This window comes from Talpa europaea, assembly GCF_964194135.1.
Source record: "Talpa europaea genome assembly, chromosome: 13".
Lineage (NCBI taxonomy): Eukaryota > Metazoa > Chordata > Mammalia > Eulipotyphla > Talpidae > Talpa > Talpa europaea.
In genome coordinates this window covers 35002678-35061360 of record NC_140080.1, presented here as the reverse complement: position 1 = coordinate 35061360, position 58683 = coordinate 35002678, and the positions used below count along the sequence as shown (strand labels likewise).

Sequence of the window (58683 nt, the reverse complement as noted above, 5' to 3'; positions counted from 1 at the left end):
TGCTCCCAGGCGGGCCGGGGATCAAACTCGCTGTAGAGGGTTCGGATTGCTTCATAGTGCAGTGCTTAACCCCTTGCACCACCAGGGAGGCCACTTTAAACCTCAGGATTTTTATTTATAAAATAGGAAATATAATACATGCAATTGTATAACAATACATTGTAAATGTTTAGCATAGTTCTAGAACATAGTAAGAGCCAAATAAATGTAAGCTACTATTAATCGCACTGGTAGAGGAAGTGAGTGGGCAAGTGTAATAATGTTCCAAAGAAGTATGAACATAGGGTTATGGGCTACCATGGGAAGACTCAAATATCTATTTTGCATTTGAGCTGAAGCTTTAAATCTGAGCAACAGAGTTTGCCAGAGAGGGGAGAAAGGCATTGCACACAGAAAAAACAATAATAAAGTCCCAGAAATTTGAATACTGGGGAACTATTCAGAAATAGCCTTGCTTTGAGATTTGGGGTAGCCACCTTTCACATTCCTTGCGTTGCTGCCTCAAAATAAAATAAGCATGCTGATTCAAATCTATTCTTCCTCCTGGGACTTCTGTAACCTTCTTTCTTTCAGCCTGTGAGTAGTTCTTTTTGTTCCTTAATTCTTGGTCCCATCCAGCTCTTAAGTGATGGCTCTCCAACTGTTTGAACCCTCACTGCTCTCTGCTTTTCCCTATGCCTGTAGCATTTAATTTCTTGCCATTGAATTTGGCAGTAATTATATGTTGTCCTGTTCTTTAATTATCTCATTTGTGTAAGTCTAGTCTTCCCAGTTCTCTCCCTCAGGGCAGAGATGGCATTTTCCCATTTTGCATCCCACATTGGGCTTGACATAGCTGTCAGCTCACAGAAGACATTCAGACAATGACTGTTGACTGGATGGCTTATGCTGATGGTGATTACAGGAAAGAACTCCAGACCCCATCATAGGATTTATTGATTTGAATGGAATGTATTCATTCCACATACAAACATCGAGGGCTCTCCATGTGTCTTGTTCCCATACATAAAATGGCGTTATGATGAAATGTCCCTGAAGGTTTGAGAACACTTGTGTGAGGATTAAGTGACAAGGGCAACCAGAGTCCTCACTAGCACAGCAGGTCACCTATCCAGTGCTGCCCAAAGAAGCACCAGCAGGGACAGCAACTTTGTTCCCTTGCCTTAGACTTGGCCTGAACTTCCAGGTGCAAATCATAGGCCATTCTCTTCTGCTCCCAGCGTTGCTCTTGGTTTTTGGCTTGAGGCCTAAAGTCAAGCTGACTCAACCCATTTACAAAGGCAAGCTAACTAACTTATTCAGGTAACCTACTGAGCAGACACCCAGTTAACCACTTTTATGGATGCCATTGTACACTCACCAGTGAGTGTTCCACGCATTTTTTGTCTTTTTGTAGAGGCATTCTTGATTTGCATCAGTGAAATATATGAGAGCTTATTGTGTGCTGAGGAATGTCCTGAATATATAAAACAATTTTTTTTAAATGACTATGGTCCCTGCCCTCACAGAAAATAGTCTAGCAGAGAGAGCAAACTTAATAGACAATTAAAAAACCATATGATGGGGCCTCCCCTGTGGCGCAGCGGTTGAGCGCTGGGTTGCGAAGCTGCCCGCAGCCTCTGAAGCACTGGTTCGATACCCTGGCTGCTCCCCGGCCACCGGAGGAGGTTCCCACATGGCGCGCAGACCTCTCCTGCCGCCCGCTGCTCCCCTCAGCAGTGTACTTCGGTCCTTCTGCCTGCTCTGCTCCCGGCTCTGACTCTGGTGAGTTCTCTCGCCCTCCCACGCTTCTGACTGTACCCAGTGCTTGTATGTATGTATGTACGTATAAATAAATAAATAAATCTTTTTTTTTTAATTAAAATAAATAAATAAATAACCATATGATGTTTTCAGTATTTATTGCAGCACAGTATTGCAGAATGTAGTGACTTGAAACAATCCTTTCATTGTTTAGTTCTATGAATTGACTGGGCTCAGTGGGGCAGTTTCATGTGGGACCTGGTGAGGTTTATAGTCAGATGGCAGCTGAGGCTGTTGTTATCCTTGTTGTTATCAACAAGGACACTGGAAAGGCGGAGCCTCTTTCCTACTTCATGCCAGGGCCTCTCTGCCATACATGGCCTCTCACCATTTCTTAAATGGTGGCTTAGATCTTCTAAAAGTATAAAAGTGGAAATTGCCAGGCTTCTCAAGACTTAGGTCTAGAACCTACACATTATCATTTCTCATGCCCCCTGTTAAAGCAATTCACAAAACCAAGAATCAGAGAGAAAGACACAGGGCAGGAGTCCTGGGAAGTGAGGTTTTTCAGAAACTAGGAAGAATGTGGTGCTATGGGAAAACCCAGGGGAGGCTCATAACTAGGTGTGCAAGGCAGGAAGACTTCCTGGAAGCACTCACATCTTAACTGATGAACCTGAATGATGAGGACTGGGAATTAGCCATTTGAATAAAGGAAAGGAAAACAGTTCAAGCAGGGGAAACAGTTGGTGCCAAGTGCTAAAGAGTGAGAGAGAACAAAACAGACTGTGTGGCTCTACCTGGTGGGGGACTGGGGGAGTAAAGATATGGGTGACTGGTGGTACAGTGTAGTGAAAGCCCTTTAGTCTAGACAGGTAAATGGGGGTCAGGTCATAAAGTCTTATAAGCCCCCCAAGATGTCCGGATTCTGTCCTGAGGACACAGGACACCAAGGAAGGAAGCAGGGGGAGTGAATAGGGCAGAGTATCTGGAAAAGCCTATTGGCTGCCATGGGGGAGATGAACTGCAGGGAGTTAAGCCCTCATTTTCTACTTGTCTCTTCTCATCAGTGATCTCCCAATCGTCAGTGATCTCCCAATCGCTATGAATGCTGAGTCATCAACTCCACATTGATACCAGTTCTCTTATTATTAGGGGATATTTTATTATTAAAACAATGGAAGAGTCTCCCTGGTGGCACAGGGGTTAAAGTCTCAGTCAGCAAGCCATTGCCAGCCACTGTGGCATGAGTTCCATCCCTAGCCAGGGAGCTGACCCACATGGCTCAGCTGACCTCTCCTCTCCCCGCTGCTCCTCTCAGCAGGTTATTTCAGTAGATCCGTCTGTTCTGCTCCCCACTCTGTCTCCGGTGAATCCGCTTACCCCTCGCACCCCTTGTCTACACCCCAGTTCTTTTTTTTTTCTTTTGTTTGTTATTTTGTTATTTTTTAAAAGATTTTATTTATTTATTTATACAAGCACTGGGTACAGTCAGAAGCGCGGGAGGGTGAGAGAATTCACCAGAGCCAGAGCGGGGAGCAGAACAGGCAGAAGGACCAAAGTTCACTGCTGAGGGGAGCAGCGGGCGGCAGGAGAGGTCTGCGCGCCATGTGGGACCCTCCTCCGGTGGCCGGGGAGCAGCTGGGGATCGAACCGGCACTGCAGAGGCTGTGGGCAGCTTCGCAACCCAGCAATCAACTGCTGCGCCACTGGGGAGGCCCTACACCCCAGTTCTTATATACATAAATTAAAAAAACATAATCTTTTTAAAAATTTAATTTTTAAAAAGTTAAAAACGGAAGCTCCTCTATAAGTTTTTTTGTGTGTCTTTCGACTTTAAAAAGGACATGTCATAGACTTGTCATAGCTAGCCAGTGGATCTGGACATGAGTTTGGTCAGGTGGTGAAACGGTTTATACCTAAGTGTGAAGTGTGTTAAGGAAGAACTTGCCTCCCAGAGCAGACAACATGTCAGATCAGTGGTTTGCACCCCTAAGTTAAATTAAAAGAGCACCTACTCTAGTAAAAAGTTCAAAGTACTAAAAGCTTACAACAGAAGACAGCAGCCCCCTGCCACCTTCTGGTCTTCCTTCCTAGAGGCAACTATTTTCAACTCTTTGAAGTTTCAGGAAGTAGCACAAAAAAGCAAGTGTTCTAAATTGGATTGTCTGGTGTCTAACAGCTCTCCCACCTACCTGCTAGTTTACCTTGGTCAGGTGAATTATAGTATCTTTGCCTCAGCTTCCTTACCTGTGAGATTGGTGAGGCCAGGGAATGACCATCGTACCCTTTCACGAAAAAACAGACCTGCCTGGCACATGGCCAATAAATGAGCATAGGAAGAAGGGTCTAACTTGAGAGCTGCCGTGAGTATAGTGTGGATGTAAGGCATGGATATGAGTTAGAGGAAGTGACAAGAACAGAGGCTCATTAGGAGAGGTCTGTCTCTTCTCTTTGTTCTAACGCCAATTGCTGTGTTTGCTCCCAGTCCCATTCCCTTCCTGTCTCTTCTAGAACCTTGTCTCTATTATTATCCTGGCCCTCATGCCAAAGCATACATTCCTCTACTAGTTTCTTCTTTCCGCCTATGAAATATACACAAACCTTTCCTATGTTGGGGGGAAGATTGTTTATTTGATCCTCCTGCCCCTTTCAACTACCATTCTGTTGCCTTCTCTCTAGTACCAGATTTCTTAATTAACACACATGCTGCCTCCCATTCTTTCACGACACCCTCGCTTTTCAACTTTGTCTCCTGGCTGCCATTGCTGTTCTCTTGACACAGCTGTCACTAGGCTCATCAAAGAGCACCTTATTAACCTCCAGTGGGCCTTTGCTCAGTTACTCTCCTTCACTCAGAGCACTTGACGCAGTGGTCACTCACTCTTTAAATCTCACATAGAAAACCACCTCATCATCCCACTTCCTTATTTCTGTCAATGATATCATTTCCCAAGCCATTCGGAAAGAAACCTTGAACTCAACGCCCCTTTCTGCCCTCCCCCACATTAGTTTTTTTTTTTTTTTAAAGATTTATTTGTTTATTTATACAAGCACTGGGTACAGTCAGAAGTGCGGGAGGGTGAGAGAATTCACCAGAGCCAGAGCGGGGAGCAGAGCAGGCAGAAGGACCGAAGTACACTGCTGAGGGGAGCAGCGGGCGGCAGGAGAGGTCTGCGTGCCATGTGGGACCTCCTCTGGTGGCCAGGGAGCGGCCGGGGAGCAGCCGGGGATAGAACTGGCGCAGCAGAGGCTGCGGGCAGCTTTGCAACCCAGCGCTCAACCGCTGCACCACCGGGGAGGCCCCCCACATTAGTTTTGATTCTTATTGTAAATATTAGACACTCATTGAAACTAGCTTTTCAGGGCCCCCCTGGTGGTGTAGGGGTTACGTCCCAACACTATCAAGCTATCACCAGCCACTGCAGCATGAGTTCAATCCCCAGCCAGGGAGCTGACCCACATGGCTGCAGCAGACCTCTCCTGTCTTGTCCACTGCTCCCCTCAGCAATTTATTTCAGTAGATCCACCTGTTCTGCTCCCCACTCTATCTCTGGTGAATCCTCTCTCCACCCACACCTCTGGCCTGCATCCCAGTTCTTGTATGCATAAATAAAATAAATCTAAAAAAAAAAAAGAGAGAAACAAGCATTTCAGAAAAGTCTTATCAGGGTACAGAAAAGTGGGGAACTAATGGACCCCAAAGGCAGGATGCAGCTGGAATCCAGCTGAACCAGTACCATACACTTGAGACACAATGAAGTAAGTCCTCTCCCTAGGTTGTTTTCTGGATTTCTTGTGACCCGCACAGACACCACAAAGGTGTCAGACATTCCCACACCCAGCTAGTCACCAGGTTCTGTAAAAATCACCATCTTTTGCGTCAGGCTCTTAAAGCCATCTCCTCTCCAGCTTCTCTTGAACTGCATCTCCGGTATTTACTCTGTTGCTGTCACTGCTTCTTCCTCCCAGTCCCTGTGTATGAGCCCTGCTCACATTCAGCTCTCTCTCCATGGCCCTTTTCTTTTCCCTTCTTAACATTTAAAAGGACAGGTTTATTAGGAAAAGGAGAAAGGAAAAAAGAAGCACCTGCATAGCCACAGGCGGGCAAGGAGGAGACTGCATGGTTCTTTTCTTGAACTCCCTGTGTTGTTGACTCCTAACTGAGACAGGATTGACTAGGAGCTTGGATTTTGGGTCCTGTTGACATGAATCCCCCACCACTTTTCTACTTGTGTGAACTTGGGAAGTTACTTGAAATTCTGTAGTCTCAATTCCTCATCTGTGAAGTGGGGTAAGATGGGGTACCTCCCTGACAGGGCTGATCTGAGGCTTGCCTAATTAGCACAGTACCTCACACACAGAAAGGACTCCATAACTGGCAACAGTGATCAGTTAAACCCTTGTTCCTGTTCTGAGTTCTATTCTTATATCACCTGCTGGACACCCATTAGCCGTCCTGCTGTGACCTCAGACCGAGCTGTCAGCATTTTTCCAGATATTACTAGAAGGTACAGCTTTCTGAGAGCTGTGGGGGGGGATCAAAATAGAGGGGTCATCTTACCAAATCCTTAAAGGAACCCCCCACCAAACTTCAGTCAGTCCTCAGCAGAGAGTTCCCCTGTGAGCCTCCAAACCTTTTGCTGGTCAGGCCTGGAATCCAGCGAGCAGGCTGGGCTGCCATTAAGAGAGCAAAAGAAGGAAGTGAACCCAGCCTTAAAAAAAATCCCAGGGGTGGTGAGAGAAGTAGCAGGATCAGTGGATCTTGGGAGGTGGGGTGTGAAAGGGGAGAGCAGCACCCTCGGAGTGCAGAGCCCAGCTGAGGCTGGGGCTCCCTGGAGCAGGGACTTAGCACAGAAGCAAGCGGTGCTCCTGTTTTTAGCTGAGCTGTTGAAGTTCCCCTTTGCCACCCTTGTGAACATTCCTTATTAAGCTCACGGTGTAAAGCAGGGTGTATGGCCCTCAGCCTGTGCTCCCACCTCCCTCTCTGCTCCTGGGTGGTGGCATTCCTACTGGCAGGAATTGGGAGGGAGCATGCCCCACTCTCACTGGGATTTGCAGGCAGCAAGGGTAACCTCACTGCTGTTGTTCTGCTGAGGCAGCAGAGTGGCCTCGTAGTTAAGAGCTCTGATCCTGATGCAGAATGTGCCCTTGTGAATCCCACTTCTGCCATTACATCTAGGTGAGCCTGGGTAAGTTAGTTGATCTCTTTGTGCCTCATCACTGCCACAGGAAGGATGATAGGCCATTAAATAGTGGTGAGTTTTAGTAAGAAGATTTAGGTAAAGCATGCAGTCCAGCTGGACCACCTAGAGTCCAGAAGCCTCTGTTCACGGGAATGGCATCCCCATTCCCCACATGCCGAGACTGCTGTCTTCACCCCACCTGTGTTGTCCTCTGTCTACATGTCTGTCTCTGCCATTGGACCATGAGCTCCATTAGTCAGAGATAAAACTGTATGAATCCGAGTCCTTGGAGCCAGAACAGGACCCGGTCCATAAATGAGCTTAATAAACGTGTTAACTGCTGGAAGGGACTGGTGAAATAATATAAGACTCAAGATTCCCTCTGACCTCAGAGTCCCATTTATTCTGGGTCACTCCCCACAAATAGAGGGCTTAGGTCAGTCACTGTTCTGGGACTGGGGATACTACCCAATAGGATGGGCTCCTGGCCTCATGGAGTGATGGGCATTAAACATGTAACAAAACTGGACCTCCCTGGTGGTGCAGGGGCTAAGTCTCAGTGCTATCAAGCTATTGGCAACCACTGCAGCATGAGTTCAGTCCCCAGGCAGGGAGCTGATCCACATGATGCAACAACCTCTCCTGTCTCGCTGCTCCTCCCCTCAGCAGTGTATTTCAAAAGATCCGCCTGTTCTGCTCCCCACTCTGCCTCTGGTGAATCTTCTCACAGCCCCCCACCTCTGGCCTACACCCCAGTTCTTATATGCATAAGTAAAATAAATCTTAAAAAAAAGTAACGTAACTGATGATATATTTCAACTGGGAGCACTGCTAGGAAGGAGCCCAGGCCTCTCCCTGCCCTGAAAGGAAGAAGAGGGGACTGTATTTGGAGAAGAATCAGGGAGTGTTTCCTGGATGATGTGACAGGTAAACTGAGCCCAGAGAAAAGGCAGCTTGTGTTGAAGTGGAGAGTGGAAAAGAACCTTCCAGGCTGAGAAAACAGCACATGCAAAGGTCATGAGGCAGAAGCAACCAGGCCGCTGGGTGGAAGAAAGCATAAAGTAACTGGAACCTAGTGATAGAGGGATCAGTGGCTTCTCCAAGGCCACAGAGCTGTAAGCATCAGTTATGAGAATTGGCGCCTTTAGCTTAATGATAACAGTTAATATTTACTTAATTTTACATATATGTGCTCTGTCCTAAGTACTTTACATGTGTTTTCTCATTCACTTTTCAGTCCCCTAGGAACTGATGCTTTTGTTCCCATTTTACAGATGATGAAATCAGGGAAGTTAATTTGCCCAAGGGCACACAACTGACTGCGGCAGAGCTGGGATTTGGACTCTGACATCCGGATCCAATGCCTATTCTCTTAACCCTGTTTGGCCAAGCCTAAGAGTTAAACTTTGCTTGAGATGGACTGCAGCTCATCAAGGCCTAGTTTCCTTTCACGGCATGGGTCCCTCTCCCATTGCGAGACCCCACACAGAGCTCCCTGGCCGCGGACTGGAGGTGACTCCCAGAAATCGCCCTTCTCTCGGCCCCAGGCCACGTGACGGTCCCGGCGGCCGCATCTGAGCTGCCCGGCGCGGCCGCAGTGCGGTGGACACCGTTGTGTGCGTGCTCCCCAGCGGCCTGGAAATCTGGAAAAACGGACCCCAGGGAGCCGCCAGGGGCTGGGAGCGAGGGGGCGCCCCTAAGTGTCCGGCAGGGGGCTCTCTCTTCCCGCGATCCCGGGGCCGAATTTCGCAGTCCCGCCGCCTGAAACACGTTCCCTCCAGCCTTGAGGGGGAAAACAGCGTTCATTTTTGATTAAAAATGACTATTTTTTAAATGGGCTTCATCCTTTATTTCTTTCCGTCCCTCTCCCAGGGCCAGAAAGAGGCGGAAAGCAACGCTGAGAATCCATTCCAGACGAGCAGCCAAGAGGAGACGAGGCAGCTCCCAGATGTTGATGTTTTGTTTTTTGACATAAATCTTTGCACTCATATGGGAGTTTTCATTGATTCATGTTCCCATCTGCTGAATTTCCTTTTATTTATTTAATATGGCTTTTTGGGGAAATCTTGCTTGGAAGCTCTGGAGGAGCATAAACTGTGGCAACCTCTGCACACACACACACACACACACCCCCACCCCCAACCCCGCCCCACTCCCCATCAAACCTTGGCTGAGAGGGGTACGGGAAAGTCCCAGGCACCCTGCAGAGAAGGGCGGCTCCAAGTCCTCACCCTAGGGGAGGGCCCCCTAGACCAGTGTTAGCGTGACTGTTCCCCTGCTTGGGGCTTGCCTGAGGCTGTAAACCCCAGAAACAGCATGAGAGAGCAGGATCACATTGAGTCTCTGTTCCTTTTCTTTCCTGACTACCCACAACACCAAATTCTTTTCACACTAAAACATGCTTACTCTCATATTAACAATTTGGAAACCAGCAAACATCTAATGGGATGTCCGAATGCAACTTGTTACAACATCTTCTTCCCTGACTCATCCTGCACCCCTGCCCCCAAGAGTTATCCCTACTAATCAGAGCTTCAACACTAGAGTCAGACTGCTGAGTTTGAATCCTGAGTCTACTTTATATAGTAAATTTTTGAGTGAGTTAGCTTCTCAGAGCTTCTGTGAAATGGAGATACTTATTTCTTTCTCAGATGCAGGTACATTTTACAAAAGAGGAAACTGCGGTAGAGAGTAGTTAAGAGATTTTTCCCAACTAAGGCAGAGCCAGCACACACTCCTAGGTCTTTCTGATCTCATCCTGCCTCACATCCCAACCCCACTCCTTGACCTGTTTCTCCTCCAGGTTCCCCAGGATAGGCCACCTGCCTGGAAGAAAGGGAAGCCCTCTTTTTTTTTTAAAGATTTATTCATTTATACAAGAACTGGGGTATAGGCCAGAGGTGCAGGAAGGTGAGTGGATTCACCAGAGACAAAGTGGGGAGCAGAAAAGGCAGACAGACCAAAAATACTGCCGAGGGGAGCAGTGGGCAAGACAGGAGAGGTCTGCCGCACCGTGTGTATCTCCCTGGCCGGCTGTGAATCGAACCCACACTGCAGAGGCTGCGGACAGCTTCAGAGTGCTGCACTCAACCTCCTGTGCCACCAGGGAGGCCCGGGAGCCCCCTTTTCCATGAGACTAAAGAAAAAGCTAGAAGACAGTGGTTTCAGAATGTCTTAGAAAAAATATCCATAAAATCTCGGAACATAGGCCTGCATTTGGATTTAAGATTGGATGGAATCAAGGGGTCATGTCATTCGGTCTCTTGCTTAATCCAAGCAGGCTCCCCTGACAGGTACTCACCCCTCCTTCAGTTTGAGGATGCCTCTAGCTAATAGGAGACCCACAGACCAATGAATGGGAACATAGGAATGTAAGAAACCATGATTGTCGGGCCTCCCCAGTGGCACAGCGGGTTGAGCGCTGTGCTGTGAAGCTGTCCATAGCCTCGGCAATGTGGGTTTGATTCCGGCTGGCCGGCGAGAATCCCACATGGTGTCGCAGACCTCTCCTGTCGCGCCCGCTACTCCCCTCAGCAGTGTATTTCTGTTGTCTGCCTGTTCTGCTCTCTGTTCTGTCTCTGGTGAATCCTCTCACCCTCCCGTGCCTTTGGCCTGTACCCCAGCTCTTGTATAAAAATAAATAAATCTGGGCCTCCCCGGTGGCGCAGCGGTTGAGCGCTGGGTTGCGAAGCTGCCTGTGGCCTCTGCGGCGCCGGTTCAATCCCCAGCTGCTCCCCGGCCACCGGAGGAGGGTCCCACATGGCGCGCAGACCTCTCCTGCCGCCCGCTGCTCCCCTCAGTAGTGTACTTCGGTCCTTCTGCCTGCTCTGCTCCCCGCTCTGGCTCTGGTGAATTCTCTCACCCTCCCGCGCTTCTGACTGTACCCAGTGCATGTATAAACAAAACAAACAAACAAACAAATAAAATAAATAAATAAATAAATAAAAACATGCCTCTATTAAAAAAATAAATAAATAAATAAATCTTTAAAAAAAGGAAAAAAAGAAACCATGATTTTCACAGACTAATCCTCTTAATGTTGGGGGAAAGGATGTTCTGGTAGGAGATGCCCTATAACATTAAGACTTATTGTTGCTTGCCCTCCCTGGTGGTGCAGGGGTTAAAGACACAGCACTATCAAGTGATGGATGATTGCCAGGTACTGCAACATGAGTTTGATCCCCAACCAGGGAGCTGACTCACAAGGTACAGCAGTCCTCTCCTATCTTGCCTACTGCTCCCCTCAGCAGTGTATTTCAGTCAATCTGCCTATACTGCTCCCCACACTATCTCTGGTGAATCCTCTCACACACACACCCCCCACACCTCTGGTCTACACCCCAGTTCTTGTATGCATAAATAATAAATAAATCTCATTTTTAAAAAAAAAAAGACCTACCCTTGCAAGGCCCAAGGTTACAACAGTCTGGAGTAGAATGGAGGGGTCACTCAATGTGGGATTACTCCATGGCACCATCCTTTGTGAAGCATACACGAACATTCCCTCCCTTGTGTATGCCCTCCATTCACACTTCTCGCATGTGCTAATGGGAATCCCCTTGAAGGGCAGGATATTGTCTCCTACCTGGGACACTTAAGTTCACCCTGTAGGTGCACATGCCCTTACCCCTTCATCCATGCCTGCTGTTTTCGGGAACTCCCATGTATGGTAAGCAGATGTGATGGCTCTACAAGTGCTTAGTGCCTTGCAGGAAGTAAGTCCTCAAAATATGTTCACTGAAGAGAATCAGATGGTCTAAGAGGGCACTTCTGTTCACTTTCCCCAACTACCTACCATGAAACTATTGCCTTTTTCTTGAACTAACACCTACTCATTGGTTACAAGATTTATCCTTGAGACTGCTATGAGATAGAAAAGAAGTGGAAAATTATTACTCAAAGTAAGCAGAGAAGAAACAACCCCAGAAATAATGGAGAGGGGGAGGCGATGCACTGTAGTGAGATGGCTATTTATCCACCCAAATCCATCTTCTCCTTTTCCCACGGTAATAGAATCGAGCTATTCTCATTTGTGACTGTGGATGTGGCTGTGTAGCAGGGTCTACATTTCCAAGCACCCATCACAGCTAGGGATGGCCAGGCAAGCACGTAAAAAGGTGATACAACCCACATCCAGGTTAGGTTCACAAAACCTTGCACGTACATAACAGCTTCCACGCAGCAGCTGGACCTCACACTTAGCAGCATCCAGCGACCACGCACTCTATAAGGCCCAGAGTAACCTTTTTTTTGTTTGTTTGTTTTTTATGACTGTGTGGAATAGAACTGCCTGCTGATCTGAAACATTCTCTTCAGACCATTATGTGAGAGAGAAACAAACATTTATATTTTTTAAGCCAGAGAGTTATTACTGGCTTTCTAGTGACAGCAGTTGGGCATACCTTAATGAAAACAGAGAGTACATAGGGAGCTAGTGAAGAGCATGGGCTTCAAAGTCAGACTGACTTGCTATACACCTAGCTCCCCCTTAGAGCTGGTGACCCTGGGATACTGATAAACATTTCTGAGCCTCATTTTCCACATCAGTAAAACGAGAGGGCTCTCAACCTTTATTAAAACCAAAGATCTCTCTGTCACAGCAATCCCACTACAAATCATATGCTCTAGAGAATTATGATTGATACTCCAGAACACAAGTACAAGAATATTCATGATGTCTCCAAAGGGGAAATAACCCCATATCCATTTATAGTGAGTAGAAATAGAAACTGTGGAATTTCATACAATGAAATGTATAGCAACGAACATCAATTAACCTCAGATATATGAAGCAACAGAAATGAATTCCACAAAGACAAGAGTAAACTAAAAAAAAAAATTAAAGAATATATATGTATGTGTATAGTGTGATTCCATTTACATATACAGTAGTTAAAATATGATTTAAGGGTGCATACATGGATAATAAAGCTATAAAGAAAAGCAAGGGAATATTTATTATAGACATATGTAATACTGTGTAATATATTAATATTTTATAGTGGACAGGTATGTGTTAAACTGCTCATATATATGTTTTAGACATCTGCATATGCTACAGTTCATAAATTTATAAAATTTTAAGGTAAGTTACAGGTAGCATTATTAAATAAAGTCAAAGGTAAATTTAAAGGTAAGTTTATAAAACATAGTTGGTAGGTTGCATGAGAACGAATGAGTGCATTAAGCATGTAAAGCATTAAGTTCCATTGCCTGATGAACAGTATGGGCTCAAAGGAAGTCACTTTTTTCATGTTGAGTAAAAGATTTGGAATCTTGGAGCAGGTCACATAATTAATCAATGATAAAATTAAGAAAAGGCCTGACCAAATGATTGGTGGTGGCTGGTGGCGGACATTTGGTGGTGGGTATGGAGTGATGTATACAGTTGTTGAGATGAGAAACTACATCTGACACCTGCACAGTGTCGTGAGCTAATGTTACCTCGATAGAAGGGGAGAAAGACCCTTGCTTACCTTTCCTGCACATGGGTTTGCTATTTTCAAGATATCCTGTACCTAAGTGTAAGTTTAAGTGTGTGTGTGTGTGTGTGTGTGTGTGTGTCTCAAGAGATTAATTGATTTTGGGTTAGTTGGCAATCATAAGCTTAATGCAAAATTTGAAAATTTCCCTCTCCCCTCAGAAAAGACACAGATGGGCAGGGGACTCTCAAGGGAACCCCTAGGCCTAGGGTGCCTGGAAGAGAGGAGAAAGTTGAGGAGAAAATTACATTTGTGCAGGCCCAGGAGAGAGGCCCAGGCATGAGGCTGCAGTCAGTCCCCAGGATGTCACCTACCCCCTCTTGGCAGCATCGTGTTTCCTGCAGAGTGGATGAGACCTCGGAAGTCAGCACAGGCGACAGTAGGATGGCCTGGGCCCAGTTCAGTGACAGTGAGGGAAGCTATTCTGCTGACTTCATGCTTTAAGGCAACCTTGGAAGCAGCCCAGAGTAAGAGCAACCACCCAGCCAAAAGGCACTGGGATCAGCCAGGAGGCCAAGAAAACCTGGCTGGAGTCTTCCAGCAGGAGATGCCAAGAGAGGTGTGCTCCTCCGCCTGCCACGTGTGAGGGTCTTAGAATTGAAACTGCTGTGTCCACACTGGCCCTGAGCTCCCTAGATGTGCCACCCTACTGGGATCCCAGTTTGGAAGACCAGAGAAGGCCTCCTTTCTCAACCTTTTTCAAAGGAGCATGGTAAGTCACACTAGGAGAGAAGGGAGTTTAAACTTTGGACTCGTCACAGAGATTGCGGGTTCTTGGGCTAGAGACTCCTTAGGATTTTCCTCTTCATGCAATTCAGTATTTCAATTCACCCAGTATCCACTGACTATAGGTAATATCCAGGTGCTTTTTCTCAATGCTGGGGATATTACAATGGCTGAGAAAGACATGGACCCTGTTCTTACGGAGTTTACAGTCTGGGGTGGGGGGTGGTAAAGGACAAGTAATTACAATTATGAAGTATGCTATAAAAGGAGAAGTTCAGGGACCAATAGGAGAGGATCCATAGGAGGTTTAATATAGCTTAAGTGATGTTTCTCAAAATACTGTCCTACTTCCAACACTAGAAGTCTTATAGATAATTCAGATTCCTGGACCTAGCACCAGATATATGGAATCAGAGACCCTGAAGTTGGGGCCAGTAATCTGCTTTTTTTTAAAAAAAAAAAAAAAAAGTAAAATTCACATAGCATACAATTAACCATTCAAAAGCATAAGGTGGGGCCTCCCCTGGTGACGCAGCAGTTGAGTGCTGGGTTGCGAAGCTGCCCGCAGCCTCAGCAGCACTGGCTCGATCCCCGGCCACCGGGCAAGGGTCCCACATGGCCCGCAGACCTCTCCTGCTGCCCGCTGTTCCCCTCAGCAGTGTACTTCGTCAGTCTGCCTGTTCTGTTACCCACTCTGGCTCTGGTGAATTATCTCACCACCCTCCTCCCTCCGCGCTTCTGACTGTACCCAGTGCTTGTATAAATAAATAAATAAATCTTTTAAAAATAAATAAATAAAAGCATACAGTGGCCTTTAGGACTTTCCCAACATTGTGCAATCACCTCCATCTAATTCTAAAACATTTTTGTCACACCAAAAAGAAACCCCATACCTACCCAGCAGCTACTCCTCACTCCCCACTTCTCCATATCTGGGAAACCACTAGCCTGCTTTCTGTCCTACCTATGTAGAATATTCATATGAATGAAATCACACATCATAAATATTCATATGAATGAAATCACACATCATATGCATATCTGTATCTGCTTTCTTTCACTTAGCATAATGTCTTTGAGGCTCATCTGTGTTGCTTCGTACATCTGTATTTCATTTCTTCGTATTGCTAAACAGTATTCCATTACATGGATATACCACCTTCAGTTTGTCCATTCATCCATTGATGGGTATTTGGGCTGTTTCTACCTTTGAGTTATTGAGAATATTGCTGTGAACTTTCATGTCCAAATTTTTGTCTAAGTACCTGTTTTTTAATTCCCTTGGGAATTGCTGGGTAATACACTTCAGTAAATCTATGTTAAGCTTTTCAAGGTACTACCAAACTGTTTTTCCACAGTTGCTGCATCATTTTATACACCCATCATGAATGTATGAGGGTTCCAACATCGCCACATTCATTCCAACACTTGTTACTTTTATTATAGCTAAACAATTGAGTGTAAAGTGGTATGTCATTAGGTTTTAATTTCATTTCCCAAATGACTAACGAGGTTGAGCATCTTTTCATGTACTTATTGGATATTTGTATATCTTTGGAGAAATGTCTATTCAAGTTCTTTGCCCATGTTTTAATTGGATTATTTGCCTTTTTGTCATTGATTTGTAAAGTCCTTTATATATCTTTATATATTCTGGATATGAGAAACTTCTTGAATATATAGTTTGTAAAGAAAGAAAGTGAAAAGTGTCTTTTTACTTTCTTGATTGTGTCCTCTGATGTGCAGAAGTTTTTTTTTATTTTGCTGATGTCCAATTTATCCACTTTTTATTTTGTTGCTTTCACTTTTAGTGTAATATTGAAGAAATCATTGACAACCAAGGTGATGGAGATTTCCCTTTATTTTCTTTCAAGAGTTTTATAGTTTTAGCCCTTACAGTTAGGTGTTTGATCCATATTGAGTTAATTTTTTAATAAATGTGAGCCAGGGACCCAACTTCTTTTTATATCTATCTATCTATCTATCTATCTATCTATCTATCTATCTATCTATCTATGCTTATGGCTGTCCAGTTGTATCAGTACTGTTTGTTGAAGAAAGTATCCTCTTCTCATTGGGTGCTCTTGGCATCCTTGTTGAAAGTCAATTTAACCATAGATGTATGAGCTTATTTCAGGACTTCCAATTCTATTCCATTGACTTGTATGTCTACCTTTATGCCAGTATCACACCACTTTGATTACTATAAATTTTTAATAAGTTTTCAAATCAGGAAATGTAAGTCCTCCAACTTTGTTGGATTGTTTTGGCTACTCCAGCTCCCCTGTGATTCCAGATGCTCAGATAAAAAAAATTAATTGTAACATATATATGTACATACACATAAAATATCTTTAAATGCACAATTAAATACTGCTAAATATGCTCATATTATTGTGCAACCAATCTTAAGAATTTTTTTCTTCCCCCCCTTAAAATTTTTTTCATCTTACAAAACTAAAACTCATTTTATTCTCCTCCAACTCCTGGCAACCACCACTTAACTTTCTGTGTGTATGAAAGTGACCACTCTAGATACCTCATATAAATGGAATCACGCATTATTTGTCATTTTGTGACTAGCTTATTCCACCTATCATATTGTCCTCAAGAGTCACCCATGTTGTAGCTTGTGTCATAATTTCCTTCTTTTTTAAGGCTGAAAAATATTCTATTATATGTATATATCAAATTTTGTTTAACATTCCCCCATCAATGAACATTTGCATTGCTCCAACATTTCAGTTTTTGTGAATAGTGCTGTTCTGAACATGAGTTTACAAATACCTTTTTGAGATCTTGTTTTCAGTTCTTTTGGTTATATACCCAAAAGTGGAATTGCTGGGTCATATGATAATTCCATTTTTAATTTTTTGAGGCAACACCAAACTATTTTCTAAAGTGATTACACCATTGTATATATCTCATGGATAGTGTACAGGGGTTCCAATTTCTCCATTCCTCACCACTTGTTTTTTTGTTTTGTCTTTTTGTTTTGATAGTGTGAGGTGATTACTCACTGTGGTTTTGATTTGCATAGGAATTTGCATTTTAAAATAAATTTTTATTTGGAATAATCTTAGATTTGCAAAAAAATTGTGAAGATAGTACAGAAAGTTCTTGATTATCTCTCATTTAGTTTCCCCTAATGTTATCACGTTACATTATCATGGTACTTGGTCAAAACTGGGAATCTGCTTTGTAATAAACACACACACACACACACACACAGAGTGACTCTTACATGCACTGAAGTTTGAGTACCACTGAGGGGTCAGGAAAGTCCTTCAGGGAAACACATTTCAACTGCTACTTGAAAGATCCATATAAGTGAGTAAAAGGAATGAAGTGTGATCCAGACAGAGGGAACAAATTGTGCCAAAGCCTGAGGGTAATAAAGAACTTGGAGTATTAGAGGATAATCATAATGACAATAACAGTAATTTATTGATACTTAACATATGCCAAGCACTGTTAAGCACTTTAAACCATTATATTACTTAAATTTTCACAACAACCCTATAAAGGAGAAAATGTTATCATCTCCATTTTATAGATGAGGTAACTAAGACTTGAAAGAGAAAAGTTACTTGCCCAAGGCCACCCAGGTATAAAGTGGCAAAGAAAGGATTTGAACTCAGATCTTTCTTTTGCAACTCATTTTATCCCACCAGGCCCCAGTAATGTTTATGCATCTGCTGGCAACAAAAGGCAAAGCATGAAACAACTGTGTTTCCCTCTCGCTGACCCAGTCTTGCTTTCCTTTTCCCCAAGGCTACTGACCCTTCAGGGTTCAGAGAGGCCTTCCCATTCCAAAGCTGGCCCTTAGTGTAATTCTCTCTTACTGTTTTTTTCTTAAAGATTTATTTATTTACGCATACAAGAGCTGGGGTACAGGCCAGAGATGTGGGGGGTGAGAGGATTCACCAGAGACAGAGTGGAGAACAGAACAGGTAGATTGACTGAAATACACTGCTGAAGGGAGAAGCAGGTGAGTCAGGAGAGGTCTGCTGCGCCATGTGGGTTGCTCCCAGGCTAGCTGGGGATCTAACTCGTGCTGAAGAGGCTGCGAATTGCTTCATAGTGTGGTGTTTAACCCTTTGCGCCACCAGGGAGGCCCCTAAATCTCTCTTATTGTATTGACAGTTGAATGAAAGAGTAAAAGTAAGCAGTATTAGGAACAATTTGCAATTACATACTTATTCAATTCATGTGTTTATTTGTTTAATGCCTCTGTCTCTGACTAAACCCTCAACCCTTGAAAGCAGGGATCCAGATTGTTTGGTTCATCTAGTACCAATAGGTACATGCTAAGTATTTATTGAAGAAATGAAGAAAGATAAGGAGAAACCCCCCCTTTTTTTGCATATTAAAAGTGATTTTTAACTTTGAGAAAGAAGAAAATCAAAAGGGTTGCTAGAAGTCACTTAAGACATTAACCTACTATGGGCCTCCCCTGGTGGCGCAGCGGTTGAGCTCTGGGCTGCAAAAATGCCCGCAACCTCTGCAATGCCGGTTTGATCCCCGGCCACCGGCGAGGGTCCCACATGGCGCAACAGACCTTTCCTGCCAAGTCCACTGCTCAAATCAGCAGTGTATTTCGTCGGACTGAGGGTCCCACATGGCGCAACAGACCTTTCCTGCCAAGTTCACTGCTCAAATCAGCAGTGTATTTCGTCGGACTGCCTGTTCTGTTCCCCGCTCTGACTCTGGCGAATTCTCTCACCCTCCCGCGCTTCTGACTGTACCCAGTGCTTGTATAAATAAATAAATAAATCTTTAGGGGAAAAAAAAAAAGACATTAACCTACTGTTGTTCCCTCTCTCCTGTAAAAAAAACCTCAACCTCACTCCTCCAGCCGTCACACCCCATAGAAAGCGTCAGTGGTTCTGATTCCTGGAAAAGAGATACAGAAGAGACGATGGGGCTGATCTAAGAAACACCTCCTTCCATCACTGGAAGTTCAAATCCTGAGATGGGGGGTGGAAAGAATATCAACAAGAGGAAAACAGAATGCCTCCCCGACAGAAAGTCAACTGACTGCAAGGAGAGAAGGAGGCAAGTGACCTCCCAGCCCTTTTCCACTCTCCAGCATAGCCCTCGAGTGCTACCAGAGTGACCCTGCTGCAGGTGAAGGCATAATTGCTCCTTACCTCCCCGGGCTCCCCCAGTGTTAAATTAGCTTTATGTCAATACAACATTGGCAGTGGAGATGAATTATTGAAGCTCATTCACTGCAATGGCCCCGGTTCTGCTTGCTCTATGGAATGGAGGTGAATGTGAGCATATTATTTCTGTTTGCCTTATTGCAGCCAGTACATTCTCAGTCTGTTGTTAATATGAAAGGACTCAGCCCTGACCAGCAGATAATCCCAGTATCTGCTTCTCATGAAATCAGTGGAGACAGGCAGAGTGAGAAGGGAGGAACACATGGACATGTCTGCTGGCCCCAAACTCACAGGGGCTGTTAGTTATCATGAGACTTACAGCTATTCATATACACACAAGCACATACCACCAACATTCACACACACATATATGCATAAGCACATTAAAAGTCTCAATAAATGTATACTCACAAGGGACTCAGGAATAAAAATATGGAGGGTGCCAACATTTTAAATAATGAATTTCTAAACTACAGCAAATTTAAAGCCTTTCCTCCTCCCCTACCTTCAACACCAAAGTTTCCCTAGCAGGACTGGAGAGTTTGCCCCCAACGCTTGGCAGAGATGGATGATCTGAGATGACCAAGGTCAAGGACAGGGAACCCAACTGCTGGAGCTCTTATGTGCATGTGGCAGGACAGTTTTCTTCCCCTACTCTCCCCCCAAACCCCCCATGAGTTGGCACATTCCTGGATTTAAAGATAGGTTTCTGCTGCTTGGCCCAGGTGTCAAAATGATAAGTTAAAGTTCTGCACAAAGTTACTCACCTGCATAAACATGCATAGTCACAACATAACTTTACACATACACACACACACACACTCATGCCCAATATGTACCCAGAGATAGGCTCCTGGCCACAAGCTTTGCTTTGAATTCTGCTAAGAAGAACCTCCTGACCCTATCAGCTGATCACATGCCTCTCAAAAATCCCACCATTAAATATTTATCGCTTTGGGAGTCCCCAGTTAAGAATCAAATACCTCTGGTCAAGGCAACATACCATAAAGTTATCATCTAACATTTTGACAGGAAATCACTCCCTCTGCCTAGGGCACTCCCCTCCTTCACTGGCTGACTTACATGTTCTTCCTGTCTGGTCTCGTCTTTCCTGCCCACTCTCTCTTATCCCAGACTAACAAGGGGAGAGGTTAAGTCTCCCCATTATCCACTCTCACTACTCTATCATCTTTCTTGGATGCATCTCTTATATTTATAATTAAATGATTATTTGCATGATTGTGTGTGTATAGTTTGTGGCCCCAGTAGATTGGTTAGGGGCTGCCTTTCTATTCTTCACTGTCCTCCAGTGCATGGCATAGTGCCTGGTACATAGGAGATGTTAACACTTCGATGAAGTTGGAGGGTTTGAGGAAAGAAAAGCAGAAGAGGAAAGGGAGAAAGGTCACAGCACATGGTTTCAAACTCCTGATCTCTGGTCTCCGAATATCACCAATCTCTCTCTTCCTTGCCTGCCAGAGCGGTGCCATGTGCCCCTCCCTGGAGCATGTTAAGATGCCCAATGTTTACAGGCCCTGAGCCTAATGTGCGGGTCCTTTGCCCTCTAAGGAAGTAATTCACCAGTAGTTGGGTGTAGTCGAACAAGTGAGGCTTTATTAGAGACTCATGCACAAAGGAGCCAGTGCTGGAAAGGAGAACATAACCTGGCTCCTGAAGGGAGCTAGGAGATATTTAAAGTGTGGGTCCCTGAGGAGAGGTGGGGGAGATCAGCATCATAGCTAGTTATGGTTGGTCTACATTTGGGCATGCGCCGACAGGTTACATTGCGACTGTGCATGTGGACTCTTGGCCTGCTCCCTCCAAGAAATTGTGAGATAATCTTTAATGAGGATCTAGTGCTTTTTGCCTAGCATGGCACCTCATGGTCAGTGTGGTGGACCAAATTATTTGGACAAGTCTTGAACATCCATAGTTGAGTCTAGCTACCTGTTCAAACAGGACTTGCAACTTATTTTACCAGCTTGCAATTTCTTTACCAAGAATATTTCAAATGAGGGCCTTCCCTGGTGGTGCAAGTGTTAAGACACAACCTATGAAGCTAGCTGCAGCCACTGCAGCACAAGTTCGATCCCCAGCCAGGGAGATACCTACATGGCACAGCAGACCTCTCCTGACTTGCCTCTGCTCCCTTCAGCAATGTATTTCAGTCAGTCTGCCTGTTCTGTTCCCCACTCTGTCTCTGGTGAATCCTCTCACCCTCCACACCTCTGGCCTGTACCCAGGTTCTTGTGTGCCTAAATAAATAAATCTTTTTTTTTTAAAAAAAAGAATATTTCCAATGAAACTCAAAGAGACAACACTAAGATTAAAGGAAACAGAGACTCCTCCACTGGAGGGAATGAGCTTAAGAGGCTTCCTGTCCTGGTCTGGCTCCCTATTTCTCCAGAATGTGACTAAGAGCCCACTTCTGGAGCAAGCCTCATATGAGGAACTCCCTCTTCTAGTTGTTTCCTGCTAATTAAGAAGGGAGAGGTTTGTTTCTTAGAACATATGGTATCAATAATGATAACAAAAATACTAACAACTACCATTTACTGAAAGCTTATTATATGCCAGGTACTGGGCTTAGCACTTTTTGTGTATTTATATATAATCACTTCAATTAATTTTCCAACCATCTTGTGAGTTAAGTACATAATATTCCCATTTTACAGATAAGGGCTCAAGCTGAGAGGAATTAAGTCACTGGTCCAAGGTCACATACATAGGAAGCAGTTGAACTTGGACTAGATTCTTGAGGCCGAGCTTGTATCTACCAGGATATACAGGATATACCTTTCACTTTAAACCCACAAGGAGATGCCAAGCTAGCCATCTCCCTACTTTTATACTCACTTAGCAGATATAATGGATGTCCTTTTTGGACTTGGGATTTATTTTGGATCCTGTTCTCTTGTCCTAGAATCACCTAGACCTGGTTCCTGATTCCTGGAGTTAGAGAAGAGATGCCAAAACATCTGGAATTGCAGTAGAGAGATACAGACATGTGAAAGGCAGCAGTTCTTCGATGTTCCCTGCCAAAACTTGCCTAGTCTTGGACCCTCCTGCTTGAGAGATCGGGCTACTTTGTCTTTTCTCTCCATTCTTTTCCCAGTGGTGATCCCAGTGGTGATCCTGGGGCCTCATTTTGCAATGATGATCTTGAGGCAGCTGGCAGATGAACCACATAGGGGCCACATAAACTAAAGCCCATCAGTGTGAGGGAGGAGCTGCCATTGAGCGTGGGACCTGTTTTCACTGGACTGATGCAGGATCCTGGACAATTGTGTATCCCTTATCAGGAAATGAGAACTGTATCTGGCATGGGGTCATGGTCTCTTCTTCCCCCTCTCTCCCTCGTGCACTGACTTCACTTAGCTTCATTCTTCCCATGATTAGCAGAGCCTGAGCTTCATAGTCCAAATTAGGTCTGAGATTAGTTTAAGACTACTAAGGTCCCAGACCTTATATGGCTGAAATCTGGTTTGTCACAGATACTTTCTGGTTCATCCTTTCAATTTGCATTGATCCTGATGTTATTTCCTCTTGTCTGTGAGCTCCTAAGGGGCAGGGTCTAAGTTTGTGTTGAATATGGTCAATTGGCATTCATCCTCTACTCCTACTTTCTTCTAATGTGTTATAGAGACTAGCAAGCTAGAATCCATTTCCCTGACTCCCTCACAATTAAGTGTACCTGTGTGAGGAGAAGGTATAAAGGAGGACGAAGCTTTTTCCTGCTATTTGGTCTTTCTTCTGGCAAGCATGATCCTGAGACCTGGGATTCTCTAGTAACAGCCAGTCCAGCTTCCTTGTCTCATCTTCCCAATTGTGAGATAGGAAATCTCTGGCAATGGGTTTTCTAGTTCAACCACTCCAGTGGTGGCTTTTTGAGACCCCCTCTTTCTGATCATGACATATGTATTAGCAATTCAGGAGTAGCTGCTAGGAGTCCATTCCATCAATCTTTTCAATGATGTTGTAGTCACTTAATTCCCTATATTAAATTCCCTTCAGTTTAAAATACCTAGAGTAATCTCTGTTTCCTGTGCTGAAGGACAGGCTTTCCCAAAGTGGCCAGAACAGGCTTTTCTCAGTAAGTGTCACATTGGTATGAGGAAGTAAGGCTAATTGAGGCCCTGAGGGCTTCAAGAGAAACTATTACTATTACCTTGAAGAATGAAGATTACCCAGATTTAGGGTCATCTCTTGAAAAAACCTTTCTATTGAAGAAGCCTATGTAATGGCAGGGCAAATATCTAGGTATCTGCTTTTGTCATATGAGTCATTCTCTCCTCATCATGTGAGACCTCCTCCTCTTTCCTTGATACCCTGGGTCATGATCCCATTCATTAGCTCAAGAATAAAAACCCATTTACTCTAGAATTGACAGCCATGTAAATTCTCCATACACGCGTAATTAAATTACATATGTAATTATTTCTTTTTCCCTCCTATTCTCTCTGATGTTAATTTGTTTGCACAAGTAGCCCAAGAAGAACCCAGAGAGGTAGGGAAAATTACCCCACCCTTCACCTACAGCACTGAAAGGGTCTTAAAACGAATTCTCAGAGAAACTGGGGGAAGTGGAGAAAGCCAGTATTGTGAAGATACACAGAAACAAAAATGCATTATCATAAATCAGCTTCTCCTGCTGACAATCAGCTGGCTCTCCTATTCCATCTCCTATAACACAGATGCAGAGGTAGAGCAGGTAGACAGGTGAGTAGGCAGGTAGAAAGGACATAGCGATATACCTCAAGGTTATATGGCTTATACCTAGAGAAAAACAGGCAGATAAGCACACAGTTCAAATGTGAGAGTTCAGAACTTTGCTGCAGGCTCATGGGTGAATATGAATTAATGTGTATATATGCCTCTCAAAGACACACACACACACACACACACACAGTATAACCCAGGAGTGTCTCTCTTAGTTTGAAAAATTCAACCTCTTTATTCACTGTGATGGCCCCAAATGAGATGAAGAATAATGAAGAGGTAAAAGAAACGTGTGTTAGGAGGATAAGAATCAAGGTGAAGTAATAAGATTGCAAAGAAGGAAGAATGAAGTGGGAATAATGAAGGAAGAGCTGGGAGTAGGTGGGATGGTATAATTGGAGTGAAATTAACTTGAAAGGAGGGAAGGTGGTGAATGAAGTGGTGTTTGAGGGACAGTTAAGCCAAACCAACCTCCTCACTCCTGGAGAATGTAATCTCTATAGCACAGTGCCTGGAAAATAGTAGACATCAGATATACAAGAAGAAAGTTAAGGGAGATGGGGGAGGCAGGATCACACAGAATGGGATATGTGTGTACTAGAACCACTACTCTGCTAGGCATGAATTATCATTTTTTAAAATATTTATTTATTTATGCATAAAGGAGCTGGGGTACAGGCCAGAGGTGTGGGGGGGGGGGTGAGAGGATTCACCAGAGACAGAGTGGGGAACAGAACAGGCAGATTGACCAAATTACACTGCTGAGGGGAGCAGCGCGTGAGTCAGGAGTGGTCTGCTGAGCCATGTGGGTAGCTCCCTGTCTGGCCGGGAATTGAACTTGTGCTGCAGTGGCTGCAGATAGCTTCATAGGTTGCATCTTAACCCTTGTGCCACCAGGGAGGCCCCTGAATTATCATTTTTAATCTACATAGGCACTCTGTGAGGCAACTGTCAAATTATCCCCACTTACAAGATGAAGACACTGAAGCTTAGCTTCAGTTTAAGCACCTCAATTGAAGAAATACAGGTAAGAAGTGGAAGAGTGATGATTTAAATTCTGACTTCGAAAACCTGTGTTTCTTACCTTTGCCTTATACGTATTTCCCTTTTCATCACGAGTAGATCCATGCTCCCTCCCCCTACACACAAAAGTTTAGAGGGGACCCCACAATCCGAGATCTGGCTTATCAGAAAGGAGAGTGGTAGGAAGGAGGGTTGGGGGCAGGAGGCAGGGGCCAGGGCAGCCCCTGTCAGGGGAAGAACCATATTAAAGCCTCATCTTCAACAACACAAAGAAAAACAATTTGAAACTTAATCATCTCCCAGAATTATGATCCCTCCCCACAGCAGGGAGCACATTAGCAGAGCTGAGAAATGATAATTCAGCAGCCCCCAACCCAGCAGGGAGGGAAAGAGAGGAGTGAGGAGAGAGAGAGGAAAACAGAAACAGAGGCAGAGAGAGATGGGAGGAAGGAGAGGCAGGGCCTGCCCCCTCAGGCTTTCTTCTTCCAGGTTGAGGACAGAATCCCAGGGGAGTGGCCTCTGATTGTCCTTTCAGCTCTGCTTAGACAGAGCACGGATCGATTTGCTCCTTGGGTCAGTTCTGGGCGCCGATGGGTCCCTATATGTAAGCCCACTTATGTCAGGTGTAGTTAGTGGTCATAGCGTGGGTGGGGGAGAGCTTCCTTTTACCAGTTGTCCCATGGCATCTAGGCGAACCCGCGATTCCCGTCAGGACCGAGGTGCTGGACAGCTCCTAGCCCCAGAAAAGATTCTCAGCGTGAACCCGAGCGTTGGGGTGAGGCTTCCCCCGCCGCGCCGCGCCACCCGCTGCAGCCGGGGCAGTACCCACCCTTAGGAGAGTCGCAAAGGCTGCTGGGAGCAACTGATGGACGGTCTGGGGTCATGAAAGGGTCCTGCTGGAGATCTGGTGGGGACCTGGAAACTGAGCCCTGGGGCAACTTCACCAGACACATTCCTTTCTTCTGACTGGAGACCCCCTCCAGCCCCACCACCCCCCTCTGGGGACAATGGTGCCTTCAGCCCCCAGAGATGAATGGGGCCTTTGAGAACTGCACGCCATAGGGTCAGCAGCGGCCACTGGGTCCCTGGGGCTGCCCAGCCTCCAGAGCACAGAGCCAGTGGGCTGGGACAAGTGGGGGAGATCCTGGGGGAGGGAAGGTATACTATGGTTCGAGTCTTAGAGAGAGGTGACTTTTGGGAAAGACATTCATCCCCAGTCAGGCATTTCTTGGTAAAGGATTTTGGGGGGAGTGGAACACCCTCTCTCTACCAGAGGTGAAGAGACAGTGTGTGTCCCCTCAGGCGGTAGCCAAGAAGCTGCATGAGGACAGAACCTGTTTCTCTTTTGCTACCTCCTCTTTCCCCTCTTCCTTCAACCCTCCACTCTCACCCCCCCCCCCCCAATCAAGGTCCCACCCTCTCTTTGAGTGGACCAGTTTCCCTTCTCTTCTCAGTGCCCAAGTCCCCCTTTCTGGGGCTGTCCCTGAGGTCTGGTCCCTCCTTCCTGCTCCCTTCTTCCCTCCCCTTTCTGCATTACAGAGACTACCCGGTTTCTATGGAAACAGGCCCAGGAAGGCTCTGCCAGGAGGCCAAGGCCACTACAGCTCTGTGGGGGAGGGGGGGAATAGGAATTGAAAGTAAGGAGCAGGAGGTAAGTACTAGCTATTCCTAGAAGGGGACTGAAACCAGTTGGGAGGGAGACTCCTGCTATGGAGGTAGGGGGCATGTGGAAGAGGGGCTAGAGATGTAATTGTGTGATGTGATTGGGGCAGAGAGGCTCCTGCTGGTTCCTCCAGTTCTCAGTGCTCCAGACATCTAGACAAACCCCTTCGAGAGGAAATTCATGGGGAAGGAAGGAAGGGAGACAGGTAGTACTCAGAAGGCTGCCCCTTTCTCCTTCCCATGAAGCTCTATTCTTTTACTCTCCAGGGGACATGCCTGTTTAAGAGAAGGGCCCCAAGACCTAGAAGACTCCTTGGAAATAGGAGGAGAATTTAGAGGGGTGTGGTGTGGTCTGTTTAGGACTGTCTCCTAGGCAGATAGAACTCAGGGTGGCCAGAGACATTGAAACTGGACATTGGAATGTTAGTTGTGGCATGCCCCTCCCCTGAAAATTTGGAGGGTAGGCCTGGAGGCTGCAGATTTCTACCCTCTGTTCATCCTGTCAGAATGTTGGGTATGAAAAGAAGAAAGTGGAGGTGGCCAAGCAGGGGTTGAGAGCAGAGAAGGCTGAGGAAGACTAAGGAGGGAGGAGTCAGGCGAGGGGTAGGTGGGTGGGTGGGTGCAGATGTGTGCAGCTCTGGCAGGTGGGGAGCTGCTTAGATACTTGACTGTTGGCTCCTAGGAAGGGAGCCCTGGTCCTCATACCCATACCCTTCCAAAGCTCCTACCTCAGACAAACCTGCCTCCTGGCAGGGACAGTTGAAAATCTGCGTCCTGGGAGGACGTGTCCTGAGGGTCCCTTGGATAGGGAACTCAGAGGTTATCAGAAGGTTCAGCAAAGCTTCTCTGGGGAAAAGGGGGGAGTGAAAGGGGTCCCTTGGGAGCCTAGGGCTTCCTGGACTAGAGCCATTGGCTTTCCTTCAGCCATAGCCCCCAGCGCAGCCGTTTTGGTGTTTGCTTATTTTGGTTATTTTTTGATCAGATATTTTGGCACTGTGCACACTGCCTCCTGTTGCCATGGCAGCCGTGACAGGGGCTGAGGCACCGTGAGAAAAATACCAAAATTAATGAGTGAGCGAAAGTGCAGCCGAGAGAAAAACAAGGTTAAAAAAAGAGTTAAAACAGTAATGAAAACAGGCTTCCCAGCTCCACAGCAGAGCAGCTGCTGAAGCCTCCCCAGAGCAGCAGCCCCCGCCCAGCCTTGGGCTCCTCAAGGCATCTCCCAGACCTCAAGGCAGAACTCACTTGCCTTCCCCCACCCAGCCAGCCACAGACTGAGCAACAGCCACTCGGGAACAACCCAAGCACCACAGTAGACCAGCTCCAACAGCAAATCAGCTACCATCTCAGGTAGCATCTTGTCTCCCAGAACAGCATCCCAGGGAACAGCCTCTCATCTCCTAGGCTACAGAGTCTGGGCTATGGCCCCCCCACAACAGTAATCCAGCTATATTACCAGGAAATGGTCTCCCAGCTATACTCGAGCTTCAGAGCTATGTCTGCAGGCATAACAGCATTTCAGCTAGAGTCCTGCACACAGTAACAGCCCAGCCACAAGCCTGGGCAATAGCATCTTAGCTATAACCAATCCCTGCTACACTGTCATCACAGCTATAGCTACAGGACCAATAGCATCCCAGCTACAGTCCTGTATACAACAGTAGCTCTGCTCTGATCCCAGGTAACAGCCTGCCTCCCAGGTACAGACTCCTAGCAACAGCCTCTTATCTCCTAGGAACTAGATCCAGCTACAGCCCCACCTACGTCATATTAACAGAGAACAGCTTCTCAGTTAGAGCTAGCTCAGGTGTGCCAACCTCAAACCTATAGCTTCAGAGTCAATAGCATTTCAGTTACAGCCCTTCCCTTAAAATGCACACAGGAACACACACACACACACACACACACACACACACACCCTTGGCAACAGCCTCTGGTAATCTGATTGTTGTGGCTATAGCCTAGCACACCAGCCTCAGAGTATTGCAACAGTGTCTCAGCTAAATCAAAGGCAAGAGCATTTCTGTTACAGTGCCAGGACCTACAAGCATCCTAGTCCCTTTAGCTATAGCCCATCCCAGGTCTGCATAGACTACAACAAGAGCCTTCGGGTACAAGACTCCCAACTACTGCCACACCTAGAATACCCCAGGTTCCAGTCACTGGCTACAGGCTGCTGGAATCTCATCAGTTTCAGGAGCTTCTCAATGCTTTACTTGCCATATCCAGGTCCTCTTCCTGGTTTGGTCCAGGGCCAGGAACCTGGCTTCTCTTTTTCAGATTCCACCTTCCTTACTCCCCAAACATCCTCCTCTGAGCCCCTGCCCTCTTGCCAGCCCTCCTTCCTGAGGAAGACCACCATTCCCATTATCTGCATTGCCCCAGGCTTAGGTTCCTCATAGTCTGGAAGCTGGAATAGGATAGCATAGGGAGAAAGAAGAGGCACACAAAGGTGGTGCCTAGTCCCCTTTCTGCTCCTATCACTTGGTGCAGGATTTGGGTTTGATGGTGGTGGAGCAGGGAGGACGAAGGAGAACATCTGGGAGATTAGCATTTCCTGCCCAGCTCTGCGGCTGCCTATCTTGCTCAGCCCTGAGCAAGGGAGGAGAACAGAGGAGCCTTTGAATGGCTCCCAGCAAAAGCAGACCGGGGAGGGTTTGCTGCAGTGGGCAGCAGGCACACGCTGGGGGCAGGGAGGCTGGGGCAGCTCCTCTGTGGAAGATTTCTTCTCTCTGGGCCACTGATTCCTTCCTTGGAACTGTGCTCAGTGATGGGGAGAGTATGAGTTTTGCAGGGCACAGAGGAGCCACTTAGAGGACAGATGCTCCTTCTAGTATCTTACCCTATCTCCCCTCCTGACCCCTCCATCTGGGCTCCCGGAACTGAGGGCTGGGGGTGAACCAGAGTAAGGCCCATGCTAAAAGGAAGCCAGGTTGAGGGGGGCTGCTCTGGGAGAGATGTCGGGAAGACCTAGCTTGTCCCTTAGATGGTCAGAGATCTCACCCTTTCCTCGAGGAGTGTTAGCAAGTAGAGAGATCTAGAATGAGAAGGGGAGGAAGCAGGAGGAAGACAAGTGATAGAAGAGTGACAGGAAGGGGAAAACATGGGAGGATAAGGAGGCAGACCCTATGGCAAATGGAAACCGGAATCAGTCATCCCATGATTGCTCTTTCCACACCCAGCGCCAGGCCTTCCCAGAGATAGCCTTCCCCGTTTCCCTGACCCAGAATACCCTGCCTACCATATAAGTGCCTAGAGCTAGAGGTCCTGCTGAAGTGGGGTATTTGGGAACCTGGGGTACCAAAGCCAGAAGGCAGGAAAGGGAGTTCCCAAGTTGCGAAGCGGCCTCTAGATGGCGCCAGAGAGCCAGAGCTGAGCGGGAGAAACTGAGACTGAATATGTGAGCCACTGCGTGTGCCACCGTGTGTGACTCGGGGAGAGTGAGTGTGAGAGGGAGTGTATGGCACTGCGAGGGCGTGTGACACAGGCCGTGACACTGCACGCCCCTCGGGGCAGGGACCCGTGTGGCTCCGTGTGAATGTGTGTGTGTCACTGATAAATGAGTGGGGGCGCAGCTCTGTGCTCCTCCGAGGCCAGGTGATTGGGGGGCCCTAGAATAGCCCAAGCTCCAAGCGTAACCTCACTCTGACACATGTACATTTCCCCATCTCCATTCTAGAGGAGCCTCTGGGTCCCCTTACCCCCCCCCCCACCGGTCTCCTCCATAACTCCACCCCCACGACTCGCTGCGGCCACCGAGGCTGACCGCGCTGCGGCTTCGCGGGGGGAGGGGTAGACTTCCCCGGAGCGCGGCGGGAGGACCGCGCAGTGTGACCCGGGGGCCTGGGCAGGTGCTCAGGGGAGAAGGCACTGGGGGAGACCATGGCCTACCTCGACTTCCCAGGGGCAGGGAAGGGGCCAGGTGTCTCAGCGAGGTTAGGAGGGGACTTCGGGAGGGGTCCCAGAAGGCGGCCGGGGTGGGTAAGTGCAAGGTGAAGTGACAGGGAGGAGGACGGACTGTGTCTCCGGACGCGAGTAGTGGGGCGCTAGCAGGGGGGCGTCCTAGCTTTGGGGAACGGAGTCGGGGTCCCCTCCCAGCGGGACCTGAGCAGTCGCGAGCTCCTCCTCCCGGCCGCGAGGGGGGTGGGGAGGCGGGCGGGAGGCGAGCGGGCGGGCCAGGAGGGAGGGGGAGGGAGGGGGCGGGCCGGGCTGTGCGCTCCGCTCGCTGCTGGCTCCGCCGCCGCCCGGCTCCGCCGCCTCACACACTCGGGGAGCGGGAGCGCGGCGCGGACACGAAGCCGCCGGGGCTGCTGCGCCCAGAGCCAGCCGGAGCCGGAGCCTGAACCGCAGCGCCAGCCCGAGCGGTGCGGAGCCGCAGCCCGGGCCGGGGCCGGTGGTGGCTCATGGACAGCGGGGCGGGCGGCCGGCGCTGCCCCGAGGCGGGTAAGGATCCGGCGGCGGCTCCCGGCCCCGAGCGGCCATAGCCGGCGGGAGCTGAGGGAGGGGCGCTCGGCGGAGCGCGGCCCAGGGGCCCCCTCGGGGCGCGGGGGCTGAGGTGGGGGCGCCTGGGATCTCCGAGTAGGGGTTGTGGCCGGGGCACCCTGGCCTCCAAGGCCCGCAGGTAGAAGCCGATCGAGGAGAGGGGTACCGGACGGACCCCAGCCTCGGCGTCCCGCACCCGGGACGCTGGGAGCGGCGGGGGAAGGGGACCCTGGATCGCGCGGGATGGAAATGGTTCGGGGAAAACGCGCAGTACCCAGTTTGATGGTGGTGGTGCGGGCCCCCTGAGGACGAAGCCAGCAAGGACCCGCATCCCCAGCGAACGCGCGCGCGCGGGCACACACACACACACACACACACACACACACTTGTTGGGCGACCAGCTCGGATCACTCGGGCGCTTTTAGTTCCCTGCGGGCACACGGAGGGCCAGACCACTGACATATGTACGCGCATACATAAATCCGTACATATGTGCACACACATACCTCCCGCACACCAGCGCCCACTGGGGCACCGGCACTAGCTCAGAATCCGTTTCAGCGTCTGCACGGTCAGCAGCACGGACGCACATCCCATGGCTAGAGCAACAAAACACAGCCGGGCGTGACATTTGCGACACGGGAATACAAACAGCCCCATGCCCTCATGTAAGAAGGTTCAGGCCATCGCTAGCCAGACGTACCCTGAAAACCTAGGCTCTCATATATTCTTTTAAGGAACACACCCTACCATACTCCTTGGCCAGAAGCGAGGTACACAATACAGGTCTCGTGTGCACCTCTCAACTGCACCCACATAAACACACAACCCAGTGTCTCAGCACATGCTTGACGGCACACACCCTAACACAGAAAGTGGCACCTCCAGCAGCGCCTATCACAAACAGAATCCATTGCTTCACACGTTTCAGCACTGGGTGTCACACACACCTTACACCAACAGTGTCACATTACACCTTGCAGTATACACACACATACACACACACACATACATACACGCAGTTCCTCCCCCTCGGTGGGCAGATTCCTGAAGGGGAAGCGGCCGGGGCCTCCGAGCCAGCCCCTAGCGCCCCCTCACCTTAATCACGACATTGTTATTGTAAATATCCGCGGAACCCTGGGGGCCCGCCGGACCGGCTTCCAGGCTGGCGCCTCCCCCACCCCCACTCCGGGGCCGTACCGGCCGGGTATTCCCGGAACCAGCTGGACCTGGCAGGCCCGCCATCCCGGCTCCCTGGGGCTCCAGGGATTTATGTCCCTTTGCAGCGGGTGCAAGCTTGGAGCGGTGCTCGCGACCCTCTTTGGACCGTTTTTGCTAAGGTTCCCCAACACACCTGGGTTCCCAGCACACCTGGGTCCCGCACACCTGTGTCTCACACACCTGGGAGCCCCCTCAACGGGGTCCCGACTGCAGGCCCCAATCGAGTGCATGGGCAAGGCCCTGGGGCCAGAAGGAAGATCACGGCACGAACGGGAGCAAAATTGGTAGGCCAGATAAACTCGCACCCTTTTCCCCCAGTTACCCTCGGTAGCCCAGACCTCTGGCCTCAGTTTCTCCAACAGTGATCGGTGACCATTCTTTCCGGCAGAAAATATCCGGGGTCATGTTGAGGTCTTTGAGGCTTGAGTCCGGGGCAAAGACCCCTTTTCTGTCCACCGCGAGAGCGTTGGTTTTAAGAGAATGGCCCTTCCCGGCGGGGTTTGCTTTGTGATTCCGGCGCCGGCTCCCTCCCCGCCGCCTCCTGGCGTCCGCTGCGCGGCTCCCGCCGACGCCCGATTGCTGGGGACCCTAGGATGAGGCCTGAGATGCGGAGGAGGAGGGATTCCCCGCGGCAGTTCGTAGGACCGAGCGTGAAAGGGACCCGCTGGCCGAGGCGTGTTCTCACTGCGCCGCGCCCCCCTCCTAACCTGGAGCCCCCGAGACTCGGCCCCGCCGGTGGGGGGAGGGGTGGGGCCACCCTGAGCCCGAGAAGTAGCTATGGAGAAATAGCTGCTGTTCCACCCCACTTCCCCCACCCCAACCCCACACCTTACCACCCCTCCACTCCCGCGTCCTCTGGGGGGAGTGCTGCGTTTGTACAGGGAGCGCCCGCTGACCACCGCGGTGTAGACCGTGCAGAGCCCAGGACTTAGTATTGGTAGATGCAGGGAGCCTTCCATTAACTGCCCTGGGCCCAACCCTAGGTAGCTGTCAGGAAAGAGGGTACTCTGAGAGTGAATGTGGCAACCCAGAGGCCTGGAGGTAGAGGAATGCCGGGTATTACATTCTTGACATAAGGGTCTAGGAGAATTGAAATCTGTAATTACAACTAGACCAGGGCATGGCGTGGAATCCTGGGAAGAGGATTGAGAAGGACCTCCAGAGATGGCCAGGGACAGTATGGTAACTGAGCAGGTCCGGTTTTAGTATTGGCCATGTTTAGGCCTCCTCTTTCCCCCCCAGCTTCCTCTCCGCAATTCCAAAAGGAACTTCAGCTAGAAAGGGGTGTCTTGCTGGTCTGGCATCCTCTGGGCTGCTATGGCTACTTGGAGGAGGAGGTGGGCTGGACAGAGACAATCTGGAGAAGAGTGGAGTGAAAGGGCCAGGAGCAGGCCTGCAAGGATGGGGGAGGGGCTGAAGGACCGAGGGGGAAGGAAGAGGCCCTTCAATTATGAGGGAGTTCCCATGAGCAAGGAGAGATGGTGCTGGAGAGATTCTTCTATATTCCACATCTATATTGAGGGCCTACTAACTGCAAGGGCTCATGGTAGGTGGTGTGGATGTAGTACAGTAGTAAGATTCAAGGGTCCTTGCCTTCACAGCTCTTCCCAGGTGGCAGAATATGGGTTTATTTGTTGAATCAAAGAACACCTACTGCGTGCCTGATGCTGAAAATAAAATGCTCTGTTCCATGATTGAATGATATACACATCTGTCCTTTACCATGTAATGGACCCTAATGCATCAGATTGCATTTAATCCTCCCAAATAACGTCAGAGGCAGGATTATTTCCATTTCATAGTATGGAAACGGGTTCAGAATGGTTAAGTCACTTGGCCAAGGTCACACAGCTGGCCGGTGGTGGAGCAAGGGTTTGAACCTCAACAGACTGACTCAGGAATGTAGGTGCCTGGAAGTCCTGCAGAGGCTAATGGGAGATTGTGGCAGAGGAGTTGAGGGCTGCACACTCATTCACGGTGGGAGGCCTCTGAATCTCTCTACCCCACATCCCAAACAGGATCTATGTCCCTTAGTATTTTGTGCCCCTGGTGGCGGTGGCTATTGTGTAACAGTGCAGGGGTGAGGGTGAGGGATCAGAGCTGACCTGGTGACTGTGATAGACATGGCTGCTTCTAGTGTTTACTCTCTGGTCACAGCATTCAGCAGGAAGATGACCCTGGTCCCTGAGGTAGACTGGAAATGAAGGTGCCCGGCAAACCCTCACTGTTCTCTGCTTTCTCCAGATATTGACACAGATGGTGTTTTCCTTAGCCTTCCCTGGACTCTGCTCTCTTACAACTCCCTATGAAGTAAAGCTTTGATTTCTCAGGGTCCTCGGTGCCTGTGTCACTGGGCAGAGGGGACACCCTTGCCAGGAAAGCAGCAAGTGCCCGGGGAAAGGACAGATAAGGCGCCAGTAACTTCAAAGGCGGCTGTCTGGGACTAATGACTCCCAATAACGAACTACCGGGCAAAGTTCAGGGATGGTGGGGGCAGGGCTCTCCTCACTGCTGGCCCTGACTGTTCTGAATTCCCTGCATCCCTAGAAGCCTGGGATAGAGAGAAGGGCAACAGTAGCCTCTGGGGCCTGGGGGCCTCGGGGCCTCGGGCTGATCAGCCCCTGCTCTAGGCTCTTCTTTCTCTTCCCCGGCTTGCCAGGCAGGTTTGGCAGCCCAGGAATGGGGTATGTGTGTGTATGGGAGAGGGGTCACAGGTACATAGTAAATATCATATTCGATTGGTTTCCCTTCTCCCCATCCAGCCTTTCTCCCAGCCTCTGGGATGTGAAGAGGCATTTTACTTCATAAGTCGTGACTCTTGCACCTACTTTTCTCTGACCTAAAGACAATTTATTACTCTTTCTGAGCCTCAGTTCTATCATCTGTACTATGGGGAACAGGGTAATAATACATAGTACCTGTTTCAGAGGGCTGAGAAAATTAAATGAGATAATGTATGTAAATGTAGTAAGGTCTCAGGGATGTTAGCTGGGATGATGATGAGTGATGACAGTGATGATGATGGAAAAGGTGATAATGATAGAATTTGTACTTCTTTCTTAATTCAAGCGGACCTAGTGTGCCTCGAATGGTTCCCAGATGGTCCAGGACCGTTGCAACACAATTGCCTGGAGGTTTCCCATAGTCCCACCCCCAGAATCAGAATTCCAAAGGGTGGGGCAAGGTAATACCCTTTGTAAAGACACTCACCGGGTGCTTGAAGGCCTAAGCGCTCTTCAACTCTTTTCCCCACTCTGGGCAACCCCCAACTCCATTCCCCCCACAACTCCTCCTATCTCTGATGAACACCCTTCCTCTCCCTTTCCTTGCCTGGGATATTCCTCTGTAGTTCTCATTCCAACTTAGAAGTTGGACTACCGCTGTCCTCTCCTGACTCCCATGCTGGCTGGAGGTAAGAGATCTCCTCAGGAGACAGGATGAATGAGGGAGAATATGTGTGTGTTGGGGAAGGTCTAAGTATGCTGTGTTTATGCTGCATGGGCGGCCTGTGGGGCTGGAGTCCCAGCTTATGACCCTAAAATTGGAAAGGAGTCCCTGCTAGTGGGGCCTTAATATATAGACCATGGACTTCTGAAGTAGTAGCCTAAATTTGTGAACTTCATTTTTCTGGGGAAATCTATCACATTTTCAAAAATTTCTTAAAGGGAGATGTGACCCAGAAGGTTAAGAACCCTTGATCATCTGGAGAGAATGAGGGGAAGCATGCAGTCATTCCCACAATTCTCCTCTTTGTGAGGATCAGGGTAATTCACACCTCCTCCCTTGTAACCCCCATCCTCTGTGACCTACTGGGAATGGTATACATAATGTGGGGTATGTGCTATGGGGGAAGGGCAGGATTAGGTGCCCAGCAGGGAATGAGGTTCTCTGAGGGGGTGTGGGGTTGGGGCTTCTAGTGGTGAGATGGGCCCTTTGCCAGGTCCAGTCCTCAAAGGCAGAGGGGAAGTAGCCTGGAGGGTGGATCCAAATGGAACATCATATAAATTCCTCCTTCTTTTAAAGAGATTAAGATTGCAGCTGGGAACAAACATATACTCTAATCTGATAATGGCCTCACACTCCGAGCACTGTAGTGCTGCTGAGTGACCAGGGAGGGGCTGAGCTTGGGGAGACTACTCCGAGGAAGTGAAGTGTAAGGAACCTGCATCTAGTGAGCATTTGCTGGGTGTCTACTGTGAACCCGAACAGAGAAGGAGTAAATTTGGCCTTTCTGTGGGTTCTCAATGGAGTAGAGGAACTGGGGAATGATCAAGCAAAGATCACACAGAATGTGCCAGATAGGCTAAGCCTGAGAGCTAGCATCAGTCTTTAGGAACTAGAGCAAGTGCCTACTATGTGCTGGGTCCAGGGTGATGTCCTGAGGATGTAGGACTAAACATAGCAGAGCTTCTCCTGCTCTTGCCTCAGACTCGTAGGAAAGACGATTTCCAAATTATTTCTCAGACAGCTACATCACTACAATTGTAAGTGCTTGGAGACACCATTTGGTGAGTACTCAGCATTTGACCTACATGCTCTCTCACTCCCTAGGAAACAGATAGTATTATCCCCATTTTACAGAGCAGGAATCCTAGGCTCTAAATCATTTGCTCAGCTCATGCAGCCAGGAAGTAGGCAACTAGGGTTTGCCTCAGACTGTCTGACGTCACAGCCCATGTTCTCCATCCTGCTGCCTTATCAAGTGCCAAATGGGTACAATCAAACAAAACTACAAATAGCTATTGAAGCAGAGCCCTTGTTAGCTCCGCTTCTGCAGACTGCATCTGTCTTGTTTTCCCAGTGCCCAGGGCAGAGCCCAACACAATGTGAGTGCCCAGTAAATGAGCACCTACAGTATGCCCAAATTTGTACACGGGTCTGAGCTGGAGGGTGAGTGGTGGGGGCCCTGTCCCTTCCTTCAAGATGCCTGGTGTCTGCCTGGGGAGCAGGGAACACAGGAATACGTAACAATACCAGAGCTTAACAACACAGGCGGGCGGTGTCCCAGGCAGAAGTGATTCATGGCCTCGAGACTGAGACAGACAATAAGCTGCTGTGAGTTGGAGGAAGGAGAGGTCACCGTGGGCTGGAGAGGCCTGGGAGCCAGAGGGTGCCTTCACTGGGGGTGGGGGTGATCTGTGACGGGGCCTGGAGCAGGTGTTCCAGATGCAAGTAGGAAGGTACTCTGTGAAAATGCTGGCCCAGAGTCTTTGGATTTGAATTCTGAGCTGGCCAGGGTTTATAGGGAAAGGGAGAGGGAGTCGACACTAGAGGAGTAGCCAGCAGGTCTTGTGGGGGGCTGAAATGTACCCCCTTCAAAAATGCAAGAGGTGGACTGTAGAAGTGGATTACAGGAATAATGGAGGTCGCCGCTTACGATGGGCTAGGGCGCACACGGCTCCAACTGGAAGAAATTGGCAGGAGAGGCAGGTATGAGGTAGGACTGGACTGGCTTGCATGGGAGAGGAGTCAGGTGTGAAATAGGGCCCAGGTGTTTATGAGGTTAGGTATCAAATAGGCACTGGATGTTCATGGAGAGACCAGATGCAGTATGGGCAGCGGGGGAGGAGTGGTCAGGGAAAGGCTGGTGGTGTCATCAGCAGCTCTGTCCCAGTTAGACCTGCTGGGTTCCCAGTTGCTCAGGACAAGCCAGGGCCACTCCCAATACCAATTCTAGAGCTAGTCAGACCTGCTACCAGCATTGACCTCTACTCTCTTCCACACACCTGTGCAGAAAGGCAGTCCCCGGCTGCTCGAAGGCCAGATAGAGGTACAGGACATCAATGACAACACACCCAACTTTGCCTCGCCAGTCATCCCACTGGCCATCCCCTCTCCACTAGTGGAAATGGAGGGCGAGCTGTGTATGTGCAGGCAGGCCCCAGTGCCCAGGGGCACATGCATTTGGTGGGAGGTGGGGAGGACTAAGGCCAACTCCCCACCCTAACCATTTTAAAGCTTTGATCAGTGCCCAATTCCAGCTGGCCATTTAGGGGGTGGGGGCATTGGGTACATCCATCAATGAGTGATTACTATCAGAGAAGCGGGACTTGAAATGTCACACCTCGTGCATATAGCCTGACTTGGAACTCCGAATGGAGAAAAATAATATGTTGCCCCCTCTCACCATCCAAACTGAGTGACCCTCTGCAACCAAACCGAGTAAAGACCAGGGCCTGGGGACCGTAAGGGAGTACCTGTGACTCTTTCCTACCATGGGTATGTGGGGTGCTAGAGACCTCACCCTTCCACTTGCTGTCTCTCCTATCTCAGTATCAGGGTAATTACCATGGATGACTAAAGCAGGATGCTGGTGAGAAGGAGGTGTTGGGCAAAGCACAGAGTAGAGAGCTGGGAGGGAGAGGGAGTGTCAGGCGGGTCAGGGCGTTCCATGGGCGGGAACTGCTTAAGACCTGTCCCATTCCTGTAACACCAGCTGCGGGTGAGATTTGGGCTTCTGTGCCGCCACTGAGCCCTCCTGGCAGGAGAGGAGCATGTAGGTGGGAGAGGGAGAGTGGGGGCTGACTCTGGGTAGCCTTCAGGGCCAGGTTCCTCCTCCTAGCTGATCACCTGTTTGAACTCTTCCCCTTGCAGCCCTCCTGATTCTGGAGCCTGCCAGGATGGGGACCCTGAGGCCCAGCCCAGGCCCTGGGGGGCAACGGTCATTACTGCCTCCCTTGCTGCTGGCACTGGTGCTCCTGCTGACTCCATCCCCAGGCCATGCCACTCGGGTAGTGTACAAGGTTCCAGAGGAACAGCCGCCCAACACACTCATTGGGAGCCTCGCAGCTGACTACGGTTTTCCAGATGTGGGCCACCTGTACAAACTGGAGGTAGGCGCCCCGTATCTGCGGGTGGATGGCAAGACTGGCGACATCTTCACAACTGAGACCTCTATCGACCGTGAAGGTCTCCGAGAGTGCCAGTACCTGGTCCCTGGCGAGCCCTGCATCCTGGAGTTTGAGGTCTCGATCACGGACCTCGTGCAGAATGGCAGTCCCCGGCTGCTCGAAGGCCAGATAGAGGTACAGGACATCAATGACAACACACCCAACTTCGCCTCGCCAGTCATCACTCTGGCCATCCCCGAGAATACCAACATCGGTTCGCTCTTCCCCATCCCGCTGGCTTCAGATCGCGATGCTGGCCCCAATGGTGTGGCATCCTATGAGCTGCAAGCCGGGCCTGAGGCCCAGGAGCTGTTTGGGCTGCAGGTGGCGGAGGACCAGGAGGAGAAGCAGCCACAGCTCATTGTGATGGGCAACTTGGACCGCGAACGCTGGGATTCCTATGACCTCACGATCAAGGTGCAGGATGGTGGCAGTCCTCCACGTGCCAGCAGTGCCCTGCTGCGAGTCACCGTGCTTGACACCAATGACAACGCTCCCAAGTTCGAGCGCCCCTCATACGAGGCCGAGCTGTCTGAGAACAGCCCTATAGGCCACTCGGTCATCCAGGTGAGAGGCCCCTCTATCTAACCCAGGGTGATGCACATTTAGAAACGCAAGCCCATCCCAACCAGAGGTGAAAATACCCTCCACTTAGGGAGAAACTGCCAGGGTACTGCGGTGAGACCTCTTCTCCCTGTCCCAGCCAGGTGACACCTCCCACAAGCCTCCACCCTGACCCTACAGGTGACAGGATCTTCCTCTACTAGCTACTTAGATGACAGTAACATAACATGTGTACAGTATCTCCTCCATTCCCAAGACAGAATCAAGTTGGCACAACCCCTGAGAAGTAAAACCGCCTCCCAAGTCAAATGATAGCTTTCTCAGTCAAGGGAGCCAATTTTGTCCAAGTGGAATCTCTCCCAAGGTAAGCATGTCTTCCCAGCCAGGGATGGTTCCCTATGACCAGGTGAGAATTTCCTGGAGCTGGAGGACTGAGCTTTACTTTGCCCCTCCCTGACAAAGTCAGATGAGATCATTTTAGCCAGGTGAGTCCTCAGAATTCTAGAAAACTGTACTCAGATATCCATATACTTGCTTCCCTCCCTAGGCATGGGGTGCCCATGAATGTGGGGTGCCCAGCACAGTGGAGGGGTTGGTTGTCTCTGTTAGTTCTCAGCACCCCTCTCCATGGGAACTGCCCCAGGGGCTGAGCAGCCTGGTGGGGCCCAGGCCTGGGAGGGAGCAAAGAAAGCGTCCCTGCAGACTGGTGGGTGTATCTCCCGCTGTCATCTCTGCCTGGCTTTCAGCCAGCCCCGGCTCCTTTCTCCTTCCCCATGGGCTGAAGCTATCTGCCTTTGATGTGAGTTTGCTGAGGAGGGTTCAGCCTGCCTTGCACACCGTTACCCATCCTGGGAAACCCTTCCACTTAGGTCCTCACACTGAAGTGGAGCACGGGAATGAGTTTCAACCTTTTTTTAGAGGCTGGTGGACTGGAACCTACAGAACAAAGACTGAGAGAGGGGAGACAGACAGTCGGAGATGGTGAATAATAATAGCCTAGGTGCCAGGCACTGTTCTCAACACATTATGTGTATCATATCACTTAATCCCCACACTGCAAGGTAAGCATTATCCCCATTTTACAGATGGGAAACTGAGCCCATAGAGACAAGTGACTTGCCTATTATCATCCAACTGATGTGTTCAGATCCTACCTTGGCCACATCCCAACAGTCTGGCCTCAGAACCTTTGTGTGCAGCAGTTACCCCACCTCGTAGAGGGACGACGCATGAGAATGGGGCAGAGATGAGGCTGGAGGTAGCCAGGGCGGGAGAGAGGAGACAGTGGGCACAAGGGCAGAAACACAGAGAACAGAGGTGAACGAGAAACAGGCAGGCGTCAAAGAGGCACAGGGACAAGGGAGATAAGATGGCTGAGAGGCAAATGAGAAGCTGATGCCGAGTCTAGAGACAGCGGGAATCAGTCATAAAGTTGGTGACCTGTAGAGACAAAGGGAGTAGGCTGGGGAGGGGGAGGGGCTCTCATGGACAGTGACATTTTGGAGAACCCCCGCTCAGGCATCTCCACTGGTGTAGAAGTCTCAGCAGAGAGGAGGGAGACTGGCTGTGGCGTGAGGTCTACTAGATGCAGTGGTCAGTGACACTGATTTTCAGAGATGGACAGATAGGAGGGTGAACAGATAGATAAAAAGAGAGAAAAATGACACTTAGGGAGCACTTTCCATGTGCCAGACAGTGTTAGGCCTTTTTACATGTATTATTCCATTTAATCCTCACCACAACCCTGCAAAATAGGTTCTATCATTACCCCATTTTACACATTTTTTAGACTGAGGCTTGGGTTGGTGGCCCAAGCCTCAAATGGGCCCAAGGTCACAGGGTTAGTGAGGAAGTGCCTGAGCTGGGATTTGAACCTAGGAGTCTTCTGCTTTGCTCCCTAGAGACTCTGCTGCCAAGTAGTAATGCCTTCCCCACCTTCCCCCTCCCGCCAGAGCCTCACCTTCTGTCTGTCTGTGACATAACTCCCACCTAAATATTTCTCCCTGACCACTGGTACCTCGTGGTCAGTCCCACCTGGTTCTGTTGCCCCATTACCACCCTTGTTTGTGTAGATTTGGGCGGACTGTGCGTCGGGGTTGGCGTGGGAGGGCGTGCCCACTGCAAAGGGACAGACAGTTCATTGTTTGATGCTGGGAGCCCAGCCTGCTGCCAGCAGGCTCTGTGGCCTGCACCAACCCCTCCCTCCTGGCCACAGGCTCGGCCGGATTCCTCAAGTTGGTGCCTAGCCAGCACCAGCCAGCCAGCCAGCCAGCCAGCTGGGAGGGGAAGAAGCTGCTGAAACAGGTTTCCCCAGTTTGACAGAGCAGTGGCCTGGCGGCTCCTTCTGACCCACATCCTTACCTAGCTGCTTTCAAAAAAAAGCCGTTTACCTGTGGCCTCCAGGTGGGCATGTCAGTCTCCACTCATGTGCAGACACACATGCACACATGCATAGATAACCATACAGTCTCACTCAATCATGCGCGTGTGTATTATACATACAGGTGCATGCATACATACCATCTCTACTGCTCACACTTTTCCAGCTTGCAGAATGGTTAAAGGCCATTTGAATCAGGTGGAATAGCTATACTACTTGCTAGATGGATCCTCATCCCTATATCTGGGGGGCTAGTACAGGAATGATAAGTAGAGCCTAATTCCACCCTGTCCCATAGCAGCTGCACAGTTGAGGAGTTGCAGGCTGTATCTAGACTCCTTGGAGAAAGAGACCAGAACTATCTGCCACAATGTCACTGCTGGGAAAGGGCAGTGCATGAGTGGATTTTGGAAAGGGTGCCATGTTAGAATAGGTGTGCCTGCCATGTTTGTTGGAAAGGCAGCACATGCGTCCCTTAATTTGTTCTCACTGGACTAACCCAGCCTTCTTTCCCTTGTCTTTCTCCTCTGCCCTGTAGGTGAAGGCCAATGACTCAGACCAAGGTGCCAACGCAGAGATTGACTACACGTTTCACCAGGCCCCTGAAGTTGTGAGGCGTCTTCTGCGGCTGGACAGGAATACTGGACTTATCACTGTGCAGGGCCCCGTGGACCGTGAGGACCTAAGCACCCTGCGCTTCTCAGTGCTTGCCAAGGACCGAGGCACCAACCCTAAGAGTGCCCGTGCCCAGGTGGTGGTGACTGTGAAGGACATGAATGACAATGCCCCCAGCATTGAGATCCGGGGTATAGGGCTGGTGACCCATCAAGATGGGATGGCTAACATCTCGGAGGATGTGGCCGAGGAGACGGCTGTGGCCCTGGTGCAGGTATCTGACCGAGACGAGGGAGAGAACGCAGCCGTCACTTGTGTGGTAGCAGGTGATGTGCCCTTCCAGCTACGCCAGGCCAGTGAGACGGGAAGTGACAGCAAGAAGAAGTACTTCCTGCAGACCACTACCCCGCTGGACTACGAGAAGGTCAAAGACTATACCATCGAGATTGTGGCTGTGGATTCTGGCAACCCCCCACTCTCAAGCACCAACTCTCTCAAGGTGCAGGTGGTGGACGTCAATGACAATGCACCTGTCTTCACCCAGAGCATCACTGAGGTTGCCTTCCCAGAAAACAATAAGCCCGGTGAAGTGGTCGCCGAGGTCACTGCCAGTGATGCCGACTCTGGCTCCAATGCTGAGCTGGTTTACTCTCTGGAGCCAGAGCCGGCTGCCAAGGGCCTCTTCACCATCTCGCCTGAGACTGGAGAGATCCGGGTGAAGACATCCCTTGATCGGGAACAGCGAGAAAGCTATGAATTGAAGGTGGTGGCAGCCGATCGTGGCAGCCCCAGCCTCCAGGGCACAGCCACCGTCCTCGTCAATGTGCTAGACTGCAATGACAATGACCCCAAGTTTATGCTGAGTGGCTACAATTTCTCAGTGATGGAGAACATGCCGGCGCTGAGTCCAGTGGGCATGGTGACTGTCATTGATGGGGACAAGGGGGAGAATGCCCGCGTGCAGCTCACAGTGGAGCAGGACAATGGTGACTTTGTTATCCAGAATGGCACGGGCACCATCCTCTCTAGCCTGAGCTTCGATCGGGAGCAGCAAAGTACCTATACCTTCCAGCTGAAGGCAGTGGATGGTGGTGTCCCACCTCGCTCAGCTTACGTTGGCGTCACCATCAATGTGCTGGATGAGAACGACAATGCACCCTTCATCACTGCTCCTTCCAACACCTCCCACCGGCTGCTGACTCCCCAGACACGTCTTGGTGAGACGGTCAGCCAGGTGACAGCTGAGGACATTGACTCTGGTGTCAACGCTGAGCTGACTTACAGCATTGCTGGTGGTAACCCTTATGGACTGTTCCAGATTGGATCACATTCAGGTGCCATCACCCTCGAGAAGGAAATTGAGCGGCGCCACCATGGGCTGCACCGCCTGGTGGTGAAGGTCAGTGACCGTGGCAAGCCCCCACGCTATGGCACAGCCTTGGTCCACCTTTATGTCAACGAGACCCTGGCCAACCTCACACTGCTGGAGACCCTGCTGGTCCATAGCCTGGACACACCACTGGACATCGACATTGCCGGGGATCCAGAATATGAACGCTCCAAGCAGCGTGGCAATATCCTCTTTGGCGTAGTGGCTGGCGTGGTGGCTGTGGCCTTGCTCATTGCCTTGGCAGTGCTTGTGCGCTACTGCCGGCAGCGGGAGGCTAAGAGTGGCTACCAGGCTGGTAAGAAGGAGACCAAGGATCTGTATGCCCCCAAGCCCAGCAGCAAAGCCTCCAAGGGCAACAAAAGCAAGGGCAAGAAGAGTAAGTCCCCAAAGCCTGTGAAGCCAGTGGAGGATGAAGATGAGGCTGGGCTACAGAAGTCTCTCAAGTTCAATCTGATGAGCGATGCCCCTGGGGACAGCCCCCGCATCCACCTGCCCCTCAACTACCCACCTGGCAGCCCTGACCTGGGCCGCCACTACCGCTCAAACTCCCCACTGCCTTCCATCCAGCTACAGCCCCAGTCACCCTCGGCCTCCAAGAAGCACCAGGTGGTGCAGGACCTGCCGCCTGCAAATACATTCGTGGGCACCGGGGACACCACGTCCACGGGCTCTGAGCAGTACTCCGACTACAGCTACCGCACCAACCCCCCCAAATACCCCAGCAAGCAGGTAGGCCAGCCCTTTCGGCTCAGCACACCCCAGCCCCCACCCCACCCCTATCGCGGGGCGATCTGGACTGAGGTGTGGGAGTGACAACTGTGTAGGACCTGGCGTGCTCACTAGCTCGCGTGGGGCCCACGCAAGCCAGATGTGGGAGGTGAGACCAAAGATCTGGCGGTGCCGAGGCCTTGGTAATGACACTGCTGCCTCATCCAGGCTGATTGAAATTGAGGGCGGGTATGTTTTGTGTTCTCCTCTTCCCCAACCCCTCCCCATTGGAGAGAGAGCTGTGACTTGTGAAATCCCAGGACACTGGACTGGCTGCTGGGTCTTGCAGGTGGGGGGGGATGGGCGGGTGAGGAGGTTTGGAGGCAGAGTGGGAAGGGAGGTGGAGAAGTCTACTCCAAACCTGGGAGTAGACTGCCTGAGACCAGCCATGGGTGCTTCTCTAGAGGGGAAACCTGGAGACCTGGGCTCCTGGTGGGGAACCGGGTGTGGCCTTTGTCAGGGAGAGGGGTGTCCTCATTTGTGCCTTCTGTGTGTATTGTGTCACCCTCTTCCCACCCCAGGCTCCTGGGGCTGGGCCCCAGCTCCCCTACCCCAGTCCCAAACACTTATTCTTGACAATAAAGTTCTCTATTTTTGGAGTTTTGGTTTCTTATTTTCCTGGAACTGAGAGAAGGAGTGAGAGAGACTGGAAACGTAGGTCCTGTCCCAATTTACCCACACCTTCCCACATCCTAGACTGACCCACTCTACCTAGTCCAGGTCTTAACTGACCCTGCCACATCTGCCCTCCTGTCCAGGTCCAAAGTGCCCTTCCCAGCAGCTTTCAAATGCAGTTGTCAGGCAACGTGTACCCTTACCCATGTTTGTGAGGCCTTCTCCCTAGGAATGACACTCTTCACCAGGAAAGGGCAAGTGGAGACATACCCAAGTTCTGCCCATTCTCCCTTGGCTAAGACTTGACCTTTCTGAGCTGCCCAACCCAGCAGTCCCTGACAGATAGACTTAAAGCACCTGGGGAGCTGGAAGTCTAGGGAGAGATGGAGTGCAGCCTGCCTGCCTCAGGTAAAAGAACCTCTTGATTATACCTGTCAGTGTCCCTCAGGGCAAGATCTTCTCAAGTCTCTTTCCCAGCCCCTTCATCTCACCATCACTCAACACCCAGCAATTAGCTAGCCTCCCCTGTGTGTCCACCAGGATCACCAGCCTGGGCTGCTGGGTGGGGAGGCCCAGGGAGAGGGAGGGAATGCTCAAGTTCTTTGGGTTGACCTGCTTTGTACCCACTCTTAGGTGCTCCCTGCTGACTGGGGGGAAGGTGTCCTGGTACTGCCCTGCCCCCTACTTCAGCTCCTTGCTCTGATTACCCTGGGCTGCTGGCTCTCACTCACTCACTCACTCACTCACTCACTCACTCACTCACTCACTCTCTCTCTCTCCTTCTCTCACTTCTTGCTCCCCTGAGTATGCCCTGTCTCTGGCTGTGCCTGAGGGGGAGGGAGGCTAAAGTCTGGGTGAGGGGCCTGAGGTCCTGGGGGAATCTCTAAGGCCAGAGGCAACCTGTCTCCATGGTGACTGAAGAGGCTTGAGATATTCCCAGGAGGTCCAAGGCGCCAGCTCACTATAATTCTGTCCACAAACTCCCTGATGTCCTGGAGGTACCCCCAAAGTAAAAACTCCTGGGGACTTTGAAGGCATGGGGAAATGAAATCTGGTTTCATCTCATTTCACTTGGGTGAATAATCATCTCTACAACCTCTCACAACTCCTGACCAACCATTTTTTCCTTTTGTTTCTATCCTTGCCGCCACCTCTCTCTTCTTTCTGTTCCTTTAGTTCCCTCATTTCTTTTTCCTTCCCAGGGTCTGAGGGGTTATCCCTTACGCTGCTGCAATCCACCCCATCCATGGAATCACATTGAATGCTTTCTCCCAACATTTAGACACAACCAAACCAAAACACTGTTGTCATAGGCCGGTTCCTACTGTGTGCTGAGCATGGCACTAGACCCTGAGGAAAAGTGGTCATACTTTACAAGCCATACAAGTGATGAAACGATGAGGCAATTGAGAATCTTAAGTGTCTAGTGAGAAGTGCCATAGGAAAGCTTTCCCAACTTGTTCCACTGCTTCTGCTACTACTCGCTTCCATTTTTTTTTTTTTTTGAGTCCTTGCTAGGTGCAACGTACCATGCTAAGCATTTTACGTGATCATTCAATGCTCATAACTCTTGTGACACAGGTCATTACAATGCTCATTTTACAGAAGTGAAAACTAGTTAGTGGTGAGTCAGAATTCCAACAAAAGGCATCGGGAAATCACATTTCCAGAGTCTGCTGTTATCCATTATGCTATAAAAACGTGTTCCATGATTAAGTTAGTTTTGGTAGTAGGAGATGCACTATCACATCAGGTGGTTAAAGGCTCTGTGAAACCTCCAAGAAAGGGAGAAGTAGTTAAAGTTTGTGAAACTCTGGGATTTCAAAGTTTCCTTGCCCATATTTCCCCCCTCCCATTTTATGAGAACCAAAACATTCACAGGACATGGGTGTGGGCTTCTGGGAGGAGAATGTGAAGCTTGAGTTAGCTCTTCACAATGAGCAGGAGTCAGGTGGGAGGTGGGGGAATCACCAAGTGGAGCCAACTCTTGAGACAGAATCGAGCATGACCATGACAGCTGGAGGCAGGGGATGGGCAGAGAGAAGTAGTCTGGCTGGAACAGAGGGCCTAGGGGAGAGCTGAGAGCTGATACTGGAAGAACTTTGGTTATATAGAGAGGATACAGAAGTTTGGCCAAAAGTTTCTTAAGAGAAAATGGGAGCCCCATTTTTGGATAAACTGAATACTTAAAAGTTCACTGGAATGTAGGGTAGGCTTAAAGGGGGTAGAGGTGGAAATAGAGGACTGAACCTCTAAGGACTGAACTAAGATGGTGGCCATGGGTGGGCGGGGGGGGGGTGATGGATGGATGGATTTGGCTAAACTTAGGGAGAAAAGATCCATGAGGCCAAGACACATTTAGAAATGGAGTAGAGATGAGGACTGAAGGGAGAGCTACCAGCATTCCCAGGTTGATATATCAGAGCTACTGGAAGGTTGCTCGTGTTTGGAGGCTATATTGAGTCTGGGTGATAGGACAGTGATGAGTTCATTGTCCATGCAGAACTGATGGAAGAAACGAAGAATTTCATTTCAGACATGTTGAATCTGAAGGACCAGTAGGAACAGCCAACTGTAAATATCCAGAACTTCAGGACTAAAGTTTGAGAGATTTGGATCTTGGCTTAAGATTTGATAGTCATAGAATTATAGGGGATGTTTAGTATTGAAAATAACCCAACCTTCCATTTTCCAGAAAAGAATCACAAAGAAAGAGACCTGACTAGTAGTAGGTGGGGCAGAAAGAAGCCTTCGATTGTGGGTGTGGATTCTGCAGGGAGAGGGGGCTACTAGCTAAAGTCTTAAAGAAAACTGAAAAGCAAAGCCTCGGACGCCAGACTGCCCTCTGTCCCCAGCACCCCTACTGGAGCCTGTTCCCTCAGACGCCAGGTGGACAATGCTTCTTTACAACTGCAGTCCCAGACGTCCAGGTCAATTGGGGGGACTCTATCTGTCATTATCCAGACCCTTCAGTGGTTTGGATTACAACATGGATCCCAAGGATTGCCCGTTCCTGAAGATGGGATGAGAGCCTAGGTGGTAGGAGGTTCTGCTTTCCTGACAGCCTCCCCACCCAGCAGCCTTGATTGGAATGAGATTGTGTGGAGTCAGGAATGTAGGTCTGTGAACCCCATCTCCCCCCCACCACCATCTTGATAACCTCTTATTAAGGCTAGTAAAGACAAAGCACTACTACCAAAGTCCTAGAGAATTGGAGGGCACCTGGAGACTCATCAGCGGGGCCCTGAGCCTGGGCTGCTCCCACCCCTGGCCTCCAGGGCCCCTGGGTCTGTGCCCTCCACAACTCCTAATTTCAGGTTGGCAAGAAAGTCAGTGGCGGTCCCAAGTGGGTGTTTGGGTGACTGGCTGGTTGTGCCAAGTGCCAAGCCGAGGTTGCCAGGTTCCTGGGATGATCGTTAACCCATGGCAGGCAGGCCAGGCTGCTGGCTGGAAACAGCCTGTCGTGGTTCCACTGCCCCAACCCCAGCCCCCAGTCTAAGCTTCTAAGTCCTGGCTCCATCAAGGTGCCTGCCCCTCCCAGAAGCTCTTTCCGATTTCCTGATTTCCTCGAAGGAGTCTCCATTTGAGACCAGCCTTCCTCATCCCTGATGGATGCCAAGCCCCTCCTCCCATGCCCAAGTTCTCCAGGGCCTTGCCCTCTATAGTTTTACTCCGTTTCCTGATCTGGAGGCCTCAGAGTCGCCATTGTTCTGCTTCCCCACCCCCACGGTGCCCTGGCTTGTTAGCAGGCTGACTTTCCTTCTCCCTTCACCTCTACCAGGTCTCTGGGGGAATGCAGTGGGGCCAGGGGGGCTAAATGGGAGGGGACTCAGCAGGGCTTCCCGAGGCTGCCTCCACAGTACAACCCAGGGGTGAGGAAAAGAGGATCAGAAAGAGGTTGGCATCTCGTTTGGATGGAGGAAATGGGAAGTTACAGAGCAATGAGACAGGTGAGATGGAATCTGGGAGTTGGGGGGTGTGCTGTTTGGAAACTAGGGGACTGTTCTGGTGCTGGTGAGCTGTTTCGGAATGAGGGGTCTGTACTGCTTTTCCGGAACTGTTGGAGATATTGGAAGCTTGCTGGTGTTTGGAGGCTCCACTGGAATTAGGGTTGTTGGCTGCTGACGTGCTATTCTGGTGTTGGCTGTCCTGGAATTAAGGGGAGGCTGTGCCAGTACTGGGAAGCTGTGCTATAACAAGTGGTTGTACTGGACCAGGCTTGCTGTAGTGGCCTGGAGACCAGAGTAACACTGGGGCCTCTGCTGTATTGGGACTTTCAGTGTGTGGTCTTGGCTGTACCGGGAGGGAACTGTTCTAGAATTAAGGAGTGGGCCTCGCTAGGCACCTGTGCTTCTTGGGGGGCTATGCTGTGCTGGAGACTGGGTCTCTTCTTGGTTGCTGCTGAGGCCCAGGGGGTCAGGGGGTAGGTGCTCTGGAGGTGGGCTGGCTAGAACTGAGCCCTACTATGGTGCAGGCCCTGCCGGGCAGGGTGGCCAACCCACAGTGACATTCCCTTTCCCTGCAGTTACCTCACCGCCGAGTCACCTTCTCCGCCACCAGCCAGGCCCAGGAGCTGCAGGACCCATCCCAGCATAGCTACTACGATAGCGGCCTGGAGGAATCAGAGACACCATCCAGCAAGTCATCCTCGGGGCCCAGACTTGGTCCCCTGGCTCTGCCTGAGGATCATTATGAGCGCACCACCCCCGACGGCAGCATAGGAGAGATGGAGCACCCCGAGAACGGTGAGGGCACCCCGAGAATGAGGGGAAGCCTGAGAATGGTGACATAGCCTCCATACTCTTGGACTCGTGTGTTCAGCAGTAATCATTGCGTTGAGTGTCTCCAGTACACGGTTACGTCATCCTCACCACCACTCTGATCTGAGAACTTTTTTGTGCCCAATTTACAGTGGAGGAAACTGAGGTCATTTGCCCAGAATCACATTGAGGAAATGACAGTTCAAACCCAAGCACTACATTACACTGCTTCCTAGGAATGGGACCCCCAAGCAGGGGGGCCAGAGGGTTCAGGTAGTGGGAAGGGGACCTTGATGAAACCTTGAGGTAATGAGGGTCCCTTAACGGGTCAGAGGGGCTTGAGAAAAGGAAGGAAGACCTGGGATGCTATGAGGAGTTCAGAGAAGGGTATGATGGCCCCCTGTGGGAGAGGCAGGAGAGGGCTTGGCTGAGGGGGAGAAGGTCTAGGGTGAGGAAAGGCGGGTCTAGGAGGGCAGTGATTTAGTGGGCAATGAGAGGGAGCTGTGGGCTGCAGCAGAGGTCACGTGGGAGTAGATGGTAGTGTGTGTTGTCAGAATGTGTGTGTAATGCGTGTGTGAAGGGTCCAAGGTGGCCTGTGGAGGGGCAGACTGAATAAACTTCCCCTTGGGATCGAAAGACCCTCCCCCCAACTTGAAGCTCTCTTTGGGTCTCACGCCCTCCTGCAGTCCAAGCACCCACAAGTCCCCTAAAAGATGAAAAGTTCCACACCCCTACCCCTTGGGCATAGAGCCTTTGTATAAGCTCCCAGGCCCTAAATCTCAGGTGCCCTGCACCCCACCCTGCGCCTCCATTCGCGATCTCATGCCCGTCTCGTCCTTTTTGTGCCCGCGCAGAGCCGGCTGGCCGGAGCAGGCCCTGAGGTGGAGTGCCAGGTATGTGGGAGCTGCTCTGGGGTCTGGGGTCTGTGGGACTCGGCCCAGCACCCAGCCCCGCCCACCCGGTGCCTGTGCTCTGCTCTGTGCCACATTGGGTCCCCCAATTCTGCTCTGAGCAGAAGAGGGCTGGCAGGTTGCAGGCTAAGAACAGAACTGTCCCCTCCTCACCTGGCCCTGGCAGGAGGCCAAGCCAGGATGGGTGGTGCCAGGGGAGCCTCCAAACACCAGTCATGTCCCTGAGGGGGGTCACCGTCTGGTACTGTCCCCAAGTGAGGGCGGGACAGGGGCAAATGTGACAGGAAGTGCTCATGGCCCAGCCGTTCCCATGGATACCCCTGCTGCCCAGCAACCACACCGGCTACTGCTGATGTCAGGCGGCCAACTCCTGTTCCCATGGGTGTTCTGGGCAGGGAGCAGGGTTAAGGCCAGGGGTGGTGGTTGGTGTAGGGGGCTGGCGTGAGGTGGGAAGGGGCTGCATGAGTGTGCTTGTGGGAGTGTGGGTGTCTAAAGTGTGAGTCCCCTCCCTATGGCTGTAAAGCAGGGCTTTGATGGACTGTGGCAGTGGGGGGTGGTGGCAGGGTTCCAGGACAGCCTCAAGCCTGGTGGTTGCGGGGATTCTCAAGGAAGGTACGTGCCCGCCTGTCTGAAAATGGAGGTGCCCAGTGTAGATTTGTGTGTCCATGCCTTTTTGAAGCATAGGGGTGTGTGTGTGTGTGTGTGTGTGTGTGTGTGTGTGTGTGTAAGTCCTTAAATGAGGACAGGGGTTTCCTCGCCCCTGTCAGAGGGGAGGCTTTCGTGTTTAAGCCTGTCTGGAGCCAGGTAACAGAGTGTAGAGATGAGCTGTGTGTTTGTGCACCTGTCTGAGGGCACATTTGGTAGGTGTGTGAGAGGAGAGCTGGAGGGTGGGTGAGGATGGAAGGATGTGTCTATTTAAGGATAGGTTGTGTGTATATGTGAGAGAGAGAGGAAGAGGAGCACAGTGGCTGGTGAGAGGTGGTGCCGGCTGGGGAGCATGTGTACCTGTGAGCTCAGCGGGCAGGAAGGGGTGCGCGATCCTGCTCTGAGGCAGAGTGTGGTGCCAGTGGGAGGTCATGGAGCTGAGCTCTGCGAGGCTGCCTGCCTGATCACTGTCCTCCACTCTTGCCCGCAGACCTGCGCCCTTTGCCTGATGTCGCCATGACGGGCACATGTACCCGGGAGTGCAGTGAGTTTGGCCACTCTGACACGTGCTGGATGCCCGGCCAGTCGTCTCCCAGCCGCCGCACCAAGAGCAGCGCCCTCAAACTCTCCACCTTCGTGCCTTACCAGGACCGAGGAGGGCAGGAGCCTGCGGGCGCCGGCAGCCCCAGCCCCCCGGAAGACCGGAACACCAAAACGGCCCCCGTGCGCCTCCTGCCCTCCTACAGTGCCTTCTCCCACAGTAGCCATGACTCCTGCAAGGACTCGGCCACCTTGGAGGAAATCCCCCTGACCCAGACCTCGGACTTCCCACCTGCAGCCACACCGGCAACTGCCCAGACAGCCAAGCGCGAGATCTACCTGTGAGCCCCCTTCTGGCCGGCCGGCCCCCCTCCCCAGCCGCCGGCCAGCTCCCAGATGGGCCCATTCCAGGGCCCCTACTCCTGTCCCCTCCAGCGTGGACTCCCTGGCCAGGACCCCGAGTGGGGGGGAGTGCTGGCCTCACGACCATGCTGGCCCTTTCCCCGTGCAGGGTCCAGGTCCTCCCCTCTCTTCACCACCCAACCCCAGCCCCAGGGAGCCCCTTCTTTTCCTTTATGGGGCTCCCCCCAGCTGATGCCCAAGAGGGCTCCTCTACAATGACTAGGCTCCCTTCCCTCGACTTCCAGGGAGCACCCCCTCACTTTGGGCAAATGGTGGAGTCAAGGATGGGCAGCACACATTTAATTCATTGCTTCCCACGTGGCCGACCAGGGCTGGGACAGGATGCCCCCATTCCAGCCTGGAAGCAGGGCTGAACTGGGGAGCCCCTCTCCCTGGAAACTCCCAGAGGAAACCCTTGGTCCCCCCAGGGGCTCCCTGAAGGGCTTTCGTTACCAAAGGTGGGGTGGGGATGGGGGTAGGAGTGGGGCGGAGACTTTGTCTTCCCTACTGCTCCTGGGCTGGCCCACCTGCCTGCCACATGCCCAAATCTGGTCCCATCTGGGCACCCCCTTCCCCGCTGGTCATGCAGTGTCTGTATATAAGGACCTTGGAATGATGTCCCCATTTCTGCCTGATTTGCAACTTTTCTTGTTGATGTTGTGTTGTCTTGGGGGACCCTGGGGGGGACCTGCCCTGTGCCCCCTCCTCCCTGCCGCAGTGCCCCCCACCCAGGCCTCTATTGTTCCGTGTTGTAAATACCCCTGGGGCCGTGGTGGGATGGGGGTGCAGGCCAGGGAAACAACGGGTGGGTGGGGGTGGGATGGGGGTAACATTCGCCTATCAGCAGAGCTGGGCTTTTATTTAATTTTTTTTAAAAATACAAATCTCTATTTTTTTGGAACTGTTGCGCTGTGCCCTGGGGGGGGATCCCCGCTCAGGCTGGCCCTCCCACATCCAGATGAGCATCACAGAGGGGCCCTGAGGCTGTGGGGGGCAGCTGGACAGGGGTGGGATGACTGTGCCTCTGGCCTGGTTGGGTGGGTTGGGAGCAGGAAGGTTTGGTCAGGGGGTGGCTGGTTGCTGCCCCCAATCGGGGGACCTGCACCCTGCCCCCTCCCTGCCCCCCACCCCCCAGCCCCTGCCATGACTGACCCTTCAGCCTGTAAAACCACCATTGCCTTGATCTCAGGGGGTGGGAAGGGCTGCCTCAGGGCGCCCTGGGCTCCAGGCCCCCTTCTTCCAGTTGGGCTTCCCTTTGCCAGGGTCAAGGGTCCTGTGGGGGAGGGAGGATTGGGGAGCAGAGAAGCCCAGTCAGCCATGATGAGGTGGGATTTCTTTCTTCACCTCGGGGGGGCCAAGGGTGTGAGGGGCATCCTGCAGAGCTCCCATCTCCCACTGTGGCCATCTCAAAGCCTCAGTCCCTCCAGAAACCCCCACTGCCTTGGCCCATACCTCTCCAGCTCCCCAGGGGCCCAGGCTGGGAGGCTGGAGACTCAGGGTATGGCCCTTGCTTGACTTAGTCTAAGCTTGGGGGGTGGCCCAAGTGTGGGAGGGGTGGCTACCGGCTGCTGGGTCGTCTGGTGCCTTTGGGGGCTGTGCTACTGGGGTCTTGACTCCTGTAACCCCAGAGACCCCACCTCCACCCCAGAAAAGCCAGGGGACTGAAGAATCATCCTATTCTCTGCTCCTCACCCTAAGTTGGCCTGGGGTAACAGTGCTGGGAAAGAGAACATTGTTGGGCAGGTGACCCCAGCATACACAGCCCTTCCATGGAGGGTAGGGGAGCAGAGTGGGCTGGGGTGGCAGCAACCACGTCTAAGGTTTGGCCAAAGGCTCCTTTCCCTGGGGGAGGCCCAGAAGTGGGCTGGGGCTAGTTAAAGAGACAGCCCTTACCCCCTGCACAAACGGGGCAGGTGCAATAGTGGTGGTGTTGGTAACATGAGGTGCCCAACCCGTGGGGCAGTGGCCTCGAGGGCTGTCCTGGGTCCTGGAGGTCAGGATTCTGGCAAGAAGATTGTATGAGGTCGTTTGCTTGGTGGAGACAGTGGTCCCGACAGGAGGCATTCCTGGGGTCAGTGGACTCCTCCTGGAAGCCCCTGGTGGCCTGGGCACCCTGCCCTGGTCTTGGAGACCCTTGAGCACTGAGTGGAAGGGCAGAGGAGCATTTTGCACAATGGAGAAGCCAGAAGGAAGGGGGTCGCCCAGATGGCTTGGGAGGGCTGAGAAGCACAGAGGAGGAGCCCTTCCCATGGGTGAAGGCAGAGTTCCCAGCCCCCTGGTTGGGGTCAGGGTACTGAGTCTGTCACCACCTGGGCACTCGAGAGGTGAAACCAAAGGTGGGCAGGGGATGGGTGGCAGCACTGGGGACCACCCCATTGGTCCTAGGTCTGTAAAGCCCTTCCCCAATGCCTTGTGTCGCGTACAGTTTTATGTACAAATAGGCGACATTTGGCCAGAGGAGACACCCCCCCCCCACCCCCAGCCTGACCCAGTCAGTGTCTTCCTAGCGGGGACCTAGTCGGTCCCCACCCCTGTACTTCAGAGCATGTCTCTTGGTAGGGGAGGGTATATGGGGACAAATTTCTCTCCTAGGGTCCCTAAAGTGTCTCACATCCTGGGGGGAGGATCTCTGGGGCATCCCTCACCTCTGGGGTCTTCCTAGGCCCTATCTCTCCCCTTGGGAGTTTTGGGGGGACATGTATTCCCACTGGGGACTTTTAGAGCATGTCTCCCCCCCCACACCCAGGCTCTCTGGGGAGCCTGTTTTCTTCCCAGGGTTCCTGGGAGTACTTAAGGCATGTCAGTCTTGGGCCATCCCTCTTCCCAGGGAAGGGGGATATCTCTGAAGCATGTCTGGGAAGGGATGTTTCTGGCCCGCCCCCCTCCCATATCTCCTCTGGGGGGTGTCTCTGACCTGCAGCACTTTGGGATGAGACTGGGCAACTCTGAGTTGTCTTTTCTCCTAGGGGCCCTGGGATACCTCTCTATCTCTCCTGAGAGCCCGGCCTCTGGAGCCATTTCTTCCTTGGGTGGGGGCTGTCTCCTGGCGTTGGGAGGGCTTGTGTTAGCCACGAGAAAGTCTCTTAGGGGGCGTCTCCATGCGGGACTTCTCTGGGATGGGGGGACTGTGTCTCACCCAAGGGTTTCCTGGGCAGGTGTGCCTGCCCCTGGGGAGCCGGGAGACTGTGTCTCCTCGGGTTATCTGAGTGGGGAGGGGGGCCGTGTCTCTCTCGTGTGTTGGGGGGTGGGGTTGGGGAGGGAGGGTTCGGGCACGTCGGGTGCCCACACTGGGGTCGTGTTTCTCTTGGTTCGTGCCACTTCCCACCGCCTCGCTCCTCCCGGGAAGGGCCCCCACCCCGCCCCCACTCCACCCTATCCCCGGCGCTGCGAGCACAATCCCGTTGATTTGTAATGATTTCTGTCTCTTTCTGTCTTTCTCTTTCCCTGACACCCCCGCCCCGCCGCGAGCATGCGCAGGCACCGCCCCTCTCCTCTCCGGTTCGGTTCGTTTCCGGTTTGTTTGCTGAGCTGTCAATGAAAGACCCGTGTAATTATTCCCGAGCTTTACAATAAAAGTGTGAAAACCGGACCCACTTCGCTTCTTCCTGGCCCTCGGGCCTGCGTCCCCGGGACAGGGGGAACTAAGTCCACAGCAAAGACTTCGGAGGAGGCCAAAAGGACCGGGTCGGCGCTAGCGGGATGGAGACCCGCACTGAGATTAATGGGTGTCACGCGGGGATGAGGCAAGAAGACGAAGACTGAGGACAGACATCTCCTTAGCACACCTCAAAGCCCCCCCCAACCTTATCCGCTGCGCCCGACCCGCTCCTGGCAGCGCATCCCCACCCAGAGCTTGGGGTGGGTGCGGCGCAGGAGAGGTTTGCCTGTGCCGCCTGTGTGTATCCATCCCTGCTCCCCGCTCACTTGGCAACCAGTATGAATTGCGGAACTGGGTGGGAGAAGGGGCGGGAGACATCTGTCTGTCTGTCGCTCCCTCCCACGCCCAGGAATGAGGGTTGGAAGTCGATTTAAGGGACCCAAAAAGGTCTCAGTCCCCATCTCCGATCGAGTCTTCTCCGCCCCCACCCCCACCCCACCCCCACCCCCCCAGCCTTGAACCCCCGCCCCAGCTTCCCGGCCCGAGCGGCCCGGGCGCCTCCGTCCGGCTCCCGGGTAAACATCGGTTCCGGAGAAGTTGAAGAACAGAGACCGGATCAGCCGGTTTCCCGGCCCCGCCTCCCGGGGCGCCCCTCCTCCCGCGGGCGCTACAGCCGGCTCGTGCCCCCTCCCCCACCCACGGAGCGCGGCCCAAGCTCCCGGGCACTCGGACCCCGGGGTCGGTTCAGCAGCTGGGATTAGCCGAGTGTAGAGACTAATCCTGGATGAGCTTCCTTGTAAACCCGGATAGAGCCAGGATGGGGGAAGAGCGAGGGGGTCGCAAGTGCCCCCTTCTTATTCTTTCCTGTACGACGGGTATCACCGTGCCTGGCACCCACTCTAGCCCCAACCCAGGTCCCCTTGCTACATTCGGAGGAGGCTGGCGGTTGATCTGGAAGGAGTGGGGTGGGGCAATCAAGAAGAAACCACTCAGATCTGGCCTGATCTGTGGCACCCTGAGAAAGGCTTTAGGGGAGGGGGGCAGGGAGAGAGAAAGGAAAGGCAAAGGTCTCTCTGGCAGTCTCTAAATCCATAAGGGATCAGGTAGGTTGCTACCTCAGTGTGCAACCCCTTGCCCCCCACCAAACCTCCAGTTACAGAATCACAAACCCTGCCTCTATAACTGGGGTGGGTGACCAGCCCCTAACCTTGGGGCCTCACCTCCTGAATCTGGCACTGAATCAGCCAGAGCGCCCCACATATCCCCACCCTGACTTGGCCAGAAAATGGAGGTGAAGAACTCCTGTTAAGGCCAAGCCCTGAAAAAGATGTCATAGGTCATGGAAGTTGGGTGCTAGAATCTTGGCCCTGCTTGGTTCACTCATTCTACAACCATTTCCAGAGTCCCTCCCTTGTGCCTTCCCAGCACAAGGTACTGGGACACCTCAAGAATGACACACGGTTTCTATGGGAAAGGCAGACTGGTAAACAATGTGTTCAGCCCTGCCCTGAGCTGAAGGAGATATCGCCCTGCTCCCTCAGGAGTCCAGAGGCTTTCTGAAAGGGGTGGTGCCAGAGCTGAGTCCAGAAGGGCAGATGGAGACTGGCCCACTGAGAAAGGAGTCAGCTTTGCAGACTGAGGGAATCATCTGCACCAGGGCCTGGAGTGAAGGAGGAGAAGGTGAAGAGAGCAGGAAAAGTTGGAGAGGAAGGTAGCGGCCAGAACTATGGGGGCTCGCTGGTGCACCTAAGGAACTTGGATTCAAGGAAAGGATCCATTGAAGGACTAAGTCAAGGTTTTATTTACATTCATTACAGATCGCAATTGTCCTGCTCCCTTCTCTGCCCCAGATGCCTGGGTTGGGAGTGTACATACAGACAGACAGGAAAAGGAACAGGTGTTTAGGGGAGGTCCCCACCTCCTCCATCACACCTGGATGCAGAGAGACCTAGTGGTATGACCTTGGGCAGGTGACTGAGCCTTGATTTCTTCATCTGTAAAATGGGGATAATGGTGTTTGCCATCACAGAGGATTATTGTGAGGCTTCCATGAAATCCTTTGTCTACTCTTTTATTGAACACCTACAACATGGTAGGCGCTGTGCCAGGTTTTGGCCCAGGGCACTGAGTTAAGACAGGCAAGGTCCCTACTCCTTGGAGCTCACATTCCAGTGGCGAAGACAGACAATAAAC

General features: G+C 51.0%; 1 protein-coding gene across 1 annotated transcript; it reads left to right on the top strand.

Annotated features, from left to right (window-relative positions):
• Positions 1–31031: 31031 nt before the first annotated feature.
• PCDH1 (protocadherin 1) lies at positions 31032–52835 on the top strand (the record flags this gene model as incomplete). The annotated part of the gene is made up of 5 exons (XM_084252241.1): positions 31032–31152; positions 39007–39869; positions 42785–44980; positions 50160–50379; positions 52441–52835. The coding sequence occupies exons 1-5, from the start codon at positions 31113–31115 to the stop codon at positions 52833–52835; spliced, it is 3714 nt and encodes a 1237-aa protein (XP_084108367.1). The 5' UTR covers positions 31032–31112.
• Between the last annotated feature and the right edge of the window lie 5848 nt (positions 52836–58683).